Here is a 56,877-nt window from a genome sequence, read left to right as displayed (position 1 = left end):
CGGATATATCTTATAAAGATATTATAACAGAGATATGTCAAGTAAGATTATATTTTATTCTGTTTATATTATTGTTAATATTATATCAATCCAAAGCCTATAAATAAAGGCCAGAGGATTCCAAACACGGTACGTTCTCTGAATACACCTCACTCACACTGCATATAACATATCTCTCATCAGTTCTCTTCCAACAGAGAATTTCTTGTACACGCCTAACTTGAGCGTCGGAGTGCCTTTTCAGGTACCTCCCCCCCCCGTCAAAGCTAGGAGACCACCGGACGGCTGGAGTCAACGTGAAGACGTACGGTCAGAAATCAGGAAAAGCGGGCAGAAGCACAGAAGAAGACGTCATCAAGGTTAGTACTTCGGTCCCAGTAAATTTACACCGGAACAATATATATATATATATATATATATATATATATATATATATATATATATATATATATATGTATGTATATATATATGTTTGTTATTTTTTTTTTCCGATTAGTATATTTTGACAAAATGTAAAAGTTTTAGTAGATAAAAAAAATTTCATTTATAAAAAAAAGACATGCTTTAAATACAGGGATGTTTTAATAATTTTTATTTTTAATTTAAAAAAAAATAATAAACACTCACCTAATCTTAACTAATTTTCCTAATTTATTCAATTTGTTGTTCTTGTTTTATTCGTTTATTTGTTTATCACTTTAATAACAAAATAATTGATGGTGTTAATGTTGATAAAATAATTTATATGCTTTGAGTTAAAATAACGTTGATTTGCACAGTGAAAAATCATTATTGGTGTGAAATATCATTATTTTATTTTACTATATTTTAAAGTTGGACTTTTCTCTAAACTTTCACAAGCATAATGGTATCTGAATGAATTGGTAATTGGTCTGAAGTGTTTTTTAGATATTATGATTCAACTTCCAAAGATGATGAAATTGGAGATGTTTGTGAAGATGATGAAATTGAAGAGATCTTGAATGAACTTTTGCCTGAATGTGAAAATGCCAATGACTAAACTTTTTATAAAGGCAAATTGTTTAACAACGACACCGATGCTTATAATTTCTATTGTTTATTCGAAAAGACTTGTGATTTTTCAGTTAGACGTGATCATTACAAACGGAACAAGAATAATAGTGAAGATATATATAGAAAAGAGTTTACTTGTCACTGAGTAAGTGTTGTAACATCCCATTTTAGTAGAATAAAAGTACCAAAATAAAATATTACATAGATGATAACTTATCAGAAAACTTCAAACTAACAAACTAGAAGATTCCACCTTTGAAGAGCAAAATTCTCTACCATGTTACTTCTCTCTACAAACTGATGAATCTCTTGAAAGATGTCCTTCCTAAGCTCACACCGGTTAAGGTGATCATTGCAAAAGAGAAAACAACACAGACAGACAAACACAAAAGCAAGGATAAGTTAGATTCAAGACAAATCATATCACCTTTATAATATAACATACATAAATCATTTATATCACATACATAAACCCAAACATCTTAACATGCAAAGACCTAGATTGACTATCCAGATATTGTATGAAATGTTGAGTTACAGAGGTTTCTGCACCGGTGTAATGGAATAGCTAGACCACCCCAAGCTATCACACTAGGTTAGTCCATTATCACTCGCCTTAGGCCAAGATAAAGCCCTTAGACTAGGATCTCCTGCTATTTTCACCACATGACTCATCACTCTCTACTTGAGCTTGGATGATCATTAGAATGTCAAGATAACCCCCCGACTAACTATGGCCATTCATACTATCAATACTTGAAACCATACACTGAAGGAGTTCCTCCATGGAACCCATGTTCACAACTTTGAAACCATTAATGTCATTTCACCTTTACATTGAATCCATTTTGAAATCGTATACATATATCCATACACTTTCACATTTGAATATCAACATATATCATCACTTATCATGCATCAAAGTACCATAAGCAACCCAACAAGTCATAAAAAATCACATGAAATCATTCCTTGTACGTTAATACACAAGAGTAGTCCAAGTAGAACCACTAAACAACACAAAACCCCCTTTAACTCATACTAGAAAAGTAAAACATCTTTGAAACCCTCACCAACAACTTTGGAAGGATCCAAAACCCCCCAAAATAACCTAAAGAACGTCCAAAACGGACATCTAGAACCCTGAAAACTCCCAAAAAATGTTGCAATGCAGGCAAGCGGCGCCCAACGCCATGACAGTAGCAAAAACACATCGAATTAGACCTTGGAGACCCTACTCGCAACTTCTAAAGACCTCTAGGATTCCCCAGAACTTGAGAAAACTTAGAGAACCTTGTTGTCACTTAATTTGACACTTGAAAACTCATTTTTCACTTCTACAAGCTACCCAATTTCAATTTTATACCTTTAAACTTCCAAATCAATTTATAGCCTGCATAAACCAATCCAAATATACTTGTTAGGACTCTCTAAAACCTCATATTTGTCCAAGATACATTACTTCTCATTTTCACCCCTAAAAGCCTCTAAAATGGGCTAAAATCTTAACCTATGAAGTCATTTACCATTTCCTAACAGATTTTACTGGTTTAAGCACTTAGACAAGTCCTAATAGGTGTGATAACATACCTCTAACCTTCCAAAATAGGGCAGCACACTTACCTTAACATTTCACTACTCAACACTCTCTTTTTACACCAAAAACACTTGAAAACAACCCCTATATACCACCCTTTTTAATTCACACTGTTTGTAACCATCAAACCCATCTAAAAAGTTTCAAATTACCTCATGACAGTACCAAAATAGTTCTCATAACATTCTCATACCTATTTCTAAATTTCACTACCTTAAACCCCTCATTTTAAGCTAAAAATCTAAGTAACTTGATTAATACTCTCAGCCACTTGAATTCTGTTTCAAATAATAAAATACCTTATCACACACATTTAAAACAGTATACAACAACAATCATATCATCATACCAACTACAATAACACCATATCATCAAAACACCAATTTAACATACGTCAAATTTACCCAAACTCACCAATTTTTACTAAAATGCCTAAAATTTATAAAATTACTAAATTTACTCTACAAACACAATTTAAGACAAGCTTGGAGATTACCTTAATGGCAGCGTGTCAATCGTTACAAGTTCGTAGGTTCTTCATCCCTAATTGTTATCTTCATATTGAACAGTTGATCTGCTGCTCTGCCTCCTTCAACTTTGCTTTCTTCAACTTTCTCTCACGAATTCTAATTTCGCATTTCTCAATAGAAGGAATTGCCTTTAATTTTTTTCCCAATTTACTCTCAATTTTTTAATTTAAAATTTACAAAATACACATTAATCATGTATAAACTGTAATATCATTTAAAATAATTCATTGATCATACTACGAAATCCAAACTTAAACGGACATTTCTCTAATTTGATAAAAGACCTCTAATTATTTCAATTTTAATTGATAAATCGAAAAAAAAAAAACTTATTTGTGATAAATAAGAAGATTAAACCAAATAAAAATATACTCACTTTTTTATTATTAAATTAAAAGAAAGTAAAAGTAAAAAAATTTATTGTCGTGTCTCCCGTCTCAATTGTACCATACCCTGAAACCAGGAACAGCCATTTGGGAACTCAATTCTTAGATGCTTCTCCGTTTCTCCCGTCCTGCTCTCCACACCATGGAGCGTGCCGTCACGTGCGTCACTCAGCTCCCTCATTTCTCTCCCGCATTCAACAGCGCCATCTCTAGTCGCGTCTCTCTGTTCTTGAAATCCCCGCGTTTTGGCTTCAGTTTTCATGCGCTCACTCAGTGCCGGACCGAAGGTAGGCACCGCCTTGTGGCAGGAGTTCGCTCCGAAAGCAAGGAATATCGGAAGGTGAGGCGAAGAGCGTCCAAGAACAAAGAGAAGGAGAAAGAGTTGCAACTCCGCGTGGAAATTTGCCTCGAAGAAGATTTGCCTGACGATCCCGAAATCTTGGTGCTCATTACCAAGCCCAATATTTACTTTGTTAGAGAGTTTTAAGAAAAGAAAATAACAATTTGTTTTTGAAAATAACCAATATCAAAACACTCTTAGTTTAATTAGTTTTGATTACTGATAATTTTATTTCACCCCTTCGGATTTTTTTGTTCTAAAAGTATTCATGCAGAATTCTATCATGGTTTCTGATTATGTTTTACTTGTTCTTTTGGCTCTGTTGTGAAACTCTATGGATATGGTTTTTCAGCTTTTAGGTCTTCCTTTGAGAAGTACTAGAGAGTAACAAAGGAATGAACTATACGAAATATAACTAATATATGAAGTTTGAAATAAAATAGCAACATACATGATTACTTTTACTAAATAATGGTTGAAAGTTTATAAATTTGACTTAGTATGGTAGGACCCGTTAAAAGTAATACTAGAGATGCTTTTAGAAGGTTACAACACACCTCAATGAAACACTTGCATAAGTACTTACATGATAATTTCAAATAAATTCCATATAAACTCTTACAATCATATCCTATAGAACTTTTGTTAATCTGAAAAAAAGAGATATTTCTATGTTGTGCATTATACATTCTTATGTGATCTCTTTGCTTTTACTGGGTACAGAGCATTGCAGAATTGCTTCGGCTAAATGTTCCAATGGCAATGAAACTGGCTTTTGATGGTTTGAAAGGTTCCGGTTATAAAACTCGAGACACTGCTATAAGTGATGTTGGTGGGTTTGATAGTGTTGAGTTATCGATACTTCTTTGCAATGATGAGTTTATTCGAAAACTTAATAAGGAATGGAGAGATGAAGACCATGCCACAGATGTTCTCTCAATGTCAAGTCATATACCTGAGCTCAAGATTCCTATTGTAAGAATTCAATTAGCTGATTATAAGTTGCATTGGGTGTTGTTGACAATAAATAAAATTAAAACATACATTTTGGATGCTAACTACGTGATGAATTGTTTGCAGCTCATGTTGGGTGATATTGTAATTTCTGTTGAGACAGCTGCAAGACAAGCAGAGGAAAGAGGACATACTCTTCTTGATGAGATCCGAATCCTTATGGTTGGTTTCATAATATTCTGACTATTTCCTGTATGGTACTGAACTTTATTGTGTTGGATTATGGTAGTGTTCTTGGCTATCAGCATAAGTGGAAAGTAATCTGGAGTTTCATTCACTTCTCAGTGTGGGTGTGTAGTTCAAACATATAATACAATTAACTTGTTGGAATTTTATCTTCTAATACTATGTCTATGTTGTGTGAACTGAAAGATGAACTTGAGAATATCAATTACTTCATCTTTTTGCAGGTTCATGGCTTGTTACATCTTTTGGGATTTGATCATGAAATAAGTGAAGAGGCTGAAGTAGAAATGGAGAGAGAGGAGGAAATCCTTCTGAAGAGTCTTGATTGGAAAGGAAAAGGGCTAATAAAGAGTGCATGTGATGCTGAAACAAATTCAAATTTAAATTTTCATCAAAACAGTTCAGATGGTAATTGTATTTTTTACTAGTATACCTCAGCAATCCTCATGCATAATTTATTGGCTTTATTATACCTTTCCCTCTAATTCAAATAAGTATTTATTTGCATAAAATGTATATGGGGACATAATCTTATAGATGAATTGTCAAAAGACAGGAAGAAAGAAGGAAGTCTTAGATTTTACAAACCAAAGTTCAGATATATCTTCTGTGACATGGATGGTATGATTGCAGTGAAGATACACTTTAGATATTCTTTCAAATTTCGTCTGGATTTAAACTGACTTCTGTATTGTACAAAGGAACATTGTTGAACAGCAAAAGTCAAATTTCTTCTACAACTGTCAATGCTTTGAGAGAGGCATCATCAAGAGGGGTGAAAATTGTGATAGCTACCGGAAAAGTAAGATTACTATATCCATGATTTGTCAGGGTAGCATGCTAATATAGATTATTTTTTCTATATTGGATAATGGAGATCATTTCTTGGTTTCTGGTAATCTATGTATAGCTTGGTATATTTTTATTATTTAAGCATAGACATTCATATGGTTGAAAATTTTTCTGATCATTGCTTTTGAAATTTGGGAAATAGGCTCGTCCAGCTGTGATAGACATTTTTAAAACGGTTGATTTAGCTGGAAAAGATGGCATTGTTTCAGAATTTTCTCCTGGGGTTTTCTTACAGGTAATCTTTCCGTAATTTTTTAATGTTCACAATGCTTCTTGATTTAGCAAGTCTCTCTTTATCTGTAGCTGAAAGTATTATTTAGTTATAATCTCTTGTCTTACATATTCATACGTTTTATTTGTGTATCACAATTAACTGACTTGAAACATCTAGTTGATATTCTCTATCATAATTGATTGTAAATAGTTTTGCTACCTTAACTCGCAGAAGAGATTACCAAAATGTTCTCTAACATCTGTCCAGCTCGTTAATTCTGCCCATTTTCTGAAGACATTAGCAATTTGTTTTCCAACCGCACCTGAGATTGTCACGTGTATAATTTATTTTATTCTTGGTGAGGGCTTTTGTGAACACATGTAGTAATTATTCCAGTCCAAGGCTCCCGTTAATCATTTAACATTTATTGACAACAAACCTTTGTTGCTTTAAAAATTGTGGCATAGTTGTTGAGTACAATTTCACATTTAAAAGAAATTACAATGAGAAGATAATGGATCCGCACATATTCCTATGTAACATTCGCCACAGAACAATAGTCTACTTCAAAATTGGATCAGTGTAATAATGTAATAGATAGCAGATTACGGGGCCGCCAAAAATCCATTATTTAAATCTGGTAGTTGATATTCTGGCATATGGAAGAGGCATGATAGATTCTATATATGGTTCTATGACCTAGATTTACTATTCTCCGTCATAAATAAGGTTTCGTCCATATATAAAGCAAGGAGTAGAAAGAAACATAATTTGTATGCTAATTGTGTAATGTACATCGCGGATGTCCCTTGTCATCATCTTTATTCAATTAGAAATAGACATTTAGCTGAAACTGTGTATTTCTGAGGCAATATAGGTGTGTTATTTATATTGAAAAATGAAATTAATACAGTAAATGGAAATTCTGAAAAAAAATAAAGATATGATATGAGAAAACATAAAAACACTTTTAATAATATGTATATAATTTATATATTCGTTATCCCAAAATATTATAAAAGATAGTTTTGATCAAGAAAGTGAAATTTATGTCAAGCAAACTTCATAAAAATGACTTTGTAAAATGAGGTTTGTACCATTTATGTACTATATTTTGGTCATATCTTTAGTCTATGTGAGATCTCCAATATTAATTATTTAATTAGAAAACATGACGGTCTTTAGAATAACCAGAGTAACAAGTAAACTTTTAGTTGTACTTAAGGCAGTTTGATGTTTTAACTATAGAACATGGCAGTCATTTAGATGTAGTGAACTCATTTACGCATGGATATTTCACTTCAAAGTTGTTTGTACTATATTGCTTTTTCGATGGAAGCTCAAGTTCTATCCACCAAAAGTATATCACCAGTGATTTTAGAGTCCCACAGGAATTCAAAAAACATGGCCTAAATTGATAAACGCAGTAAAGTGATGGATTTAGCACTAGATTATTTAATTGAATAACACCATGAAGTATCTGACTCTAACTTTGTACACAACTTTTCCTTTTTCATATATTTTTTTTTTCTATGCCTTATATTCCTAACCACATTATTACAGGGTTTGCTTGTTTATGGCAGACAAGGTCAGGAAATATTTAGGAGCAACTTAGATCCAAATGTCTGTAAAGAGGTAACATTTTCTGCTTATGTAACTCAGTGACCAACTTATATTTCTCGGACTAAGTTTTTCAAGTTTCTCATTTTTCTTCTTTTACCCAAATGAGGAAAAGAAAACAATTTTTATCAGCCCACTTTCATTTGTCTGTGAAATCACTTCTTATGCCAATTTTCTACATAACACTTCGATTGAGGATTCTAATCTTCAAATATAAATATCTGATTACGGATTCAGTACTTTCATTCTTGTTACTGTATTTAAGAAATGATTTTGTTTCTAAAACATACAGGCATGTCTTTACTCTTTGGAGAGTAAGGTACCCCTTATTGCATTTTGTGAAGGGCGGTGCTTAACCCTATTTCATGATCCGCTTGTTGATTCACTGCATACAATATACCATGAACCAAAGGTATCTCGTTTGTGGATTTTTATATACTTTATCCTATTCTATTTTTCCATTTACTGTGTCTTACCTGGAAATACTTCACAGGCTGAGGTCATGCCTTCTGTTGAACATCTATTGGCTTCTGCTGAGATTCAGGTATTCACTAGCGCAAACCCTTGCTCTCTAGTTTCATCTTCTGATTAATGTATTCATGGATGGTGAATCATGGCATTCTTAACACTTCATCATACGAAGCTAATAGAGGAGGAAAGGTGTAAAAGATATGATTTGATCTTAGTAATTAGAGAAATATGTACAATTGATAATCAGGGATATTCTCCATTATTAGCTATAGTTAGGATTTTCTATATAATACTTCGAATAATTGTAAAGAAATGATTTACATATGTGATTAAATACACAGTATAAAAACAAAGAAACCTTTTATGGTTATTTGAGCCAAAAGAAAGTTGAGGAAGAGGGTGACTTTGTTCAATATCCCAGACTTTAATTTGAAAGCCATTTGCAAGAGTAACAAAAGGCAGGGAGTTCAAAAAGGTAAAGAAGGAAAAATAAGATTGGTTACCAGTTATGTGATTTGAGGCACCGGAATCAAGTATTTAAGGTCCAAGGGAGGAGGGCTAAGAAAACAAAAGGATATAGGATTACCGGACTGAGCCATAATGAAATAGGTGATTACAAGACCTTTCTGGCAAGATTTTCAGACAGTTTTGGAGTAAGTGGAAGGGGATCCAGTTCTACAAAAGATCAGGAAAGATTTGGAGGCAGATGCAGGCTCACACACTCTGTTTACCTTGGAACATGATTGCCTACACTACAAAGGGCTATTAGTCTTATCCTCTACTTCATTCTGGATTCCTAAGTTGGAGAGAAGGACGAATCAACAGTAAGGAGAACCAATGCAGCAGGTTCTCATTGAATGGCAGGAAGGGGGACCAGAGGCAACCATGTGGGAGGATGTGGTGACCATACGTTAGAAGAGAAGGTGATTAAAAATAAAACATAGGTTGTTAGTTGTTAGGTGGTTTGGGTTGTTGTAAGTCTCCTTAGTGGGAAGACTATATATAGGAGGGGTGTTGTCATTTAGAGGGGACATTTTTGTATTAGACGAGGCTGGACAGGATTACTAGCATCCTGTGCGAAGGGAAACATTCTCCTTTTGTGGTTTTCGTGTACTTTGCTTGTGTTGGAATAATAAGATTGTTTTCCAGTTCTGAGATTGTCAATACTGGGGTTTGTGGGTGGAAACTCTGAATGTTTTCAACTTCTTGTCACCAAGAAACCTAACAGTTACAAATCTTGTCTGGTGACTATGGGTTGTACTGATCTTTGGCCTGGATTATGGTCTTTACAAGACAAACTTGAACTATGTAAGAAAGTAAAGGATTATTTTATTGATAATAATCACTTTAATTATATTTTCATAATCTCTATTTGTAATAATCAAAGCTTTTTGAAGAGGAAATAAAAATATGCTGAAATGAATAGGAAGATTCTAAAGATATTTTTTCCCATTTATTATGGAATATTTTATTTTAATGATATGCTATTTACAACATTTTCTACCAAGTTGGTAAATGAATATTGTTAGATTTGTTGGCAGACCCATTTTGTTTTATTTTAATTTGTAAATGCATAGCTCTATGTGCTCAATACACATCAAGGATTCAACCTATGCTCTCTCTCCATGTGATCAAGTCACTCTCCCAGTTGTGAGCCAAAGTGAGTTGTCTTCTTTGAAAGCTAATGTTTGCGAGGTTGAGTTAGACATTAACTCACTTACTAGTGTGGTATTAGAGCCTATTCTAATGAAGTTTATTAAGCCTATTGTGCTACCTATTATCAGACACCCACAAATATCTATTCTCATGCATGAGATTTACATGTCTCAGCATATGGAAGAGTGTTGGAGATTTTACATTAATTAAAGATAAGACCAAATTATAGCCGGGATAATTCTTACCTTACAAGCCTATGTTTGAGGTTGGTTGAAACTCTTTTCGTAATAAAAAAAGATATTAAAAATTGAAGAAATATCCAAATCTAGGAAACCATTTATGAAAACTAAAGCCTTCCAAATGAAGAATCCAAAGAACCTTGAATTAGTCAATAGTATCTACTGAAAAAAGTTATGTCCAGAATAGTAGACAAATGTCAAATTAGTTAAAAATATGGTGTTAGAAGTGGACTTTAAGCCTAACTCAATCCCACAAAACCGGCTTATAGGGTGAGGTTTGCACCCACTTATACACACTGAATTGACTTTATTTCTAGTCGATGTGAGACTTCCAACACACCCCTCTCATGCCGAGGTATATACATCTCGAGCGTGAGATTAGACATTTAATGGGTGGTCCGATAGCGGTCCGATAGCGGGTGGAACAACATGTCCAATGACAACAGATATCACTAGGATAGGCCCTAACCATGACTTTGATACCATGTTAAAAGCGGACTTTAAGCATAACTCAATCCCATAAAACCGGCTTGTAGTCGATGTGGGACTTCCAACACACCCCTCTCTCGCCGAGGTATATATATCTCGAACGTGTGATTAGACATTTAATGGGTGGTCCGATAGTAGCCCGATAGCGGGTGGAACAACATGCCCAATGACAACAGATATCGCTAGGATAGACCCTAACCATGGTTCTGATACCATGTTAGAAGTGGACTTTAAACCTAATTCAATCCAACAAAACCGACTTGTAGGGTGAGGTTTGCATTCACATATATACACTGAATTGGTCTTATTTCTAGTCGATGTGAGACTTCTAACATACAACATTAAAACATTTATGAAAAATAAAGTTCAATTTATTACTAATGACAATAAGAGGTACAAAATACAGACAATAAGTCATGTGAAAGCACTTTGAAGATATAATAAAGCAATGAATGTGTAATTAAGAATGTGTTATGAGTAGCCTATCCCATCTAGTAAGAAATGACTTGGTGGTTGTTGCTCACGTTCACTTTTCACATGTAGATGTTGCTGACATTTAGATTTTGATTCTACCTACAGAAAATGATTTTCTTAGACACGGCGGAGAAGGTGGCTGAGACCTTGCGACCATACTGGTCAGATGCAACGAAAGGTCGTGCCACTGTTGTTCAAGCTGTGCCTGACATGCTGGAAATTGTACCGTTGGGAACATCAAAAGGGAATGGAGTAAAAGTGCTGCTCGATCATTTGGGGGTTACTGCTAAGGAGGTATCCCAAATATGAGTTCTGTAATGTTGATTGTATTGTCTATGCAGACTCTCATAGTAACACTGTTCACTCACATATATGGAAAGGGTGGTAATATTCTAGTTAAAACAAGTAGTAGTTGAATGACGTCGCATAACATTTTTCCCGATCTAATTTAATTAAAACTGTTAGATTCTAGCCAAAATTTTCATGAAAGGTTTAGCAGTTTCATTTGGCTTAGAGTGCCACACATCTTTGGAATTTTATTTATCATCCATTGAGTCGAGTGTACAAAACATTTACTGATGATTTGAGGGGCCAATCTTACAATTTATTTGTGCGTATTGTCTGGCTTTATATTTGCCCCAATTTTATTTAACACAGATAATGGCTATTGGTGATGGGGAAAATGACATGGAGATGCTTGATCTGGCCTCTCTAGGCATCGCACTTAGTAACGGATCAGAAAAGACCAAAGCTGTGGCTAACGTGATTGGTTTAAGCAATGATGAAGATGGTGTAGCAGATGCCATCTATCGATATGCATTCTAAGCCCTGATTATTTATTTTTTCCCATTTATTTTCTTTCACAAAATTGTTGAAGTTGAGGAAAGTATACGATGTCATTGTTTATCTCAATCATTACAATAATTTGCACTAATATTTCTTTATTAAGGTTTCACAGGGTTGATGCCCAAAGTATGTTATCTTTGCTTACTCTTGTAGAATAGGATTTATGAAGGAAAATCCAGTCTGTTAATGTGAATAATTTAATGAATCTTATTTGGGTTATGTGAATTTGCCGTGGAAATAATAATCTGTGTGGGTCGTGGCATTTTTGTTGAGTTTCCGAGGCCATTAAACTACTGCTGTTGGATGTTCCGAATCTTTGTTTAAGTACTTTTTAGCTTTTTACTGCCACTAATATCATTCTACATTCTAGCTTTTGTAATGATGTTACCTTGCCATTATTTACAATTGAAACTAGTACATTTCAATATTAAGGATATGTTTGGAATGAAGTTTAAATTTATTATTGTTAATTAAAAATAATTAACTTAATCATCTTTAATGGTGATTTTTTATTATCTTGTAATGTTTAACTAGGTTTCTAGAATTTTCGGTGTCATTTGACTTTTATACTGCAGTTACTCGGACTAAAGATAACTATCAAAGAAGGAAATTTAATTTGATTGATACAACTAATTGATTTTGGTAGGAATAATGATGATAAGTTAAAAGGAGGGATTGTTTTTGAATGCTATATAGCTAAGAATTGTTGTTTAGAAATTGTTCTTATGAATAGGTTTTGCATGTTAAGTAGCATGTTGCGTTTTGAACTAAATTTACAAGAAATAACTAATGAAAGAGATTATGTGAACTAAATAATATAAAAATACATTTGATTTAATTGAATCGGGTCCCTTAATAATTGTTTGATTTAAAATATTTAATTTTTAAAAGTGAAATTAATTTAAAATATATTTAGAGTTGCTTTGGATCATTCTTTAATGTTAAAACAATCATAAATTGTTTTGAACTTATACATGAATTTTGTAATACAAAATAAATTTAGGTTTATATTTAAAACGTGATGAGATATTAAATTTAGGATGATATGTTTTGTGGCTAATTATGTAAAAAATATTGGTTCTTCATATCAATGATATTATATATATATATATATATATATATATATATATATATATATATATAATATTGGTGATGTTAATTGTTAGTATTTGTTAATGGGAGAATTGAACCTATAATCTTTCTCACTCATTTTTTCAAATTCATCAAACCAAAATTATATCTCCCAAATGTTAGTTGAGATAGTTGAACTCACAACTTCTCTTATTCTTCCTTCCAACTTTACCACTAAACTAACTTTATACTTTCAATTGAACTAATTATAATAAGTTAGATGGGATTGTTTAATTTCAGTACCTATCACCATATGTTAAATCTATATATTGTATGTATTAAGTACAAACATTATTAAGTACAAACATTGTATACGTTAAGCCTATATAAGGTATGTATTAAATGCAAACATTGTATTTAACATAAATATCCAAAATTTACTAAATATATAAATAATGTATATTAATATATTATGTGATAAGAAGTTTAAAAGAAGTTTTATTGTACATTTTGAAATAATTATATTTGTAATTCATCACATTTTATATCGTAATGATAACACCATAAACTTTTATTCAGGTATATTTGTTGGAAATTTAAGTATGAGTTTAAGTCCCACATTGAATAAAAATGAGAAAGTTGAACATTATATAAGGATGAAAATCTACAAACTTATTTTCTTAATGTTTTGGATTGGAGGTGATGTCAATCCTTTATGTGTGAGTTAAATTCATATCTCATTGGTGTTGTATTTCTCTAATGATATTATTTCGAAAGACCTCATTAATGGTATCAAAGTCGATAGCTAATCTTGGTGACCAATTAAGATGAATCCCAATATTGAAAGTTTTCTAGACTAAAGGTAAGACAAATGTGCTTCGTTATGATGAATAACGGTACAAGAATAAGTACTTGTGGTTTTGAAGGATAAGTTCCAATACTAAAGGACTTACACTGGAGGGAGAGATTCTTGAGAATCCAAATAAGAGTATAAATCTTACAAAGAGTAAAATTTTTTTTACGTCTAACATGAAATATTTTGTTACAAATTAATAAAAATTGGAATTGATTTGACTCTATTAAAATATTATGACTTTCCACCACTAAAATACACAACATATGTCTCAAGATTGAGATAATTTGAATATATTCAAACAACTCGCAATCCTTGCATAATATTACGATCATGTCACCTTCACATCTAGATCTTTTATCTCAAAGTACTATCCAAACTAAACTAACTTTCCTCACCTATCAAGACTTGTTTATTGAAGCTTAAGTTTCCAACTCCCTTACTATAATGAAAGCTAAATTTATACAGTTAATATTTTTATTAATTATCTAATCATATCTTTATAATCTCAAACTAACAAAGATTCATCTCTCTTATATGTGAGACTCCTATTTTCTATGAATGTAAAACTTTTTCAAAACTCACTCCATGATATAAGTAAGGAAAAACTTACTTAAACAAATATGATTTGATATTTCTCTATTTCATCAAGATTACTAAGGCGGATTCTTATCTACAAAATATAAGTAAATTCTATATAAGTCTATAAAGAAAGAAAAGAGAGTAAAAAGAAAAAGCTTTTAGATAAATGATAATTTTTATAAAATAAAATTTTAATAATTATTTTTGTCTATTTAAAAGTTTTTTTAATTAAATAATAAAATGTGTTCATATTTCATTTCAATTATGCCATTTCAACTCTTGAATAATATATTAGCTCCTTACATTTTTTATTGCATTTTGAAATATTTAGTACATGAGAAAATAGGAATATAAGACAAAGATAAATCTATAAAAAAAATATTGGTAAATTTTATATATAAAGAAAACATTTAATCACTTTATAAGTATAAATCAATAAATAATTACCTACTTTTCATGTTTTGATCAAATACATAAATATGTTCTGTTATATTTTGTAAATAAAAATAATTAATTTATATAAAATTATAATTCGAAGAACAATAAGTGGCAATAAGATTTAATATATTATAATAATTTATCGCACTTTATGTTTATTCAATACAATAAAGAATGTTATGTATTATATAAGGAAAACATGTAATTAATTTCTATACAAGTATAATTAGTGCACAATAAAAGACACTATTACTAAGCTTAGTTACATTTTTATTTATTAAATATAATTATTAATATTATAGAAGAAAAATAATTAATTTATATATAAGTATTATCAATGTAAAACAAATAAAAATAAACTCGAGATCAGTGTTTTACTCAAACATGCATTGCTCTTTTGTATTTAAATATAAATAAAACACTTAATGGCATTTTGGATGTTAATTCATTGGTTTTATTTTATTTTATGCAAAGAACTATATTTCCTAAATTGTCTGGTAATATTCAATAGAAATTGTGCTCATTTTAAATAAATTTGAGAATGTTTTCATAATCATGAAATTAAATATGTTGAAATTAGTTTATATTTTAGTTCTCTAAAATTTTTAGCTCAGATAAAGTATACATTTTCCATATTCTTTTTGCTATTTTTTTATCATACAATCTTCCGTGAATTTGGTTTTTTCTCCTTTATTATTTTCTACGTGCTTTTACGAAATCTTATATATAAGAAAATATGTTTCTTTTTTTTTTCTTTTTTTTTTTATGGAATTTCAGTTCTACATACAAGGTTATTAAACCAAAATATTAATGATTATATGTACTTATTAAAATTAGCTTTTTTCTTTTATATAAATTAATATTAATGATTATATGTACTTATTAAAATTAGCTTTTTTCTTTTATATAAATTCTGCATTAATTTAGTTCTCATATTTAAAAATGTGTGAATTTAATCTTTTAATTAAATTTTGTTAAATTTATTTGAAATTTTAAATGTATATAAAATTAAAATAAAAACATGTCAAATATTATAAATAATTCAAATATTATCATTAAGAAGATTTGAAACAAAATAAATTTAAATTTTTTTATTAAAAACATTAAATTCGCATATTTTTTAGATTAAGAGATTAAATTGAATAAAAAAATTTAAAGAAAGATTAATTTTAATTTCTATACAAAAACATATTTAACTCAAATATTTAAAAAATAAACAGTCATTTATTTGAAAATTAAATGTTGTATATGTCTATTAATTGTGTAAAACCTTCTTGTCATTTTGCTCTTCTATGTGCATGCAAAGTTAATTATTTCTTTTTCTATACTTTTCTCCATCTTTATTTCTTTTATTTTGGATTTATGGTAAATTTTGATAAACTTAATGACAGAGATTATGTTTCAACTTAATTACCTTTTTATTAAATTATATATATATATATATATATATATATATATATATATATATATATATATATATATATATATATCATTCCTTCAAATATATGCATTAGTTTCTATTAACTTTTAAAAGGTTTTGAGGGAAAGATGGATGCCTCGTGGGACGCTTGAAGTTATTCTAATAAGTGCAAAAGGACTTCACAATAGTGATTTTTTGGGTCTAAAAATAAAATTTCTATTTCGTTTGTCTCAAAGTATTTTTTGAATTCAGTGGGTCTTTTCTTAATCGTGTCAACCATTAGATTATAGAGATTTAGTAGCATTTATTACAAACTCGATGGCTTAACTCTAGTCTACTAACAACTTTTAATAATTTAATGTTAATTTGTTGTTTTAAAATATTTGTCCTACAATTTCAAGCCGTTGCAAATACAAGATTTGCTCGTACATTGAGGGATCGAAATTTCACCCTTTACCAACTACCATAAACAAAGATAAGGTTTTTTTAGTATGTGCCACATTCTCACTTCACTGTTGACTTTCATAGACGTAAGAATTAAAAATGAACTCACGTGTTTATACGCATACAAAATAATAAATAGCTGACTGAAAAATGAATAACAAGATGCAAAATTTCCCAATGTTTATGGTACGTCAATTTGATTTTTAAATTTCCCAATGATAATCATTTGAATCCCTGTTTTTAGAAGTCAATCTAATCCCAATGATAATAAATAGCTGACTGAAAAATGAATAACAAGATGCAAAATTTCACATAATCTGCATGCAATAATTACCCCTCCCAAAGTATAAAATGGTCGTCAAAAAGACTACTGCTCAAACATTGCTACTTGAAAATCCTAGTTTGATCAGATGATGTTACTAGGATCTCCATTACATTTTCATTTCATGGCTTGTAGGTTCAAAAATAGAAACAAGCATTCTCATTTGGTTGGAGTGGTCCGAGGATCGTTGTTCTTTTTTTTTTTTTTTCTATGTCTCGATCGTTTAATTCTTTATGAGAACACAATCTTCTGATGAATGGTTGACCTGTAAAAGACATTCTGACGCTCAAATTAGATATGTTTTATAAGAAGGTCTATATTTTTATTAGAACAAATGCATGTTCTTTTATAAGGCTTGTGGTAGCCAAACACATTGATTAATCATTAAACTAGACAATCAAATTCAATAATATCTGTTAATTGTCCATTAATACTATATTCTCGTGCAATATGACCTGTCAATCATTCATAAGTAGCATATATTTGCATTTAATATGGTCATTAAACATATTAATTGGCCATTAATGATATTTACCTTTCCTGATTAGTGTCTGTTTTGGTCTCGAATTCTCTTTAGCCGATCAGTCTCCGGGGTATAGTACATTAAGCCCCTAAGCCCTGAGAAGTTTTTTTGCAGGTGCGAAGGGGTTTAAATATGTCAGGAGGATTCAGATAAGAGTGAGAGTTTCTCACCGCTCAGTTTAGGACGAGAGTAGGAGTTTACGACGAGCATTTCCCACCACTCAGTTTAGGACGAGAGTGGGAATTCACGACGAGCATTCCCCACCACTCGGTTTAGGACGAGAGTTTCCGTTCGGATTTTCGAACTTTTTCATTATCACTTATGCAAGATTTACACTCTCCAATTTCATGGTCTTTGATGTCCTGTGAGATCAGATAGAAATAAAAAATGGTGAGAATAAAAATGGAAGTGGCGCTCGCTGATGCTAAAAGTAGTCATGTGCGGTCATCGCCGAGGAGGTTGAGCCGCTCGGCGTGGTGAATGATACAAATTCAGAGTCGAACGAGCAGCAGATGACGCAGAGACTGAAAAGACCTAAGGGTCCTTGTGCTAATGCAGTTACGAGAACCGTTGTTGCAGTCACAAATTGGGTATCATGACGTGCTAAAGGGGTTGCCTTTCTTCTGTGCGGCTTAATAAAGAAAGAGTTGAGCATTAAATGAACCAAAAAGGTAATAAATTAGTATACCCAAATGTTGAGGTGATCTTTGATAGTAAACTAATATTTTAGTTCTTTCAAATGATTATGATTTCGTTCACAGGTACTTGTTTTAGGCATATACATATTATTTTAATTCACATGAATCAGAAAAACACGAAGAAGACTAAATCCTGTAATATGTATGCCTTCTAGGGGAGGTTGGTCAGGCTACGGTGATTGCCGCCAGATACGGGCTCCGATGTTTGATTATACACTTCAATATTTAATTATAAACGCCATTACAATTTTATTTTCACTATTTGCTTTTAAATATTTTACAATAAAATACCTAATATTTATTTTCCACTGTGAGAGAAAACTAAATTAAATTGCTTGTAAAATTGTAAGTTATGAATGAAAAGGTGAACAATGTTGTTGTAACCCAAAAACTAATATAATTTTCATACTGACAGTTATTACTTTGGTTAATGAGAATTACTCTCTCATTCTACCATTTCTTTCTCTCATTCTCTACACTACATATTTCCTCTGCATAATCTTCTCTTTACCAACTATGCTAACAGTGGTATCAAGAGCAAGGTTCCGAAACCTGGTGAAGGGTGGTGAAGCTCAAGACGATCAAGAAGAAAGGAGTCTGAGAAGATATGGCTGGTGTGATTCACAGTAATCTACCAATGTATGAATGCAAGGGATACGATGATTGGTGAGTAAAAGTGGACGCAATTCTTGGCTTCTGAGAAGTGGACGATATTGTCAAGAAAGGATTTAAAGAACTGTTGAAGGGAGATTCAGAAGAAGCGAAGAAACAACACTAGGAGAATAAGAGGTTGGACTGCAAAGCACGAATGTTGTTGCACCAGTGTGTTTCGACTGTCATATTCAAGAAAGTCTCGAAGGCCGTTACGACGAAGGAGGTGTGGGATATCCTGCAAAAAGGCAATGGCAATTCTGGAAAGGTCAAGAAGATCAGATTGCAATCCCTTCAGAGACAATATGAAATCCTAGGCATGGGAGAGCAATAATCAGTCGTTGAGTACATCAGAAGAATCCAAGTGGTGCTGAACGCAATGAGAGCCTATGCCAAGGTTGTGAAAGATAAGAAAATTGTGGAGAAAATACTCAGAATGTTAACCCCACAATATGACCATATAATCGTGGCCATAGAAGAGTGTAAAGATCTTGGGAATATGAGAGTCGAAGAACTGCAGAACTCTTTGGAGGCACATGAACAAAGACTGATCGAAAGAAGAAATGCAGAAAAAGAAGTGAGTCAAGGTTCGAATCAAGCTTTACAGGCCAGAAGTAATTAAAATCCAAAGGACGAGGGGTTGGAAGAGGTAGAGACCAATCACGAGGTGGTCGAACTGGAGGCAGAAATGCGAACATCTCTGATCAGAGTGTTGAAGAAGATTGCAGTGAGCACATATATGGAAGTAAGAGAGGTTGTAAGCAGACGAGTAGAAGAGGGAGAAAGAACGTTGATAAGAGAAATAATCAGGGTTATACCTGCAGCAAATTCAAACATTACTTATCAAAATGTTGGCATAATGAAGCTACAAAGAAAAACAAAGGTGATGAAGCCAATCTTGCACAAGATACAGGTGACTCCGATTCTGATCACGTTTTATTGATGAGTACAATTAGAGATAGTGAAGACGAGTGGCACTGGAGATCAATTCAGAACATGTTTGAGAATAAGAATCTAGAACTGAACAGGTGCAAGAATAATAATCTTGCATGGGACAGGTGTCAGAAGGCTGAACACATTTTGATAGCAAATGAAACAAGCCATGCTGAATACGAAACCTGCTGGTATTTAGAAACAGGATGCTCCAACCATATGACGGGCAAGAAAGAATGACTGATAGACTTTGATCCGAGTTTCAGAAGTAGTGTGAGGTTTGTTGACAATAATGTGATCCTGGTTGAAGGGGCTGACAAGATTATGATCAAACGCAAGGATGGTGGATCTGCCTACATGAACAACGTTTTGTACGTTCCAACTATGAAAAGTAATTGTTGGAGCTTGGGACAACTGTTGGAGAAAGGATACCTGATGGTAATGCATCAAAGGCATATAAAGGTGTTTGATGAAAGAAGACAACTCGTGCTCAAGGCACCGCCGGCCAGGAACAAAACCTTCAAGGTGAACCTCAACGCCACAGTTGTTCAGTGTTTATCTGTTGTTAATACTGAAGAAGTGTGGTTATGGCAATACCGTTATGGGTATTTAAACTTCAGAAGTTTGAGTCAATTCAGAGATAAACAGTTGGTGAAAGGTGTTCCTGAGATTCTTCCACCGAGGAAGATTTGTGAAGGTTGTGTTGTTGGAAAGTAGACCAGGAAAGAGTTCAAGAAGGTTGCATACAAGAGGGTGAAGCAATCTCTTGAAGTCGTATATTCTGATGTGTGCGGACCCTTCGAACAAGAATCACTCAAAGGTAACAAATATTTTCTTATCTTTGTGGATGAATGGACCAAAAAGATATGGATTTATTTGATTAAGGAAAAGAAGGATGTTTACTTATTTTTGTTAAATTTTGTGTCATGGTGGAGAGACAATCTGGGCTGCATGTCAAGATATTCAGAACTGACAGTGGAGGAGAGTTCAACTCTCACGAGATGAACAAATTATGTATTGATAACGGAATCGTGCATGAGGTGGTAGCCCCATATACTCCCCAACATAATGGTCTGGATGAAAGGAGGAATATGATGTTGGTTGACATGACCAGATGCATGATCAAAGGCAAGAAATTTCCACACTACCTATGGGGGGAAGCTGTTTCCACAACAATGTATCTACTGAATATAAGTCCAACGAGAGCCTTGGAGAACTACACACCAGAAAAGGCTTGGTCAAGTATCAAGCCATCTGTAAATCACCTCAGAATCTTTAGTTTCGTATGTTACAAACATATCCCAGACGCAAGAAGAAAGAAGTTGGATGATAAAATTGAAACTTTTATCTTCATTGGTTATCACCCCACATGCAGTTATATGTTGTACAGTCCTAAGAAGAAACAAGTTGTGATCAGTAGAGATATGATCGTGGATGAGGGAGCCACGTTCGAATGGAGGAAGGTTGAGACATATAAGATATCTGAGATAGTTCCTAGCTGGCTGGAAGATAAGAATCTGGGTGTTGAACAAGCTGAGATACGTGATGAAGTCAACATAAGAAGATCACAAAGGATGAGATTTCCTTCCTCACGGCTAGCTGATTATGAAGTATTTGCTAATAGTGACGTTGCAAAATTTGGTGATCAAGTTCACCTCGCTTTCCTAGCCGATGCAGAAGCTATTACCTAGAACAAGCGATTGATGTAAAGGAGTGTTGAGAAGCCATGATTGAAGAGCTAAAGGCCATTGAAAAGAATAGAACCTGGGAAATGGTAGAGCTACCTCAGCACAAATAGGCAATTGAGGTAAAATGGGTTTTCAAGACCAAGTATAAGCCGAATGGTGAAATAGCAAAGTTTAAAGCAAGACTTGTAGCGAAAGTGTTTTTTGCAGAAACCAGGAGTGGGTGTCACAGACTTTTTGCACCAGTTGCAAGGCATGAAACTGTGAGGTTGGTGATAGCAGTAGCTTGTCTTAAGAACTGGGAAATTTGTCAACTGGATGTAAAATCAACTTTCATAAACGGTCCACTGAAGGAGGAGGTTTATGTGAGACAACTACCTAGGTTTGAGAAGAATGGTGAAGAGCATAAGGTCTATAGGCTGAACAAAGCCTTATACGGGTTGAGACAAGAACCACGGGCCTGGAATAATCATATCAATGCATTACTTCTCAAGCTGGGTTTTCTGAAATGCTTCGTGGAGTCTGGAGTATATGTGAAATTTGTAGCACAACAGAATACCTTGTTGATCTGCTTATACGTTGATGATCTCCTTGTGACTAGAGACTCTTAAGCAACAATTGAAGAATTCAAGACAAGAATGAGAGAAGAGTATGATATGATCGACTTAGGAAAGCTGAATTACTTTCTCGGATTGAAGTTTGTTGAAATAGCAAGTGGAGTTTTCTTACATCAAAAGAGGTATATCAGTGAAGTGTTGAAACGTCTTAATATGACAGATTGCAATAGTACAACAATTCCTGTCATTGCCAATATGAGGTTGATAGAGGAACTAGATGAAAAAGGTGTGGATGCTTCGCTGTATAAACAAATTATAGGATCTTTGAGATACATCTGCAACAGTAGACTGGATATAAGCTACAAAGTTGGATATTGAGCAGGTTTATGGATGAACCTAAACAGTCTCACATGTCAGTTGCTAAACATGTGTTAAGGTAATTAAAGGGAATAGTTAATTATTGTCTTTTGTTTCCAAAAAGGTCGAGCAACATGGGAAGCACCCTGAAGGTTTGGAGTGACTCTGACTGGAGTGGAGATAAAGTTGATAGAAGAAATACTTTCGGATATTTCATTAAGTATGCAGGAGCACCTATTTCCTGGTGTTCTAAAAAGCAAAGTGTGGTAGCACTTTCATCCTATGAAGCAGAATACATAGCTTCTGCAGAAACGACGTGTCAGTGCGTATGGCTAAAGGCACTTCTTAGAGATTTAAAGCTTGAGTGTAGAAAGCCTATACAACTGTTGGTAGATAACAAATCTGCCATAAGCTTGTCAAAGAACCCAGTGTTTCACGGAAGAAGCAAACACATTGAGACAAAATTCCACTTCTTGAGGGATTTGGTTAACTAAGGAAAAATTGAATCACTGCATTGCTCAATTGAAGTTCAGGTTGCTGAGATTTTTACAAAGGCTCTTAAACATAGTAGATTTGAGAAACTGAGAGTTTTGTTGAATGTAAAATCCTATGATAGTTTGGTTTAAGGGGTGTGTTGTTGTAACCCAAAAACTAATATAATTGTCATACTGATAATTATTACTTTGACTTTTATTTCACTACATATAGCTCTGTATTCTTTACTTTGGTTAATGAGAATTACTCTCATGCTCTACCATTTCCTTCTCTCACTCTCTGCACTACATATTTCCTCTGCATAATCTTCTCTCTACCAGTTGTGCTAATAAACAGTTTGGAAAAAAAATAAAAAACAACATAAAAAAGAAAAAGGAATTTGTATATTACTAAATCAAAATCAATATTTTAAGAGCATCTTTACCTGCATTCTTCACAAAAATCGTTAAATTAATACTTGTTCACTAGTAGAAAAGTAACATTTCTTCACAAAAATCGTTAAATTAGTACTTGTTCACTAGTAGAAAAGTAACATTCTATGACGAGACCTATTATGATGGATGAAAATAATCCATCATAATAAGTTGACCGATGACAGAATTGTAATAAATTTAAGACATATTATAACATAATTATGAAAACCAGTTATAATATGCAATGCGGTGGCAAACTTGTAAATAATTTCAAAACGTATTATAACGGAGTTATGAATACTAGTATAAAATACGGTGACAAACTTGCAAATAAGTTCCAAACATATTATAACGGAGTTATAGACATTTGTTATAATATCTCTAGCATTTCACTTTTCAAAACCTAATGACTTATTCCTTTTTTCTTGTCGCCACACTTTTTTCACATAGAAACCCTAACTCATAGGGGCACCGTCACCTTTCTTGGTTCTAACACTTCATGAGCCACATCTTCATTCAACATTTCCTCTCTCGCGAGAAACACTCTCATCTCCACATATTTACTTATTTCACCATCGCGAGCATCTGAAGCTTCTCACTCTCTCTCGAGTTCTTAAGCCATAAGTCTCAATTTCTCTTCACAGATCTGCATTTTCGCTTCACTCATCATCCAACCACATCTACTGCTAGGGTTTCTCACATACCTTCATCCAACAAGGTCTAAAACAACTCTGATTGAAATGAGTCATCTGATCTTTTGAGAGAGCAAGTGTTAAATGTATTACTATTTACTTTCTATTTGTTGTGGCAGGCATGTGCAATATATAACAATTGGTGACCCATGTTATCAGGTTAGTTAGAGTCTTTTAAACTGGAAATGTCTTGTATATTTGTTTAAATAATTAATGGTGAAAATATTGCTCCTACAACACTGATGTATGTGCTTGTACCCATGCCTTGCTTATTCTTTGGAGGTGGATCCATGATAATGGTTTAAAACACCGTTATTTGTGATGTGGTTTTGATACTAAAAACACCTTTTTTTACTTAGAAACTTGCATGAACTCATACTTTTTCAATAAATTATGTGAATAAGAGAGTTGAGGTTGATTTCAATGATTTTATAACTAATTCCCCTTGTTTTGACAGAGATTGAAGTAATACTGGAAGTAGAGATGAAGAGCCAAGAAGATGGAGCTCAAAAGGGCCTAAAGAAGCACCAGAAGGAGGGACAACACGAAGCCCAGGCGCTCAAAACTGAAGCTTGAGCGAGCAAAATCAATGTCTGTCGTTGGGGCGCCCTCCGTGGCCGCCTAGGCGGCGGGGTCTCGAAGCTTGGGTGATCAAACTCGAAGCCCGAGCCTTACATGAGGTGCTCTCACCGCCCGGGCGGTCTCCTTAGACACTTGAGCGTTGACTATCGTGGATCAGACCCTGTTTCTACTCTGTTTTGACTCTATTGGACCAAGCCCTGTCTTTGCATGTTTCTAACTTTATTTAAAGGACCCTAGGGCTCTAGGTTTTGTATCTATGGCAGAGAAAAGCATATCAATACACTCTTTTCCCAATTAGGCTTTCATTCTCATTCTTTCTTCTATTGTTCATAGAGTTCCCCCATGTCTATGGGGAACTAATTTCTATTTGTTGTTGGGGGATGATGTAATCTTTTAAACTCTCATGTATTTGAATTGATTCTTAAATCCATATGCTTTTCCATTAATTGTTAGAGTAATTCATCTGTTTCAATGCTTGTTGTGTTTAACTCATTCATTAACATGATTTATGAATTGCATGAGTGTTGGGAGGTTCCTTGCAATTTAGGTTCTTGTTGAATTACTCCTAAGGGTTATATTGCTTATGGATGAGGGTATAAGTCTTGGTTGTCTTAATCTCTTGATCTTCACATCTTATTACCAGGAATGCTAGGAACTGTATGAACTGGTAATTTGGGACAAACTTATTCTCTGAGGGATCGAGTTTAGGTAATTTAGTGAGTGACGTTGGCATTAATGCATAAAGAAGAATTCTTATATACATGAGAGGGAACTTGGTGAAATCTAACCCCAACAACATACCCATATCATATTTATCAACATCCGTTCATCTCTGTGCTCCTTTGCTATTGATCAATTGCATTCATATGTAATTTTATGTTTTTGAATTCAAACCCAATGATCTCTTTTTATTTTATTTAAGTCTTAATTAATCTTGCTATAACACGACTGTTTAGCGTTAAGAGTCCTTTGGGATACAATACTTGGTCTTACCATTTTATATTACTTTTGCGACTCCGGTACACTTGCTGATTTGCCCCAACAATCCACTCAATTTCTAATGAGCCATGATGGTGGGGTGTAGATATCTGTTGCCATTTAAAGCTAAAAAAAAGCTGTCTGATTTATGTAGAAACAATTTCCATGCGATTGGGTTTTGGGTTACTGGTAGCTGTATGCAATGCAATTGGTGCTGCTCTTGTTTATATAACCTTTTGTGTAAAAGGTTCCTTTTCTTTTCCTTTGAAGAGAATATTAAAAAAATATTTGTAAGTGTTTTATGATTGGATATACTTTTATGGTCTGATTTTTATGTTGTATCTTCCACAAATTTGCCTATAGATATATAAATGGATGGACCAGCTGGCCGAGGTGGTGCTGGCCTTAACATGTTTCTACCAAATTATACATTGGGAAAAACTCTTGGGATGGGATCTTTTGGCAAGGTGGAAATTGCAGAACATGTATTGACTAGTCATAAGGTTGCAATCAAGATCCTAAATAGGCGCAAGATAAAGAGCATGGAAATGGAAGAAAAAGGTTTTTCATTTCTTATAAATAAATTTCAATCATCATCTAATTGTGATTTTGGTGTTAGATTTTCCAATATTCATAGCATTTTGCTTTCTTTTTTGAATATTGATCCGTAAGGTTCACAGAATTTTGCATTTTCTAATCCTGTTTTCCTTATATTCTAACGGTGTGGAGTTTGAGGACAAATATTACTGTTTTCCTGATGCTTGGCTATACAAAATTTATGCTTTCTCCTTCTTAGTCATTTATTAATTAAATATACTTATCATTTCTTTTCCCCTTTTCTTTTCCTAAAACTTGTTGCAGTGAGGAGAGAAATCAAAATTTTAAGATTATTCATGCATCCTCATATTATACGACTTTATGAAGTCATAGAAACTCCATTTGACATATATGTTGTTATGAAGTATGTGAAATCTGGAGAGCTCTTTGATTACATAGTAGAGAAGGGTAGGTTGTAGGAAGATGAAGCTCGTAATTTTTTTGAACAAGTAGGATTGTTTACTATTTTGTATAGTTGAGAAGACATTTGTCACACATTATTCAAGCTAATTTCTGATTTTGGAAGCAGATAATCTATGGTGTGGAGTACTGTCACAGGAATATGGTGGTTCATAGAGATTTGAAGCCTGAGAATTTACTTTTGGACTGCAAATGTAATGTCAAGATTGTTGATTTTGGCTTGAGCAACATCATGCATTATGGTCACTTTCTCAAAACCAGTTGTGGAAGCCCTAACTATGCAGCTCCTGAGGTTTGAAATTCTTTTTGTAATGAAAAACACAATGATGATGATTATTGTTTTTATTGTTGTTGAGGAATAAGTGCATGTGTGGTGTGTTTATATTGTATCTTATGATTTGTATTTCTCTAACTTGGTGATTTATCATAGGTTATCTCCGGGAAATTGTATGCTGACCTAATGTCTAGAGCTATGGTGTAACTTTATATGCTCTTCTTTGTGACACTCTTCCTTTTGATGATGAAAATATTCCAAATCTCTTCAAGAAAATAAAGGTATTATTGATATTAATTTTATTTAGTTAATCAATGAGAGTTCCCATTGTCCAAAATCAGCTTCCACAGGTTCAAAGGGGTAATTTCAAGCTTTAGCCGCCAAAAAGATGACACCCTCGTTGCATGTGAGCCTTAAATTGGTCTAGGGTACCATGTCAACAAAAATTTGCGTCCAGCCCCCCTCTTCTAGGGCACCCGAACGCCAAGATTAAGGACAAACAGCGAAGCAAAGGACGCCTAGGCACCAGGTTTTAGGAGAAACAACGAATCAAAGGGCGCCCAGCCCCCTTTGGGGCACCCAGGTGTCACAATTTTGCAAACACGCGAACTGAAGGGAGGATTAAGCATGTTTCAAGCTTCAAGAGAGTTGATTTGGTAAGAAAATTGCACCATATATAATGGTAAGAATTCAAACATTGGTTTTTATACTGGTTCGGCCTCAATGCCTACATCCAGTGTCCTTCCAATATCAGGAAGCAAATGCACTATAATGGTCAAGGTTTTTACAACAAGACTTTTATAGAAGACCTCCACGTTAAAAATATAAAACACCTCTCTAACTCTCTCACAAAAATATAGGCAAACCACACAACAAGACTTGCAGCAAGATGTCCCATCTCCTGCAATCTGCCAAAGAACAATCCTCAAAGTGAACCAAACTCCACGAGTATATCCCCTGAAGTCACAACAGGTACAAACAACAATCACCACGGATGCCAACAAGAATCTTGATCAACCCAAAAACACCTCAATGTGCAGATATGTGATCAAGTAGTGAGCGTGCAATCAGTCTCCCTTTGAATCTCCTTCAAGCAAGATCACCACCGTCTTCTTGATGAGTTCTTGGAGCTCTATAATCTCAGAGAAATCAATCTGAAACAGAATATAAAAATGTTAGATCATCAAAAGTCCCTGAGTAACATTAGGTTCAATCTATTTATAGATTTCTGTTAAACATACGCTCTCTTAGTCGAATATGCTACTAATACAGTCGACTATGTTATGACACTTATAACCGCTTAGTCAAACCAGCAGCATTCAATCAAACAAATTAAATTCACCTTCAATACAGTTGACCTACTATTCAATGCTCAACTAACTTTTAAAAATATAGTCGTTATTGTTCATGAGCATAACAAAATTTCAAACCAGACAACTAAAACAGTCGAATGTGTGGCGCACACAGTTGACTTCGACAGGTTGAAACATTTTGAAATTCTTTCCTTCACAAAATCTCACAAAGCACTGATTCTAAAAATCTGTACAAAGACTTTAGCATAGTCGATTCAATTAATAATGGAGTCGACTTTATTGCAGCTTTGTCACACAGTTATAAGTTCACAAGAGTGCTTGTGGTTTTCATCCTTCAAAACATGTGCAATGCATCCAGAAATGATGTAACATGTACAAGCGCAATAAGTATGCATTCACATAGCAATATAACACATAAACATGTTCAATAAATATACCAAACAATAAGCATAAGAACAACACATAAACATGTTCAACAAATATACCCAACAATAAGCATAAGAACATGTAACACAACAACAACATATATTATTAAAGATGTGTTGTCATCATAAAAAAAAAACCACAGTGATATATATAACAAGTAAACAAAACAAAAAGAAAAAATATTAAGGTCACCCAATTAATAAAAATATTAAATAATAAAAACTTAATTAACAAGTATAAGAATTTTAAATTTTTAATAAATAGAATATTTTAACACAAATTCACTTAAAAATACCTAAACTTACGAAGAGTTGAAATTTAATTAATCCTTTGGCTCTCTTGGAATAAATTCAATTTTGATGTTTTCTAGGGTTACTTCTCCTTTTCCCATCCGAGGTACCAAAGTAACAAGCACATCATCGTCTTCTTCAGCTTCTAAATTCTCCAGAACTTTCGACAACCCTACTTTAAAGCTGGTGCTAATGTTATAGCCATGTCCATGGTACAGATGCACAAAACTTCCCACAAGTTCTGTCTCATCTGGATTACTCAACCTCTCTTCATCATCATCAACATGAACATCAAACTTAACGTATTTATCACTTCCAAACTCAATCCCTTCTATCACTAAAACCTCTTCCTCTTCTTCTTTCTCTTCCCTGCTCCTTAATTTCTTCGGCCTCTTAACAATTACACTTGTTATGGAATCCAAAACCAANGGAAGTTTTCTGGGCTTNGAACTCAAAACTTGAGCCTTCTTTTTTTGTCTCAGTAGCTTACTTTTTCGTGATGTGGGTGGCGTACGCAGCCATGCAAGATCAACATCTTGGTACACGTACCCCAATTTTTTATTATCAATGCAATCTCTTACCTTAACACGAACAAAATTAGCATTCTCATCGTAGAAGAAAAACTCAGAATCTAACCAATCTTGATCANTATACTCCNTTCTTCCTTCTCCCAGTGTTTTCCATATCGNCCACATTCGATCCAAGTTCGAGTGATGNCCATAGAAAATGGGGTCTCTAGCAGCTGTGTAGAANGTTCCCATGTCCTCATGNTNTGGAGTATCAGCTCCACCAACCCATGNATGAANAGTGTTATGNGGAGCAGCCTCCACAGAACCAATACCAGGANGAGGGTTATCCCCTAGTCGNAAAGGGCTTCCCATGAACAATTCAGTGGTGCTTGCCAGCACCATTTGCTTGTACATGGTGACTAAATTATACAGAACTTGTTGATGAGAAGGGACGTCGATATTGCCAACTNCATAGTTCANNTCAANCACGTGGGGTGGCAAGTGTTTCTGGTTTCGGAGTTNGTGAAAAAGTGAGGAGTTGGGGTTTGNGAAACAAGACGGCATTTGCATGGCCTCTATAGAATCCCAATTCCAAAATGGTAAAGCAAAGTCAGGGTCACCAATTAGGTTCCCCAAAATTCGTTCGAAGAAGTATATGTACCAACGATGGAAGGGAAAGAAAAACCAAGATGAGTGAANGTCGANTTNGGTCTCNTGAAAAGGNTNATAAANGTGATAAGCTCCGTTGCAATAAGCGCAATGAACCTTAGCTTGTTGAATAAAGCTACGTGGGTCATCATGAGGGAGGGCTTTCATCAGTGCGATGCCCTTTTCAAATTTGGCTATGTATTCTTCATCTAGCAAGTGAAATGGTTTTCTGACTCGCAGTGTGGCATTGGGAGAAGCAAAATCTTTGAAATCTATCAACTTGGAGAAAGATGGTTTANNAGGACAACAATCGGTACNTGTTATTGCATTAGAAGGTAAGACAGCAGGAAAACACTCGCTTATATTANGGGATATTGCTCTAGAAATGGAAGATGAGTGATCTATATTTCTGTCTCTTTGGTTGGAAGTTGTAGCGANGCCATGAGAGGGTTTATAGGTTCGTCTGCAAATGATTTTAATGGCGGTGGAGAGAGAGAAGTCAGTGTTGAGAAGAGGTATTGAGAGAAAGAGGAAGAGAATAAGGGCAAAGAATAAAGGTAGAAGCTTGGAAGGAGTGTTCATGGCTGGTTCTGCTTAACATTTTCATGCTCTTAAAATCAGTCTCTATTAATAACCATCCATTGACAAAGAAAACCGTGGAAGATGAGATTTTGAATGGTAGCCGGTACTTATTATTATATTATTGAAATGTTTTTCCCGCGTGGAAAATATGAACCTCGTTTTCGATAATAAAAATCATTGGTGAGAATTACCGTGATAGAATCATTGGTGAAGTTTTTAAAACAATTGAATGATGTAATTGAGCTATGAATAATGCATTAGCAATTTTAAATAAAATATTTAAATTATGAAATAATAGATACTGGAGGAATGCATTATTTTGAGAAGTATAATATAAGTAATGGAAAAAGTTTTTTTAATAACTTTTTTTTAATAATTTTTTGGATATAATGTGGTAGCTTATGATTGATTCTTTTTAAATATTTTTCTTAAAATAAATTCAAACAAAAAGATAAAATGGTGACATCTGTTATCAAAAAGTTATTAAAAAATATTAATTGGTATGCTAGAAAACATGAGTTAGAGTGGTCCATTTTTACACTTATAATTAACTTCTATTTAAAAAACAAGTTGTAATCTATATATTTTGATAATTTTTTTTAACAATTTTTTGATAATATTACATGCATTTTATTGATTTATTTAAATTTATGTTTAAAAAAATATTTAAAAAAAACAAATCACAAATTATTACGTATATACTGTTAAAAATTTGTTAAAAAAATGTTATTAAAATAACTTTTTCCAATCCATAAATACCGTGCTTTTCCTTTTGAGCACTCAATATATCCTCATCACAAATTAATTCATTTAATGGTCTCATAAATAAAAGAAAAATTTTCTTTTAACATTTTTTTAATAATTATTTAACAATACATACATAATAATTATGATTAGTTAATTTTAAATAAACAGAGCGATAAAATAATAATATATAATTTATTGTAAAAAAATTATTAAAAAAAATTATTAACATGTTACGTCCTAGATCAAACTCTAGTAAGGATGATTTCATTCCAAAATAAATGTATAACTTTTATCATAAAAGGAAAATAATCAACGTCTCTTACCATTCCTACGTAACAAAGACACAGGGTTTGGTAGACCCAATTTACATGGTAGAAAACTGTGCCACGTCCTAAATAAAAAAAAAATAGAAAAAAAAAACGTGGAAGTGGAAGATGATATATGTCGGTCATTGACAACAATTTTTTAATAAAATTTTTATAATAAAATACGTGTCATTATTTTATTAATTTATTTAAATTTAAATTTAAAATATATTTAAAACAGAATCAATCACATGTATGGATTATAAAAAATAGTTTAAAAAGTGTTGTTAATTTTTTTTCCATAATTATTTTTTAGAAAAACTTAAATTCTTTGATAAGTTTAGAAGAACAACTCCATTAAGAAAATATTAACCATTTAACATTTATTTATAAAAGAGTTAATAAAAAATTGTTATATGAAAAATCAGTCAATCACAACTTGTTATACCCAGCAACATTGAATATCAGTTTATAAAATAATATTAATCTAAAAGAAACTAAATTCTTCATACATATTCCTCTTAAAAAAATTCCATTCGATGGGGTTGTTCATAGTTTCATTGGAAAGAAAAAACTAAACCAGATTAATCTTAACTGTAAAGTAGTCCCACAAAATTTATACTAAATAGATAATATTAACTGTGAATTGAGCTAAATTAGTTTGAAAAATTAGTTTGAAATAATCATTGACCGCTTTCTTAATATTTTTTTTTATTAAGAAACAAATTTTAGAACTTGTACTTAATTTTACACATAAAAAAATAGATGGTTTCAAGAATGCTGATATAATTTAAGTAGTGAACTAAATTATTCTTTATTAATAGTTTAGGTTTTTTTTTAAAGAAAAAATTGAGTCAAAATTATTTATGTCTAAACAGATCATTTAATTCGGTTTCTTATTTAATAATTACTTATTAAGAAATTTAAAACATTTGAACTTGATTTAATGCATCACAAAGTTGGTAGATTTAATGAATTTATTCATTTAATTAATTTTTTTTTCAATTCTAAAAAGATTACAATTGTTTTTAATTAAAATTTAAATAAAGCTTAATCTAAATACAACGTAAATTTATCTTAAATTTTAAATATATTCTAAAATTACAAAAATACATTACAATCCAAACAATCCAAACATGGAAGGTTTGTTCACCAACCAACTCAGAAATAATTCTTTGTTTAACTTTTTTTACTTGAAGTAGTTCCATTTTTCATTATTTAGTTTAATTTAATTAACTGATTGTTGATTGTTGGTTAGAAGTATAACCACTCAATTGTTTAACTTTTAAAAGGTTTGGAGGAAAGATGCCGCGTGGGACGCTTGAAGTTATTCTAACAAGTGCAAAAGGCCTTCACAATTGTGATTTTTTTGGTAAGTAATGCAAATTCAAATTTACTTTCGGTCTAAAATTTTTTGAATTCAGTGGATCTTTTCTTAATTTATTATTTATTTCTGCAATTAAACTTTTATTTTAAGAATTCAAAATAATCAGATTATTATTAATGGAATTTGGTTGTTTCCCACAAATTAAGCTTGTCAATAATATTCTCCTTTTATATATATATATATATATATATATATATATATATATATATATATATATATATTAAATTTTTTAAAAACATAGAGTAGTCTCTTTTCAAAAGTATAAATAATAAATTATGCAAAATTATATTGAGTTATTTCTTATAAATACAAATTAGTATTATTAGTGTATGAACATATTGATATAATGTGTATTGTTAAATTCGTATAATTAATGCATTGATAAATTAATCTAATTAATGTATTGACACACTCATTTAATGTGTATAAACAGACTCGTCTAATGTGTATTATAAGACACCTCTAATCAAAGAATGAATATAGTTATTTAATGTTAATAGACTCGTATAAAATGTATATAAACAAACTCGTCTAATGTATATTACTAGACTCATTTAATTAGTATATGGACAAACATATCAAATGTATGTTACAAGACTAATTTAATTAGTGGATGGATAGACTCACTTAATGCGTATTTCTTAAACTCGTCTAATTAATGCATAAAATGACTTGTTTTATGTTTTATTTGTCTAATTAATACATGGATAAACACTTCTAATGTATATTGTTAAACTCGTCTAATTAGCGTATGAACAAATTTGTCTAATGTATATTACAAGATTCATCTAATTAGTGAATGAACATTCTTGCCTAATGTATATTAATAGACTCATTTAATCTATGTATGAAAAAGCTTGTCTAATGTATACTGTTAGACATGTCTATAATAGATGTCAAGCGACGCTAAACGTGACTCTGCCTCGCCGAGTGAGAAAATCCAAGGGTAGCCATTGGAACGAAATAGACGTCAGATGTGCACTAGCAGACGTTAGTAGGTGTCGGACAATGTACTAACCGACGTCCAAGTTGTATTTTTATTTTAAAAAATCAATTTTTGTTTACAATAAAACCACACCTAAAAAATAGAAATGATCCTAGCAGATCACAAAATAATATATTACATGCGTCTCAAGTGATTATAGTACTGAACAATCTAAAAAACAATAAAAAACTTACACTATTAAAACTTAAACATAAACTTAACCTAATTAATGTTCAACAATAATAAAATTCTTCCTAAAGGCATGAACATGAGTCCTAAGTCCATCTTTACAAAAGATAAGCTTCCCACTCTTGTCATATCTTCTTAATTGTGTCCTACGATATAGGAGATGTATTCTAGAAGCGTTGCAAAAATTCATTATGTTTGCATATGTTCAAAGTTGAATTTGTCTTGTAATGTATGGAAGGTAAGTCCCATTACCTCAATACAGTCATCTGTAATGCCAACTCAAATGATGATTTGAATCCAAGACATGACATCACATTATCATGAATCTAGGTGCTTGTTACATTAAAATGACAAACTAAAGAGTCACACATGTAGATCATACAATAACAAAGAAAATAAATAAGAACTATAAATGTTAGGACCAATTTTTGGATACAAGATTTAAACTAGCCGACCTCTCGGTCTACCCATAACTCTATTTACATTGAAAACATAGGGTAATATTAATATAACTATATTCATCATAAGAATTACCTTTGTAGGGTAATATTAATTAAGGATTTGAAACATTAGAAACTTAAAAAGGAGAAAAACTTATCGTTGTAACATGTTTTTCAATTCATTTTTCATCCTCCCGTGCAAGGATTAAAACCATAGAATTTTACATTGTCTTGGAATGATGACCATCAATTGCCAATTAGACCTATCATGAATCACAAATAGTTAGTAAACTAATTAAGTAAACTTTAATCAAATTATACATTTTATAACACATACCCACCAATGGCGCAAGGTATATGTCTCTATTTGACTCAATCATCCATGTTTGCAAATAATTTTGTTTGGTCTCAAGTGTGTTATCAGAAGGTTGAATGGTCTAAGGTTCAACAAATCCGTACATGGAAGGCCGACCTTGGTCCACAATGACTGTGTCCATATACCTATAACAAGAAAGTTAAGTTGTTAGAAACTAACAATCTAAATATAACTAGTATGGATGACAAAATTGACTATCTTACATGCACCATATTTGATTAAGACAACAAACACAAGGACAATCCATAACAAACTCAAAATCACATATCAAATAATCATATCTCCAATAACTAATAACATTTCAAAACTAAAATTCATATATGCATTAACTAATAACCAAAATTCAAAACCCAATCACATATACAAAAACGAACCACTAGTACAAAAACAACGTATAACGTCGAATATTTTTGGTCTTTCACGTCGAATTCAAGAATGACTTCATTTTAGGAGACGTTAAATTAACGTCAAATTTAAAAAACTTCGACGATAATTTAACGTCGAATTTTGTCAATATACGACGTTGTTTAACGTCGAATTTTGTCAATATACGACGTTAAATAATGTCGAATTTTGTCAATATACAACGTTAATAATGTTTTTTTAAATAATTGTGATCCTTTTTTACAGTTCTACGAGATCTGAAAAGCAGAAAAAACAACAATTTTCAGTTTTTGGTATTTTATAAAGCATGAACTATGAACAGTAATATAAGATCAATCAAAGAACAATAACAAACAACAAAGAAGTTCAATCAAACATCAAACAATAACAACAAACAAGTTTAACCAAACAACAACAACATCAAACAAGTTCAACAAAAAAATAATGAACATGTTATCAACAAATAAGTTCTTCAAAACGAAAACGAAAGCGAAAACGAAAACTAACCTGGGTTCATCGGAATAAAGTGTTGCCACTAGTGAGAGAGAAAACAGAATGGGCCTATGAAGGACAAGAACACGAATATAATCGATGAAAACAAACTAAAATCATACCTAAAGTAGTTACTTAACATGCATTTGTATCAAATGAAAGAAAGATTACATATGATGGTCATCAAACTTCGTTCGAAAAAAGTTTGAGTAGATAAAAGGGTTTTGCGTGCTAAGATAAAGTGAATGAATTTTCAATCTCCCGCTCAATTTTTTTTTTTAATTCACTAACCTTTTAACGTCTAATGCTGGGGCATTCAACGTTTTATATTCTTTTACGTCGAATTACAATTCTAAACGATGTTTAATAATTGTATTTATTTACAAAAATGCCACCAGTCATTTTTAATGTTGGCTATTGAATGGTTCGACGTTAAACGCGTGACATTATACGCTATTTTTTCACTAGTGAACAACCAATAATCAACTAAAAAACTAATCTTCTTCAAGGGGTTGAAAATGGAGTTGAGGGAAATGGAGGAGTGGGAAAGCGTTTTGTAGGTTGCCCCTAAGGAGAAAAACACGCACAATAACGATCCAAAATCGCCGTCGTAGTCGTCCTAGAACGTGCCCAAGAACTATACCAAAATCCCATTAAAATGCATTTTAATCGGTTTAAATGAAAGATAATTTATCAAAATGTAATGTAATCGGAGAAAAAATGATTTTATATGGTGCAAATGGACGAAAACCTTACATGAACTTTAATGGCGAAGGAGTGAAAACACGGACGAAGAAGATGAACTGTGCAAGCGTAATTGTTACTCGTGCCCGCATGTGGGTGAAAATGCAAGACTTTAGACTTCGACTATCTTCCTAACTGTCATCATATATATTGACTTTGGATGTCGACCCCCCTCATAGTCGATGTCTAAGTGTAACACTCCTTCTCGAAGTGTCATAGAATTTTTTTTTTCCAAAAATATACGTTTACATTTAAAACCACAGATTTATTAATACAATGAGAACGTAAAAGTTTTCAAGAGTAGTTATTGGATTACAAACCGAATATTAAAAGTAGTTTAAAATTACAAACCACAATAGTTCATAATTTAAAATACATATTTAAAAGTCCCAAAGTGTGTTTCACAAAGCATCATCTCACTAAATGTCTTTAGTTTTACCTGAAACATCATCTACTCTCGTATAACGACACGAGTTATACGATCATTGTAGACATACAAGTAGGGTGAGCTAAACGACCACATAAAAACATAAGTTACAGATAGATTTACTTACACACTCTGAACATTTAATAATATTATCAGTCTATAAATAAGATCATATTATCTCTACATGTAACTTCAGAAACTACTCGCTTCTCATCTCTCACTTGCAATAATTGGATTTATCTCGGTTCTTCTTCTACACACCCATATGATAAATATATAACAAAATCAATCCCTCATATGGACCGCGGATAAGAGTCGTCCTCTGTACACTACTTTGAATATATGCATTATCTACTTTTAATTGACACATATATCTATACTTTTAGTTGTATTGTTTTTACTTATACATGTTTTAATTTTATTTATTCACTAGGGTTATACAAACCTATCGAGCTCAAACAGAATACGTGGTTTCAAAGTCTAAGTCAAACAATATCAAGTGGACAAAAATTAAGGTACATTACTCTAGTATGTTTTGTGTAGTATAGTCTTGAGTATGATAATTAAATTGTTGAATGACCTTATGTGACTTGTAGTTCATGTTATGGAAGCTTGTATTGTACTGGTTAGGTGAATAAATTGTATTCTTGAATGGTTGAAGACTTGTTTCCTTGTTGCATGGTATTGGTTAATTAAATATGTTGTATTATTGTGAAACTGGTTGGAGGAGTATGTGGTCGTAATAAAAGCATAACTTACTAGAGTTTTCATGCACTGAATCTGTTTGGAGTATACTAGAGTTTTTGGTTCTTTTTTATGTTCAAATTATAAAGATATTTTTTTTAATTTTGGTTTTCTAGTGTCCAAGACAACCCAACAACAATGATTATGGGTATTACGTGTGTCAATATATGAAAGAAATTATCACATACTGTGAAGGAGGAACAATTCCAACGGATGTAAGTTATATTTACTGTCATAATTAATTTGTAGTAAAATTTAATTAACTAATTTTATATTTTTCTAGTCAAATCATTGAAGTTAGGGAAAATTGGTGTTTACATGTAATTAGTACATGTTTATAGGTTATGGTGATGTATATGCTTATAAGTAGTGATAGGATACATATGTTATGATTGTATATTATTATCTTATAAAGCAATGTTATGCCATGAAACGTACTAGACGATTTAACGATTAAATTTTGAAATATTATTATACCAATAGCTTTTATTGATATTACTGAACATTTCTTTTTGAGACATTTGTGATATTTTTCTCAATATTTTATATTTCTTTTGCATATAATAGAATTAATAAATAGTGTGGGTTTATACATAATAGAACCAATATTTTATATTTTATTTTAAAATTAATTATTATTTTTTTAAAATTTAGACCAATAGATAATGCTTATTTAAAAAAGCGTTATCTATTGGTGGTTGACAATAGATAGCGCTTGTTTAAATAAGTGTTATCTATTGGTGGCTAATAGATAGCGCTGACATAGGTAGCGCTTAAAAAGCGCTATCTATGAAAAAAAAAAAAAAGCGCTATCTATGCACTTTTTTGTAGTAGTGCCTTATTCAATTATGAATTTTGTAAGCCTTTGAACCATTCTTTATACTTTATTGATTTATCTAATTACTTATATCAAATAATTCTTTTTGTGTTTAGGTATATGTTTGGTGTCAGTAATAGTGCGGGTTGAATGATGTATCTGGATTCATAGACCCTCAACTCGCTCATGAAGGTAATAAATTTGATGGTACACAAGCATACGTCACAAATTACTTTGAATAGGGGAAGCAAATATATTTTGTCCTTTATATTGTTGCGTAAGTGTAGTTTGTTGACTTGTAATTATAATCTATCATTTTAAGGTATAACAATGGAGTTATTTTCAATTCAGAAGTCAATGGTAGATACTTGTGATTTTCCTAAAGGACAACATTGGTGTGTAGTTTTGCTTCTTGCACACAAGTCTTCCCCAACATTCTCAAGCAAGTAACAGATTGGTAAAAACCTCAACATTATGAACTTTCTTTGTTATATAAGTGTATCTTTAAACATTTTTTTTTTCATAGTTCAATTGCAGGACATAGCACGTTATTAGGGAAATATACTGCTAAGGAAAGAAAGCTTACATGTTTGTCCTTCCATGTTTTGTATTTTGGTCCATATATTTATTATTGTTTGATTCATTTTCTTTCTCGATTATTTATAGTTATGTTGATATGTTTAGTATAATAAAAATAATTGACTCACGTGAGTGCAATTACAATGTAATGCAATGAATGACAAACATTATTTGTGTTTGTATCACAACTAGTTAGGAAATGATAATAATTGTATTGAATCAAATACTTTATAACTTTGTCTTTTTTATATATTAATTGAAATTATTGTCTAATGTGTAGAAATAAAAGAGTCCTACACCAATTTCTGATAAGTCGATTAAGTATTTAAGGATATGTTATGTAAAATTCATAATACAAATGTATAATGATATTTAACACATTTATTTGTTGTAAGAATAACATATTCCTAAGGATTTAACATAAATGTAAGGATAACATTTAACACATTTACTTGTATCTAGATTCTGATCTATTTTGTATGTGATTAATATAATGTATTGCTTCTGTATTGGTAATGTAGTATTTTGTGCATGTTTAACATATCTAAGGTTTAATATGTGTGAAGAAAAAAAAAAAGTCTGCATTAAACATTAGTTACAACCAAAACCGAAACATATAGGTATATTAGGCTTCGATTTTTGTGATAATCAAAGTCTAATAAACTTTAAAAAAAATTATTATATTGTTTCGATTATAACCATAAGTGAAGTACAAAGGAGAATTAGAATTTGATTATGATGATAAACAAAAATTAATATTTTTTGATTTAGAAATATTATATAATTTTAAAGATATTAGTTTTCGATTGTAACAACAACCTTGAAGCGTAATATATATTTTTATTCAAAATATTATTTAATTTTAAGGATTTTTATGTTCACTGTAATAAGAACCTAATTTTAATACTTTCATTAATTTAAAAAATGTTTATTTTAATACTTTTATAGGGCTATTAAAATTTGATTCAGGTTCTCACATTATATGTTTTGGTTGTAAAACTAAAACTCAATATTAAAAAATAACTGTAGAATCTAATATATAATAGTTTTTATTTATATAATATATATATATATATATATATATATATATATATATATATATATAGATCTTTGTTGGTCTACCTTGAGGTTGGTTTTCTGTACTTATAGTATGCATAGATCTTTGATTTCACTACTTTGAATGTGTGCATGTTTGGTTTGCTGGCTTGGCTGGTTTGGTCTCTGTTTGCTTGCTTGTTGTGTCCTGCATTTTGTGTGTGTAGAGGAAGATGATAACCCCTCAGGCCAAAATGGATGTCGCATATCTGTTTGGCCTTGAATTGGATGTTGCATGTCCGTTGACGGATGTCGCTCATTCGTTTCAAGGCTAAATAAATATTGGATATCCGTTTTGGTCTGAATGGTTTTTTTTTAGTTTATTAATTTTTTTACTTTAAATGTATATATATAGATTTATTTAAATTTAGTTTTTTTATTAATTTGTTTCCATTGCTTGTTTTAATCTAGCTACTGTTCTTTATGCAGCTGATTTTGATTTTATCTATTTAACATATGTAGTCCGAGAGTGCACAAGGATCAAAAGGATGGGAGACCTAGGTATCCTCGTCGATGGATAATATTACCCCATTCCTGTAGAAGACGAAGCTGATCAGGCCGCTACTCTCTGCTCACATGATTATGAGATTTATAATTGTAGCATAATGAAATTTTCGTCATCTCTTTTTATTAGATATGGATTTGTCCTGCAATGCTTTTGATTATGAAGTTGATTGCTAAATTGTTGAATCAGTGTTTTGCAGAATATTTATAATCATTTCAAGATTGTAGTACTGAGATCCCTGTTTCTTGGTCTTCATCTTGTGATAACCGTGTTGATTTTGCTCTTTAATATTTGTTGGCTATTTTACTGTTTCCAGATTAATCATTTAAGAAAACGAAAGCTCTTTTTTCTAGCTTATAGACATAGCAATGACCAAGCTTCATATGTCACAACTATTAATCTTCCTTCACACTGATGCTCATGTAATACATACTAGTTATTATCCTTAGTTGTAAGATTTCTCTCATTTAAAAAAATAAAAAGATAAAAAAATACTTACAAGGGGTATGGCTTGAAGGAAATGTATAAATTATGTTTGAAACCAGTAATCATCAATAATTTTAGTATCTAATGTTTATGGTACGTCAATTTGATTTTTAAATTTCCCAATGATAATCATTTGAATCCCTGTTTTTACAAGTCAATCTAATCCCAATGATAATAAATAGCTGACTGAAAAATGAATAACAAGATGCAAAATTTCACATAATCTGCATGCAATAATTACCCCTCCCAAAGTATAAAATGGTCGTCAAAAAGACTACTGCTCAAACATTGCTACTTGAAAATCCTAGTTTGATCAGATGATGTTACTAGGATCTCCATTACATTTTCATTTCATGGCTTGTAGGTCAAAAATCGGCATGCTTCTAATAGAAACAAGCATTCCTAATCCGTAATATAATAGAATGCATTCCTAATCATATTCGCATCCCTCGTCTGCGACCACGGAATCCTCCTCCACGACCTTTGCTCATGGCACTGGCAGCGGCGTCTCCTTGTGACTACATATGTTAAATAGATAAAATCAAAATCAGCTGCATAAAGGACACTGGCCAGAATAAAACAAGCAATGGAAACAAAATTTAAAACCTAGTTACAAAAAGAAAAATAAAAGTAGAGTAAGTAAACATGGCGATATAATTCTGCAAATTAATATAAAATTCTAAAAAGTCACAAGATGAGATCCCATCCCAGCAGGAAAATTGCAAGAGTATCAATCAATATTGTCCACAAGCTTTCCCATTGTAAATGCAAAATTCTTGATGTGTAGAGGATTTGTAAAGGGAATTCTTTATGTGCAGAAAAAGTAAAAAGTCCTTGACCGATTTGAGAGTGAAATTAGAATGTACTTATAGTATGAGATCAATAATTCGTTCAACTAAGTTAAGAACGCAAGCAAAAACTCTCAGTCCATACAGTGACACGAATAGATATTACCTTGGGGTTTTTAATTGTTTCATCCACTTAAGATAAGGCAAGCAGCCTCTGTTGCAACATTAATAGCATTGGTCTGCAAATTGATTAACCAATTTAAACATCGCAAATATAAAACTTCATAATCAACTTAAAAAATTATGTAAATCAATGCAGACAGATACAATACCTTCACATGATTTTTAGGTCAACACAATGCTTATTTCTCACTAGCGGAATGAAATTATTTTTGGTGCAGGGAGTTAAGTTCTTTGAGCCAGAGGTACCTTACTAATATCCCTTTCTGTTGAAATTATCTTCAGAATCAGAGGTTCTATTGTCTAATTAATTTGGAAGTACATTTGGTCTAAAGTTTATTTGTGAAGTTCTTGAAACTTCTTTTCTTAGTTATTGGTTGTTGAAAACAGATAAAAGGTGATTCACCAGAAAATGTAGAGTACATAGGAATTAGAAATTTGATCAAGAAGGACAATCTTGGACTTCAAAGAGGAAGGCTATTATTTGGATTTGAAGGTAGGTTCCTAGTTGACAAAACAATTAATTGTTTTGATTCAACGTAATTGCCAGATCAAACTTTTTATATACATGTGGTGACCACCAAAAACTTATCTTTGGTGCCTAAAAGGAAACTTGTAGAAGTAGAATTGATTTTTATTATTTCTTGAGGGTAGAGGGTGCAAGAGGCTATGAGGCACAATTCATGCATTAAACTTAAAGAGTGTTTTGAATCCACTTGGCTAATAGTTGGAAGAACAATTACGAGTTGATATATTGGATTGAACTTTGAACATTAAGTTGCGAGACTGATTACAGTATCTCTATTGCATGGATTGACTTTGTGCTTATAACATGTTATATTTAATATTGAAGAAAAAAAAAATCCAAAAGACCAAAACGGATGTGGGATATCCGTTTCGCCTTCAACGAATCTCCCACATCTGTCAACGAAAGTCAGATATCCGTTGAAGGCCAAACAGATATCCACATCCGTTTTGGCCTTCGCGGGGTCTGTTCATGCGACACACAATCGAACCAGCGAGAATAACAATCCATAAACAGTGACAAAACAACACATATTCAAAGCACACAAACAATAATAAACCCTAAATTAAACTACCTAACATACAACAAAGGTACAAAGGAATGGTGAAGAAAAATAATGAAGAGAACCAATCTCAAGACGAAAACAAGCAGAAAAGGAACTGGATTCACACTCTTCCTCAACACTCCTCGACGCTCCTCCACACCACGACGGCAATGGAAGCTTTCAAACCAAAAGAAAGACAGGAAGAAACAAAAGGAAAAAGAAAGGAAAGGAAGAAGGGGGAAATGGGAAAATGGGGAAGAGAGATCCATTAGACTAGGTGCTGCGCAGAAAGTAAATAAGGATTAGGGTTTCAAATTATTTAAAATATGGTAAAAGTAAAAAACTTTTAACCTTAGGATATAATTAGAATTAAAATAATTTAGGGAGGTGGAGGAAGCATACCGTGCTGATGGAGGGAGGAACATCAAAAAATTTGACCCGACCTGACCCACCATGGGTTAATGGATTAAATGGGTTGGGTCACTAAGTCACTTAAGGACAAGTTTTTTTAAATCCAAAAAATTACAATTTGTTTTGTAATTAAAATTTAATTAATTCACTGTTAAACCGCAAAGACAATTCAAAATAAAAAAAAGTCAACATAAATTAAAATGTAATCCAAAAGTAAACCCAAAAAGCATATAAATAAGGTTTAATATTAATAATTTTTTTTTGTGACTTATCCATTTATAAGATTTGAGTCTTGATAAATTTATTATATTTTGCTCTCTTGAAATATTTTTTCTTTATTCCCATTTATAATACGGTAAAAAAATGTTAAGTAATAATATTGAAAAATAAAAAAATCAATAATTAAATTAAACAATGTAGGATGGTGAGCCAACTCGGCTCACCATGGATTCAACCCAGGTGAACAGGTTCTAAGTGAGCCGAGTTGAAAATTAACCCGTATAAAAGAGTTTCATTCTTTTTAAACACAATTCAATTCGAACCCATGATAGGCCAAATTAACCCACGAGTTCTAACTCATTTTGACACCAACGCTACCAACAAATTCATAATGTTCTTATTCCTTTCACATTCTTTTTCTTCCTCTATTCATGTGACGACCAACTCAATGTTGGGAGGTTCCACCACCCCAATACTCCCTGCACCTTCTCATTATTATTTTTTATTTCATAAATATCCTACATTAATTTAATTTTTACTGTACTATATGAAGTATACCGATCGTAATTGATTGTCATTTATGGACAATTAAGCGGGTATTATCAGGTCAGATTGCCTTAAGCTCTGCAAATATACGTTATTAATGACTAATTATTGGGTTTGATTACTTAAAATATATTGCGTTAATGGTCAATCAATGTGTTTGGCTGTCAGAAGCCTTATAAATATACGGTCGACGTGCAGGTACAATTATCTTGATCTATCATAATAAAAATATTGACCTCTCTATGAAATATATTCGACTTGAGCGTCAGAGTGTCTTTTGCAGGTCAACCCCCAATCGGGAAGGATTACATGAAGAGTTGGACGATCAGAACATAAAAAGGAAGGACGACCGACCCCAGATAAGTGTTACCGAAATATTTTGGCACCCACCGTGGGACCGAGCAGCAGCCCACTGAAACCGTAGGAAACCAAGACTAACGCTCGGTCTCAGCATTGCTACTTCAAATCAACATCAGAAACTTTCGGCAAAGCGAAAACTACACTGTATGGGTGATCATCTCTACATCAAATTCCATAGATAAGTATTTTTGAATATCAATATTTCATAGGAAAAATAATAAAAATTTACCCTTAAATTATTTTGGAGCATTGTTCGAGTTAATAATGAACAACGATTTTGCAGAGATAGCTAATTTTCAAAGCATATAATTTTGAGGATTGTAGCATGATTATGCTTTGCCAATGGGAACTCCTCGCCAAAGTTGAAGTATAAGTCTTCAATTATTCGAAGACGCTATATGGCTTATGCGGAAATATTTAATATTGTGATTCGCAACGAAAAGTGTATATTTTAAATTGTTTATGTATTATTTGCATTTTAATTTGGGTACGAGGAAAATGGCAACCCCGTTGGCACATCATGATGCTCAACAATGATCGGGTATTGACAATCTGTCACACAAACCAGAAAGAGAGGATGCAGATGCTAATAACAACTGGGGACGAGAAGCTTCTTGGACAGGGCCTGAAATTAAATGATATTACTCACAATTTGCTTGCAAAGCATGATGCAATTGCTTCTGATACTCCATTCATATCCTGTCTATTAATCCTCGTCTGTGACAACAAAGAGTCTCACCAAGTTAACAAGCTTCGGCACTGGCGACCACTTGGCTTTGTCCACATATATTTTTTATAAATCATCTCAAATTTATTTTATTATTATGTGTTGAATAATTTAACTGACATCTTAATTCAATTTCCAATTGTGTGATTGGATTATTCCAGTGGTTGGGTAAAGATGCATCTTGTAATCTGGTGGCATGATCAACAATTGTTTCCGCTATTCCTCTTCTTCATCAGCTTTGGATCAAGAAAAATATTTTCCCAATCAATTGAAAGCACTCAACATGAGGATTTGGAAACTGAATTCGACACAATAATCACACAATCAGAAAGCAAAACCCAAAAGCACTCATTTTTTTTCTCCTTTGTTTCTTCCTCTTACACTCAAGGTTTCATCACTTGGCCATGCTCTAATCTTTGATTAGATCTTTACTTTCTTGCGTTTTTGTTTTCCAAACAGGGGTATAAGCTGGTGAGAATCCATTTGGTGTTGTTCTCGGGACAAGCGTTGTGCATCTCTACTGATGGAAGGATTCAACTTCTCAGACATTTGAAAAATTCACGTGACAAGTGTGCTTGCCACTTCTACCCAAATATATAATACTTTTAGTATAAAAGCAAGAAAGTTGCAGCGCTTTGGAATTGTCATTTATTATATTCCATAATGGAAAATGATATTTTGACACCAATTTTTGACATCATTTTGACACTGCACACGTGTCAAAATGTGATTGGACGATTTCAAATTAAAAAAACAAACTTTAGTTTTTCTCTTCCAAATATACCCCTGCCTTAACTTTTTTAATTTGAAATCGTCCAATCACATTTTGACACGTGTGCAGTGTCAAAATAGTGTTAAAAAATGGTGTTAAAATATCATTTTCCTTCCATAATATATACGCAGATGCATGGAAATATTACCACATATGATAAGTCATAATATTTTATTATAGGAAAATAAAATTTTAACACCATTTTTTGACACCATTTTGACACTGCACACGTGTCAAAATGTGGTTGGACGATTTCAAATTAAAAAACAAACTTTGGTTTTTCTCTTCCAAATATACCCCTGCCTCAACTTTTTTAATTTGAAATCGTCCAATCACATCTTGACACGTGTGCAGTGTCAAAATAGTGTCAAAAAATGGTGTTAAAATATCATTGTCCTTTATTATATATCCAAGTGTAGGTTGAGTTTAGGTGCAGGTTTGAAGAAAAGATTCCCTTCCCTAATTGTCTCATATTTTCAATTAAGTTCATGTGATTTTGACACCTATTTTATCATGACAAGTATCGAGAATGGTGAAATAATCAGAAGAAGAAATTTTATGCTTTTATATAGAAGGTCTAAGCATAAGCATCTCTCCCGACCGGTTAGTGTGACTATGTAGGTTCATCACTCAAAATTTGAAATGGAGCAAAGTACCTACTAGCTCAGCCGACTATAATCCATCGTATTTTTCAAACGTTAACCCCATACCAAACGGTCTCGTTTATATTTTTATCTTGCAGGTCACAAAGACTCTAAAGCATTACATATCTATCGAACAGTCTCAACTATGACATTATAAATCTTGCAGGTCTCAAGACGCTCGGGAAGTAGTCAGGAAAATGACTTCAGAAAACTCCGCTCAACGCAGGAAGTCAAAAAAAGGACTCCTGCGTTAAGATGCTCGGGGAGAAGTTAGGAAAATGACTTCAGAAAACCCCACCCAACACAGGAAGTTGGAAAAATGACTCCTGCCTCAGGATGATCAGGGGAGGTGTGCTCGGGGAGAAGTCAGGAAAATGACTTCAGAAAACCCCACCCAACGCAGGAAGTCGGAAAAATGACTCCTGCCTCAGGATGATCAGGGGAGGTGTGCTCGGGGAGAAGTCAGGAAAATGACTTCAAAAAACCCCGCCCAACGCAGGAAGTCGGGAAAATGATTCCTGCCTCAGGATAATCGAGGGAGGTGTGCTCAGGGAGAAGTCAGGAAAATGACTTCAGAAAACCCCGCCCAACGCAAGAAGTCAGAAAAATGACTCCTGCCTCAGGATGATCGGGGGAGGTGTGTTCGGAGAGAAGTCAGGAAAATGACTTCAGAAAATCCCGCTCAACGTAGGAAGTCAGAAAAATGACTCCTGCCTCACGCCGCTCGAGGGGAAGTCAGGAAAATGGCTCCTGCCTCAAGCCGCTCGGGGGGAAGTCAGGAAAATGACTTCAGAAAACCCTGCTCAACGCAGGAAGTCAGAAAAATGACTATCAGTCGACTACTCAATAGGTTCAACTTTGCCAGGTTCTAACGCCTTTTCATCATAAAAGTTATAAACTATTGAAGCGTTTACTTTATTTCATATTTTTTGGAGTGAAAATATCCTGTACAGGAAAAAGATCCAAAGAGAACTCTTAGAGTTCGCTGCTTGGTATAGAGAGCAATGGAGACTTATAGCTTCGAAGATAGAATCCCTAAATACAACATGAGCGACTCCTTTTAAAGCTCATAATAATCCCTACGCACCTCTTTCAATAAAGAGCTTGCTTGGGCTTGGGGGGCTTATGTACTATATGAAGTATACCGATCGTAATTGATTGTCATTTATGGACAATTAAGCGGGTATTAACATGTCAGATTGCCTTAAGCTCTACAAATATACATTATTAATGACTAATTATTGGGTTTGATTACTTAAAATATATTTCCTTAATGGTCAATCAATGTGTTTGGTTGTCAGAAGCCTTATAAATATACTGTCGACGTTCAAGTACAATTATCTTTATCTATCCTAATAAAAATATTGACCTCTCTATGAAACATATCTGACTTGAGCGTCGGAGTATCTTCTGCAGGTCAACCTCCAATCGGGAAGGATTACATGAAGAGTTGAACGATCAGAACAGAACAAGGAAGGACGACCGACCCCAGATAAGTGTTACCGAAACATTTACTATTTAATTTTATTTACTTTTTTTAAAATCCTAAATTTTCGTAAACCCCTACACATCTACCCTAAATCATTGGAAGAAAAGTGAATTGAAAAAGTGCCTGGATCATTGAAAGAAAAGTGAATTGAAAAAATGTCATAGATACGAATGTGTCTTTACACCTCGCTGCATCTTTAATGGTTGTACAAAGGATGATGAAGAAAGCGTGAATAAAGCGTAGACATCATGCATTCCAAATTCTTCGTTTCAAGAAGGTTTCTTTCTTCTAGACTCTTGTTTTCCTCTTCCCTCATTCCAGATTCTTTCTTTGGTTTGCTCTTTCTTTGGTTTGCTTTTTCTGAATAATTAAAAATTAAAAATAATAATAAAAGAACAAGAAAAAAAATTAATTCCTTTAAAGGCAATCCATCAAATTGACTTCTAGGTTACAAATTAAAACATAATCCCATAAAACGACATGAAGATCAAACAAACAATAAAAATGTAATCGCATAAAACGGCTCCGAGACAGATCATAAAGTATGAAACCCACATATTCCTATCAGAATGCGAAACAAACGAAATTCACTTTTGATTTTGGTCCAATCATAGCATCACTGGTCACTGCTTAATTCAAGCTATCTGCGACGTGGCATTGGATCTAATCCTAAAACACCAGATTAAAAGCTAAAAAATAATTTTAAAAAAAAGATAAAAAAAAAACCCTCATAGACCCGTTCCAAATCACACATACAACGCCACAAAGAACAAGTTTTTTGTTTGGTGCTGCGTTTAGATTGTCATACGGAACTTCCTATCAATTATGGGAAATCTTCCTAATGGGGCATTTTCGCTTATCCAATGTCTCTAAATCGAACATTCATAAAAATTAAGCACAAAAATAATGACTATGATGAAGAGAGTCACCGGCTATTGAATAGTTGTAAAGCAGTAACGGAGATTGAAGACAATGACATGAGTTCCCACTTAGTTCTGAAGCCAACCCTAGACAGTTAATCACATGGAGGAAGAGTTTGGATGTAACAGATAACGACATTCGTTTTTCCTTAAACGAATATCGATATTCGTTTATGGATGTTGACATCCGTTTAAAAATCCAACACATGTTCATATCCGTTTAAATATTACTGAAAGAAAAAAAAAGATAGAGATGCAGGGAGCAAATTGATTTTGTGGTGGTAGAAGAAGTAACACTCCTCAATATTTCATGTTTCACCAATATTGGTTGGAAAAGTTTCTGATGGAAAATAACGCATTTTTGCCAATGCAAGAAGAAAATGATAAACGAGCATGTAATGAGGTACCAACATTTATTAAACATTCATTTATTATTTTCCAAATTTGATTTTGTTTTATTCTTCTAAGCCTTAATAAGAGCTTTGGATATTTGTGGCGAAGATCTTGGGTTTTTTCTTTTCCAATGAAAAGTATAATTTGAATACACACAGAAAATAAAACATATTTTCAACTATGATTTATTAAATTTCAGCTCTTTCTTAAATTTGATGATTTCAATTAAATTTTTATAAAAAGTATACTTTATGAAGTACTTAATTTTTATATATTTTTTCAATTGAGTTTTTTTAGCTTAATTTGTAGATTAATTATATGACTATAGTTTTGCCATTTTTATTTTTTTTTTCATATGTTAAAAATGTGTAAGATTTTGTGTTTAATATAAAAGTAATATTATAATTAATGTAAAATCAGTAAATTTTATTACTTTCATGAAAAATATATAAATAGAAAACATAGATAGACGTTGATATGTTTTTTCATGGCTTTCACACCGTCATTTAAACCTACTAAGATATTGTCTCCATCACAGATATTGTCTTTATTATTCAACATAAAAAAAAATTATTAGTATTTGTTTCGGTTATAGGATCCGAAACTGAATGCTCCAAACTCTCTCTCAATCTTCTGATCGTTTAACATGTGTTAAAGGTTTTCACTGAAAGGCCGAACAGTGGTGACCTGCAAAAAACACTTCAACGCTCAAGTCAGTTAGGTCACAAAGAGATCAAAGTGAATGTAATCAGACCAAAAGTGAATTACCTGATTGTTAGGTTTGTATTTATAAGCATTAGGCCCAATAATTGGCATTAACTGCCTGTAATATCTTCTGTTTCCTTTTCCGTAATATCTGTCCATTAAGGCCATTAATTACTTTTCAACACTGCTTTCCACGGTCCTTCACCACTCAGCCATGTCCCATTTCTTCGGCTCCTGACCAACCGATCCTTCACTGCCCTTCGATGTGGACCTGATCGATTGGCCACCTCCTCATACTACCTGCGGTCCTTCACCGCTCAGCCATGTCCCCATTTCTTCGGCTCCTAACCGACCGATCCTTCACCGCCCTTCGAAGTGGACCCGACCGATCGACCACCTCCTCGTACTACATAAGCCCCCTAAGCCTCGAGCGGCGTCGCAAGCGAAGGGGTTTCATGAGCCCAAAAGTTGGACCATCGCAATCGTCCACCCTCGAACCTACCTCCTCGCGCCGTTTGAAGTTGAAAGGTTACGATTTATCAGTCGTGCGATTAACTTTTCTCGGAGGGTCCAGATTGAGTTACACGTCCATCAACACTAAATCTGAGGGGACATTTTCCCTTCACCGTTGGATCTTGCGCTAATGAACGGCTACGATGAATCCCCGAAACCGTTTTTGTCGGCTATAAATGGGCGGATAGGACCCTCTTCATTTACGTCCTTTTCGTTCTCAGATTTCTCTTACCGATCTTCTCCCACTCAGAGTTTTCTTACCGATCTTCCACTACTCAAGTGATGTCTTCTTCCTCCTGGTCAATCGATGGGCCTAGCAATGAGGTCTAGGGTATGCTGACGGTGGGATCACGTCGTCATCGTCAACATCTTCTACGTCAGGTTTCGCTGGTACTCCCGGTCCACGAGAAATTGTTTACGAAGATATTGAGTTTAACGTGGATAATTCACGCCTATGGACCGAAGTCATCCCTCCCCCTGCCGTGCAGGGATATGACTGGGCTCCATACGAGGTTCGCGGTTGCCCTCCTTACTTCATCACCACCGATTCCGTAAGGCATTTAATTGAGCGGGTAGATCTGCTAGCGAACATTAGAGAGGTAGTGGACATCTCTTTAGTTGTATGTCGCTCGAATGAACGAGCTTCTATGTGTATGTCACTTTGTTTGGTGACTTGGGTGTACGACTTCCCTTCTCTGATTTTCAAATGGGCGTGCTGAGGGAACTAAACATTTGCCCCGCTCAACTGTACCCGAACGGTTGGGCATTCATGCAAGCCTTTGTTGTACTTTGCACCGGTCTTGTCTTAACTCCCACTCCTGCCTCATTTCTTTACTTTTCTCGAGCTCTTCCTCACCCCAATAAGTCTTGGGTTTCTTTGGCTCCCGTGAAAGACAAACAACTATTTACTTCATTTAACTCTTCATATAAAGACTTTAAGTCCAATTTTTTCAAAGTAGGCATTAGAGATCTCGGCCGACCGAAGTTTTACTTTGAAGACAGTCGTCCCAAGTTTCCGTTTTACTAGACGGAACATCCGAAGAAAGTGAATTCCTAGGCCAAGTCGGATATGACTTAAGATGAACTAGATGTGGTTAGTCAGATCGATTAGCTACCCCGTCGAACTTCCTCTCGCAAGCTCATCGATCTTCTCAAAACCAACACTCTATGTTCTAGAGTGTTTGGTAAGTTTTCCTTTATCCTACGCTTGTTGATTGGTCGTTATTAACTTTTCTAAATTTTTCTTGTTATTTCAGACTTTTTTGGCGGGATGGAGAAGCATCAGTCATTTCTGCATATGATGGCTCGAAAGAAAAGTTTGGAAAAGACTGGTGAAGGTACACCTTCCCCTGCCAAGAAAGCTGGAGCTGCAAGCGCTACCCCCTCCCACTCGGCAAGTGCAGCCTTAAAGATTTCTACCGCTGAAGTTCCTTTTACTAACACCAAGCCTGCCGACCTCGAAGCTTCCAGGGGCAAGGCCAAGAGAAAGCCCCCCAAAAAGAAGACTCCTTCCTCTCTGAAGAAGAGAAAGCTGACCACCCCCCTGCTCACTGGTCCTCTCGACCCCAACGTTCATGTCGCTGACCGTCTGCAATACAATCTTACCCCTGAGGAGAGGAAACCCTTTAAAGGGATGTTTGTCAGCAAGTCCTTGAACATGGCTTATGAGCTCATTGCCCGAGCGAGCGTCTACATGAACTATTCTGCTGGAACTACCAAGCTTTTGTTGGTGGCCGAGTTGGAGGCAACACGCAAGGACCTAGAATCGTCCAAGAAGGAGAACACCACCCTCACTCTCCGCCTCAAAGAAACTGCAAAGGTCGTCGATGAAGATCGGTCGAAGGCTGTTACCGCTCTTACAAACGCTCAGGATGAGGTCATTCTGCTCAAACAGTCCATCGATACTTTAAATTGGACTTGCAGAAGGCTTCGAATCAGAATAAAGAGCTAGCCAAAGAGAGAGATTCCCTTCAAGCCATCAGGACAAGCTGGTTGTTGATAATTTGGCATTAGGGGACGAGGTGTGCGATGAACGCCAACATGGCTTTGAGCAAGGAATTGCCCAATGCCATTACTTTTTTAAGACCCCCCTAGAGCATGACGAATTCGATATTATGAAGCTGTTTGTGGATGATCAGCTTGTAGATCTTTCAGCTCAAGATCCGACCGATGCCGAAGAGATTCCTTCTGCCATCCCGATCTCCACTGAAGTAACCAACCCTTTTTCCACCAACCTAGATCCTACCGCTTGAAGCAACATGTTTAGTTGTTTACTTGTTATATGCACTCAGGATTGTACTTGTATTAACTTTTTGTTTGTCAAAAACACCTCCGTTGAACTGCTATTATGTGTTGAATCGTGCTTTGAATGATATTTTGTGAATCGATCGGGTTCTTTTAAAACTTAGCATTTCTTATGCTTTATTTTTTCTACCTCGATTACTCTTTATTATTCGTCGTGCTTTGTATTTTTACCGATGCTCCTCGCATTTTTCTATTTTATATCGCGTCTATTGTTTCTCACACTTTACTTTTGGCGTCATGATTGTCGCAACCGGAATCACGACGGGACGACGAACAAAAAAAAAACAAGTTTTGAAAAAGAGATTTTGGAGTCGCCACCATAGTTTATTCTGGAAAACTATGGAAAAAACCATAAAATGATAAAGCTTGGTCTACGAAAACCAGATTCAAGGTTCTGGAGTCGGTTATGTATAGGGAAGGTATTAGCACCCTACAACGCCTGCCCTAAGGCAGTACCTTTAATTAAACGCGCAAATGTGATGTGGTTTTCAAAATGTTTAACTATCCCCAAAAATAAAATTCTAAAGAAACAAAAATATTTTTTATTTTTTTGTGCCCGACAAGGATTGACCTTGCTCCTACGTATTCTTAAAATGAGAAATCAATGCTACGTAGTTCTAGCTGAGAGATTGTTTGTTTGTTTGAAAATGTTTTAATTTTTTGAAGATTTTACATTTTTTGGTATTTTTTATATAAAAAGAGAGAAAGGTTTTCAACACAAGGCCGATAGAATGGTCGCATGTGTGCTAAAACCTTTTAAAATAAATTTTTATTATTATTATTTTTGAAAGAAGAAGAAAAAGGTTTTCAAAACAAGGCCGACAATATGGTTGCACGTGTACTTAAACTTTTTGAAATAATTTTTGTTGAATTTTGAAAGAAGAAGAAAAAGGTTTTTAACACAAGGCCGACAGAATGGTCCCACGTGTGCTATTAACCTTTTAAAATAATTTTTGTTGATTTTTGAAAGAAGAAGAAAAAGGTTTTTAGCACAAGGCAGACAGAATGGTCGCACGTGTGCTTAAACCTTTTAAAGTAAATTTTTATTATTATTTTTTTTTAAAGAAGAAGAAAAAAGTTTTCAACACAAGGCCAACAGAATGGTCGCACATGTACTTAAACCTTTTAAAATAAATTTTTGTTTGTTTTTAATATTTATTTAAAAGTAGATAAAATAAAACAAATAGATAAAAGGGGTGCCTAAACCACTTTTAAAAAAAACTGATTGGGTCTAAACCCAAGTAGCCAGGAGTGTGAAAATGAAGAACAAGGGTGTGTAAACCTAATTTGTTTCAAATATCAGATTAGGTCCAAGCCCAATTGGAAAAGGGCGTGACTTAGGAAAAACAGGGGGTGCAGAAAGGAGTTATTGTTTTTGTTTTTTTTACTCGGCCTAGTGGCCAAGCAGAAAATAGAGGGGGTGCGAGGATAAGAAATAGGGGTGCTAGAAGAAATGAATTTTTTTTATTTGCTAAACCCCAACACGAGCCCAAGGTTTCCCTTACTCCCAAACTCAGAAACCCCTTTAGGGGTTCTCCCACTTTCCCTTCATTCCATACTCACGCACCTCAGCATTTCTGAGACTCAAAGTTTCACTCCCTTCGAACCATACTAGGGTTAGGGCCTACACACCACCGTCTCCCATCTCCACCAGCAGTCACGAGGTTTCCACCTCCACTGGCCGCCGTGGATCACCAAGATGTCCAGCCTCGTCGCTCGTCCTCGTGACTGACCAAAGCCCCACCGGCGGCGTCGTCAACGGGAGGGAGCTTTTCCCCTTTTCACATGCTGCACCCAACTTCACCACCAAGGCCAGTCATCAAACTGCCACCCTATGCTGCCGTCGAGGTTCGTCGTCGCATCATCGCCGGCGGCCCCGACCTTCACCGAAAGTGTCGAACGAACCAACCTTCTTCCTCGAACGAAACCGCCGCTGTCAGTGAAAATGGTTGTCGCCGCCGTTGCCAATGAAACTGGGCATTGCCGTCGTCGCCCTCACCGCCTCCAACTTCTCCGTTCCTGAGATTGTGGCCTCTAAGCATACCACTGCTTCACATTTCCTCAACTTTCGTCTTCGACTTGGTCATTTAGTGAGACAGAGTTGTTTAGCAACGATTTAGAATTCCAGATTTTGTGCTTGTTTGGGTGTTTTGGACTTCTGCTATGGCATTGTGCATGTGTGTATTTTGACCTGGGTGAGTAACAGTTGTTCTCTGTTTTCTCTTTTTGCTTAAGACTGTGTGTGGTTTTTGGAATCTATGATGATGGTAGTGCTAAGGAAAATGTCCATGGGATGGAGGTTCAAATGAGGGACGGGAGTGGTTCGGAAGAGGGATTTCTGTTGAGAATGTTTTGGTGATTTGTATCACTGGAGCAATGGATGAGTGTTGATGAATCAGTTTAGTGAGTGAGTGAGGTGGAACAATTGAAGATTCTTGTGCCAGTGTTAGAAGTTAGTAAGGAGCGGGAAAGATCAAACCCAGAAGGCGAATCATGATTGGGTAAAAGGACATTAGAGTGTCAAAGTAATAGAGTAAAGTAACAATATCATGAAGAAGCATAAATCTATATACCAAACAATAGTCTAGACTAGCAAGCAGGACCCCAAACATGGACTCAAACATATACCAGAATGAAGAACGGCAGGATTCGAGATTGCAAAACTTACTTCTCTGTTTTTTTTTATATTTATTTTGATGTTTTGATATAGCCTGTAATCTTGGATCAATGCCCCTGATTTCCTTCTTCAATGCCTTATGTCGTTTCTTCCTTCTTTTTTTGTTAACCCCCCATCATGAATTGGTGAATAATGAATATATTGGAGGTCAGGGAGAATCAGAATGCCTAAGCTGCAATGGTGAGGTCCTTCTCCAGCTCCTTCTATGTTTTTTTCAGAAATCTCCCAAACCGTTTTCCATATGCCCAATCGCGTCCTGCTGCCTCGTGCTTTACCCGACCAAAAACTTTTTCTTTTCATTTTTTTTTTCACAAACGACAAATAAAAATTGCCACCTCTTTTTTCTTTCTTTTTCTTATTTTTTTTCTTTTTGTTTCCTTTTCTTTTTCCTTTTTCAATTAAATCCAATAATAAAAACTAAATCAAATACTAAAAATTAAAAATAATAAAACAAAAATAAAATAAAATAAAATAAGACAAAAATAAAAACTAGTCTTATTATAGCCATCCAGACGAAATTAGGTGTTGACAATGATCAACTATCTTTTCTCCGAACTCCCAAATTTACGCCTCTTTGCGTCGATCAGGACTTTTCAAAGTCGTTTTTCTGACTTCTTGTGTTGATCGGGGATTTCTAAAGTCACTTTTCTGACTTCCCCCCAAATGGCTTGAGGCAGGAGTCATTTTCCTGACTTCCTGCATCGATCGGGAATTTCTGAAGTCATTTTCCTGAGTTCCTCCCGAACAGCGTGAGA

The 56,877-nt window shown here is 33.6% G+C and overlaps 3 protein-coding genes and 1 pseudogene across 5 annotated transcripts; 3 read left to right on the top strand and 1 right to left on the bottom strand.

The window, feature by feature from the left end:
• The first annotated feature begins 3,591 nt into the window (after positions 1-3,591).
• LOC106753016 lies at positions 3,592-12,221 on the top strand. Of its 3 annotated transcripts, none has more exons than XM_014634798.2 (12): positions 3,597-3,990; positions 4,612-4,863; positions 4,969-5,064; positions 5,313-5,496; positions 5,641-5,709; positions 5,790-5,890; positions 6,083-6,175; positions 7,718-7,789; positions 8,067-8,186; positions 8,268-8,318; positions 11,209-11,397; positions 11,761-12,221. In XM_014634798.2, the coding sequence occupies exons 1-12, from the start codon at positions 3,655-3,657 to the stop codon at positions 11,926-11,928; spliced, it is 1,731 nt and encodes a 576-aa protein (XP_014490284.1). In that variant the 5' UTR covers positions 3,597-3,654; the 3' UTR covers positions 11,929-12,221. The 3 variants fall into 3 exon arrangements, with proteins under 3 accessions (XP_022633064.1, XP_014490284.1, XP_014490283.1); XM_014634797.2 differs by having other exon boundaries at positions 5,626-5,709; XM_022777343.1 differs by lacking the exon at positions 11,761-12,221 and having other exon boundaries at positions 3,592-3,990; positions 5,626-5,709; positions 11,173-11,258.
• Positions 12,222-19,330: 7,109 nt separating this feature from the next.
• Positions 19,331-20,601, top strand: LOC106752980. The gene is made up of 3 exons (XM_014634762.1): positions 19,331-19,565; positions 19,817-20,009; positions 20,151-20,601. Exons 1-3 carry the CDS (start codon positions 19,331-19,333, stop codon positions 20,599-20,601), a joined length of 879 nt encoding a protein of 292 aa, XP_014490248.1.
• A 5,413-nt stretch (positions 20,602-26,014) lies between these two features.
• On the top strand, positions 26,015-27,311 carry LOC106752979 (annotated as a pseudogene).
• A 462-nt stretch (positions 27,312-27,773) lies between these two features.
• LOC106752978 (polyphenol oxidase I, chloroplastic-like) lies at positions 27,774-30,702 on the bottom strand. The gene is made up of 2 exons (XM_014634761.2): positions 28,969-30,702; positions 27,774-28,088 (listed from the first exon to the last, which is right to left on the bottom strand). Exon 1 carries the CDS (start codon positions 30,700-30,702, stop codon positions 28,996-28,998), a length of 1,707 nt encoding a protein of 568 aa, XP_014490247.1. The 3' UTR covers positions 27,774-28,088; positions 28,969-28,995.
• Positions 30,703-56,877: the final 26,175 nt, after the last annotated feature.

This window comes from Vigna radiata, unplaced genomic scaffold (assembly GCF_000741045.1).
Source record: "Vigna radiata var. radiata cultivar VC1973A unplaced genomic scaffold, Vradiata_ver6 scaffold_122, whole genome shotgun sequence".
In the NCBI taxonomy this organism is placed as follows: Eukaryota; Viridiplantae; Streptophyta; class Magnoliopsida; order Fabales; family Fabaceae; genus Vigna; species Vigna radiata.
Note: the sequence above shows the minus strand (reverse complement) of the source record. Positions and strands in the feature narration are given on the sequence as shown.

Excerpts from the sequence above, each read along its gene's own strand:
- LOC106753016 (XM_014634797.2), top strand. The coding sequence starts at position 3,655 with ATGCTTCTCCGTTTCTCCCGTCCTGCTCTCCACACCATGGAGCGTGCC. Across the intron at positions 4,864-4,968 it reads CTGAGCTCAAGATTCCTATT|CTCATGTTGGGTGATATTGT; the intron begins GTAAGAATTCAA and ends AATTGTTTGCAG. Across the intron at positions 5,891-6,082 it reads TTGTGATAGCTACCGGAAAA|GCTCGTCCAGCTGTGATAGA; the intron begins GTAAGATTACTA and ends TTTGGGAAATAG.
- LOC106752980 (XM_014634762.1), top strand. The coding sequence starts at position 19,331 with ATGAGAGCCTATGCCAAGGTTGTGAAAGATAAGAAAATTGTGGAGAAA. Across the intron at positions 19,566-19,816 it reads TCAAGCTTTACAGGCCAGAA|CTACAAAGAAAAACAAAGGT; the intron begins GTAATTAAAATC and ends GGCATAATGAAG. Across the intron at positions 20,010-20,150 it reads AATAATCTTGCATGGGACAG|AAGTAGTGTGAGGTTTGTTG; the intron begins GTGTCAGAAGGC and ends TCCGAGTTTCAG.